This window comes from Tetrao urogallus (genome assembly GCF_951394365.1).
Source record: "Tetrao urogallus genome assembly, chromosome: 2".
NCBI lineage: Eukaryota > Metazoa > Chordata > Aves > Galliformes > Phasianidae > Tetrao > Tetrao urogallus.
This window is the reverse complement of record NC_136814.1, coordinates 31,262,407-31,324,934: the sequence shown is the minus strand read 5'-3', so window position 1 is coordinate 31,324,934 and position 62,528 is coordinate 31,262,407. Positions and strand designations below refer to the sequence as shown.

Here is a 62,528-nt window from a genome sequence, read left to right as displayed (position 1 = left end):
GGAAGTGGAAGATGCTGAAGTTTATGCTCTGTCCTCTCTTCCACCCTTTTTAAACTCCCACTCTTTTCAATTCTTTATCAACATAATTCAAAACATAACTTAATGAGCTGGGAGGTTAACCACAATAATTCATGATAATCATGAAACTCTTACAGGCATTATTTCTCCTCAGTAGCTGCCCTCATTGTTTAGAACTTCAGCCACTGTTCTTGCACATTATTACATCTACCTCCACCTCCTCCTCTCCTCCACATGGGGTTTTCTTGCTTTTTGAATGTCATTGTTGCTGAAAACAATTTTGCCATCCATTACAATTCCTTCCATGCTTCAGCGTTAAGAAACAAATGTCATAATGAAGAGTTTCTGTCATATATAAATCTCTTTCTTGTTACTGCCAACTCTGAATCGCCTTCATTGGGAAAGAGGGATTCTTTTTTAAATGAAGATTTTTTTAAAATCACTGATTTGTTTATAAAGTAAATTCTCAGCTTCAGGAAAATAATCTGTATTTTAAGTACAACTTTTCAGTAACTCTCAGTGCAAATACAGTTGCTCTGCACTTTCTGCTTTTCTGTTTTCAGCTCTTCCAAAATTAAATTTCTTGTAACGTAACTGATGCATTGCAGATTCATTAAAAAAAAAAAAAAGTTGGAGACACAAGAACTTTGAGGTTTTAGTGAAGCAATCCCTTCTTTTTCTCTTTCTCTGCCAGGCTTAGGTTAATACCTCTGTGACAAGCTTACTGATCCTAAAAGCACACAGGGTTTATTCCCACCTTCACGCTCACTTCCAGACATAAGAAAAAATAATTTCTTTACTTTTATACTTCATAATTTTACATTTATACATAATTTTTTCTCCAAGTTCCTCCCTTGAAAGTGCCAAGCAATTTTTGTCATAAAAAAGAAATTGATGTCATCTACATATCTAGCTCTGACAAATCACCTTATAAGTAAAGTAAAAAGCAATGTGTATTTGATCAAGCATACACATCTACACACTCATTTCATCTTTCTGAATGAAAGACAAAGGTTCATGTTTTCAAATTTGAATTATATTTTCTCCCCAAATTCAAAAAAGGCGTCTTTTTCAACACTGTAGTCCACCACATCTGGTTTCAACAGCCCTTTATGTAGCCACACTCAACACGGCTCTGAATGCTTTACAAATAATGAGTTTCAGTAAGGGTACTGCAAGTTCAATGAGATAAACAGAGCAGCTGTTATCCACTTTGTAATAACTCACAGCAGCCCTAAGCATTAGGATCTCTTTTCATGAAGGGGTGAATGTTTCCCAGGACCTTGGGTTATCCACCTGGACAGCAACCAGAGAAAAGCAGGACAATTTAATGTCCCCATGCACCTCCAGCCGTGTAGTACCACTCCACAGTACAACAGTATTTATGGACAAGGAAGAACCACACAATTCATCAGAGGTTTCTGTTTAGAGTACAGAGGATAGAGAGAAAGGTCTATAATATAGCACTGCAACACAAGTTTCATTTTCCAGACCTAATTTGCACTAAATCTACTGTATTCCGTTTCAAAAGAAAAAAAAATAATAATAATCCATGGAATGATTGGTTGAAAATGTGCCAAATTGACTATGAAAAATAAAAAGAAAACAAAACCACATTTATACTAGGATTTATAGGAATCATTAGTTTGGAAGCCCATCTAACCCTTGAATTAAAACAATATTCTCTAAGTGGCAGAACAGACACTCACGGAAGGGATATTTGGATGTGATACAACATTCAAGACAAAACTCATCTCACTTAACTTGAAATGCTACATGGAATGAATTCTAGACAAAGTGTCAAAGAAGTACCCTGAGTCAGACCAGCTGAGAATTTGACTTCAGGGTCAAAATGAGTGATGGGCTATTTTACTGATGCTGAGTACCTCTAGTTTCCACTGAAGTCAACAGAAATTGGGGATGCTCAGAAGAACTAACAAATTAAACCATTATCTACTACTACTTTTTCATAGTTATGCTGCAGGGTGATTTGTTATCATGAAATACTACATATTTTCTCAATGTGGCACCTTTCCAGCAAGTTTGTCTCATGGTCTACAACTGTTTTAATGCCTTTATACATATGCATGTTTCTCAGCAGAAGCCAACATTTAGAAACAATAAAGGAATTTCCCTGCCTGAAGAAAGAAAGGTTTAAAACTCCACATGAGGAACTATGATTACACTTAGGAATGATGAGTTTCACATGACTGTGACAACATCCTATACTGCTGACAACCATGAGATCCTGTGCTGTGGCTAACTGAAAGAAATCCTCAGACTGCTGCTGAGCTGTTTTCTATTTTAGTCTGTGAATCCTAGCTTTTACAGGGCTGTAGTCAATTCAATTTTGTCAGTCCCTCCCTTAAACAAACCTGACTAAATATTATTCACACATAGAGCTCTAAGCCCGAACCATTTCAGTTCCAACACGTTTCCCCCAAAATTAGTAAGAATTTTTCTCTAGCATCATAATAAAATAAGACGCAATATTCTAATTCAGATGGGACTTGAGGTAACAGCTAGCAACAGAGGTTGTATTCAAGATCTCCATTTTATCATAATTACTTTCAGAATGAGGTTGGTGTTACCTTGTGCTTACTGATTTAGGGGAAAGAAAAAAAGATTTACACACTATTGCTCCAGTGTTTTGTATTCCTGAACTTTATACCTAAATCTAATTCAAAACACACTGCAAGTGAAATGAGCCAAAGCAGATAAATCTGTGATACGTGAAGAACTAGTCTAAAAAGAAGAGGACATGTCTTACCATCTTCTTCAGATTCTTCAGACAAAAGATTTTTGTGACGCACTTGCTGTTTTTCCTTCAGTTTACAAACCAATATAATTCTAATTTCATCACCACTCTGCTTGCCAGAATACACAACACAAACACACACACACACACACAAACACACACACACACAAACACACACACACATACACACACCTTGCATCACTCCCAAATTCCTGCTCTCAGGATCTGCTGGCACTTTCGAAACATGCTGAGGCATTCCTTTGAGAAGAGTCTAACTCCCTGCCCCAGGATGGCCCAGGATGCACTGAACTCTGAAGAATGCACTGAGCTCACCTTTAGAATGATGACACTGGCCTTTACAGGCAGAACTCACCCCGCATTAGCAATGCAGTCAAGGTGTATCACATATGTATCTTAGACATGTCTGCACACGCAGTCTCTCTCTGCCTTTCTCTTTTTCCACGAAGTGTGTGGGGAGCCTCAGCAACTACCTGTGACTTGACACCAAATTTTTCTCCAGCCATTTTTGTGAAAGACAAATCTCACACTAGATTATTTCTACACTTTTTCAAGAGTCTCTATGAATGTTGAATGACTTTTAATTCACTAAACACACGTAGCCTTCTGCACACCAGAAATTTATGTGAGACAATGCTTTTTTGCAATTTTATTGGTGAGCTCTGAGCTCATTGCAATAAGACCTGTGTGTAGTAGGTTGAATACCGAATAAATAAATAAATAAATAAAATCAGGAGAAAAGCCAAAGCAGACATATATAAAACAGGCTGAGTCCAAGCAATTTCAGTTCCATGCCTATACCATTTGCGCTATGTTTTATGTAGCATTAAAGTACAAAAAACCCCATCAGAATGTATAGGAGTCTTTCCATCATTTCTTCAAAACAGGCAACCTGAAGGTACATTTCAACAATAAGTAAAGAATAAAGCAGTGTTAAGATATTATGTCATATCTGTGTTAGGACGTACTAAAAGAACACTGAAAAGAAGCACTGAACTTAAGCAACGATTGCTTAATTTATGATTGACACATATTCTAATTTGGACTAAACATAAAGGCCACACAGAAGCAGCTGCTGGTAAGGCATGCAGTGGTCTTTCTTCTGAGTGAGAACTTCTGACATAAACATGTTAGTGCTCCACATACAGCATTAGTTGTCAATCAAATTACAAAGCTATGAATGGTCTTTTTCCTCAACTTCAAAGAATTAAATGGGATAAGGCCAATTAGTCTCTGGAATCACCTCCCTCCTCTTCTCTACCACATCTGCTGTGCTCAAAGGGGGTCCCTTAGGCTGACAAAGCTCAAGTTTGAACTTGTCATGCTTTAGGATGGTAGGATGTTTTCAGTCATAGGCCAGTAATTATGGAACTTGCTTTTACACGAGGTGAGATAGCAAGAGTGAACCTTCTTGCCATGACTTGGCTTACATTTGAGAAATTAGATCACTTAAAAATTTCACAAATATCTATAGAAAACTCACACATCTGAGTACTAAAATACTCTAACGGGTCTAAAACTGAATCTAATTATGTATTAGGATGAAATACACTGTATCAGATGCAACTGAATGAAATGTGTCTCTGTAACCACATTGCAGTTGAAGACAAAGACAAGCTTGAACCAGTTAATCCACCTCTGTAACAGCTAGCAACAGGCAGTGCCCTGGAGGCCTCAGCAGGGATCACAAAATAGAGATTCTCAGGCAGGAGTAGAACAAGCACTTGAGACAAAAATCCCAAGTACTTTCAATTGAGAAAAAATAGGTCTGAGACAAAATTCAGAACATCGATGCGCACAATTGCTTATCTTAAGATAGTCCAATGAAAACGGACTGAATTACAAAGAGTGCAATTTAATTTCTGACAGCCTCTGGCACAAACCTAGCTCCTGACAATTGCTCAAAGTTTTGTTTTTGTTTTTTATGCTGTGGACATAAACAAATGCAATAAGCCAACCTAAGTGGAGGAAAAAGGAAGATCCCATATTTAGATTAAAAAAAAAAAAAGTGCAACATTACATTACTACTGACAAAGTAATAACGGGAGCTAAAGCAGACAATGGTCATAATAGAACAAGTTATCAGTCTCAGTACCCACCTCATTAGTAACTGGGAGAACTGACAGTGCAGATTCACAGTACTTCAGTGCATTGGTTTTCTGGCCAAGATCTTTATAGCACTGAGAAGAAAAAACATTTTGTTTCCAATCATATCACTGTAAGAATATGGAGTCTAGAAATCATTATTCTTAAAAGAACTTGGTTACCTTTGCCAAATACACATAATTGCATTTGGAATATCCTGGATGCATTTCTTCTGCCTAAAGGAGAAAAAAACAGGAAACTAAACATAAAGACAAACCAAACATCATGTGAGGAGATTTACCTGTCCATATACCATTTTCGACAACACAATAAGCTTCCTAAAACAGACTGAATCATCCTTACTGCGTGCACCACAATGTTTGGCACTTTCAATAAGAAAACAAATAAACAACATGAAAACAAACAAACAAACAAGAAAACAAACTCTAAACCAGGCACGTAAGTTGCTGACATCAAATACACTGAAATGTTCCATACCTCCTGGCTTCCTCACTCACCACCTGCTTAGAACAGATACCACCTCATTCTATAGAACATCTATTGGATTCCTTCACTCCCACAAAAGGCTGGAAAACATTTCTCTCTCTAAATTATTAGCATTTTTTTCCTCCTCAAAGAAATATGCAACCAACCATTTGCATGCTGAGTAATGGATACTGAACTGTATTTGTCCATGTGATAACTGTTTCTCTTTCACATATTCGTATTTTCCAGCTATGGGTTCACCCTTCTTTTCAGATTATTATCTTCTGAAAAAATTCAGGTATTGTGAAAAATTCAAGATCATCTTCCCTTTAAAACATGCCATGGATGTAAAACTTTGATTGAAGAGTACAAATATTATCAGTTATTTACTATTCAAGAAACAATATTAATAGACAAATAGCTTTTGGGAAAGAAAAATTACATCAGTGAAACATACCATAGCTGCAGTTCTTGAACCAAAGCAATGCTGCTGTCACTACAACTGTAGTCAATTAAATAATTGAATAATTGAATAATTGAAAAAGATACAATTGTCTTTCAGAAAGCAATTTAATTTTTGTTACCGAATTTGACTTAAAATCACAGCTACTCTGCAGCTCCCTACAAAGTGCCCTGAACCTGAAGTGAATATTTCAAATTATTTCTATAATCTTTGGATTTTAACCCTGCAGATAAGACCTATACACTGGGAAGATGGCAATGTATTATATTCTCTAAAATTCAGAAAGCATTCAACCTTTAAACAGACTAAGAACACAAAAAATAAGTAGTTTTGGTAGTGAGAAAAAATATGCTTGTCCAATTCCTTTGGGAAACTATCTGAAAGGAATTGTAACGCTGGAAGTTTACACTTTGAATTCAGCCAAGTGAAAAACTTGTATTTTTCAGTGCTAGAAGTTGAAATTATTTCTATAAAAGACACTGAAAGACAGCTTGATTTTTTTTTTTTTTCATGCTGTTTTCTCTAGTAACTGCACACTCAAGTAGAACATCCAGGAACAAAGATTTATGTGACAGAGCCTTCTTTTCTACTGCACTGTAAAGATCTTTCCTCAGCATCAATTTCACCTCCAGAAACAAGAAAGGCTTCTACTGAAATGTGAAGAGTTTCAGATAAGAAAAATGGAACTGTCACAGTATCAAAGTTTTCCTTGCCTATGTCAACCTTCTTGCAGAAGTGGTCAAATAACCATCACAATTATACATACATCACTATTCCATATAATACATAACTAATCTGTATTTATTTCACTTTAAATTCACTAACTATTGACATGGCAAGTCACTGAAGATTTCTGCAGAATAAACGAAGAAAAGAAAGGTGCAACTCATTCATCTCCAAACTATTTTTGAAATAGAGAAGAACAAAACCATTTTACTGTAGAGCTTTGTGGTATTTAGGAGATCCCTGGATTTACAGCTACAGACTCTCTCTACAAAATGTCTTCAACAGACTTCTTGATTACAGGTAACTGCTGGTAAACAGTGAAGGAAAACCATGGGTAGGACTTACCTTAAGAAAATTCTGCAATGCTTCATCTACTGTTGAAGTTGGTGGAGTACCAAAGAGAGCAGTAGCTACTTTCTTTTCAAGCCAAGACAATTGAGATACCTATAGTAAAAATATGTATATATAAAAATCAAAAGTCTTTAGGATTGCTTCTCTGTTTTGGAGGAAATATTTCACTGTACTGCTATACTACTTATGAAACTTATTTTGAAAAAACAAAACAAAACAAGACGAACCCACAACACAAAGGAATGTTTTTTGCTGTCAGTTTTCCAACTCAAAGAACAGTCTTTTCAATATTACATTCCACTAAGTGGGAAAAGTACACGTTAAAAAAATACACTACAAAACACCAACATTACTGATATGAGAGTCTTCCAGTATATAAAGTTAACATACAGTTTGTTATCGTAAGACCTTGTCTTTTCTAAGGCTAAAAGGCTTCAAGCCTGTTAAGTTTTTAAGTTAAATTTTTAAGTTTTTAATGATAGACAGCTTAATGCTGTAATGCACATGCGGACTGCTTTTCAATGTTATGAAAAGAAAGCTGCTGCTACAGTCAAACTGTCACTGCTTTTGGCCCCTGTAAAACAAATCCATTTAACTACACTGAAGCTGATCACAATCACTGTTAAGAAAGTGGTTTCATTTTCTCTCTTCAGATTTGAAAAATAACACTTGCCAAAGACCTCTTTCAAGAAAGACAGGCAGCAATGAAAAAGCTTTTGGAGAACTGGCACATTGACACACAACATACATGACTTATTCCCTTAGGTATACTGACATCTGACAGAAACTGCTGTGGTTGCTGCCATAAAGTACTTGCCTCTACCACTTAACCCAGAGAAACACACTCCACATCGCTAATGAAGGATGGAGCTAAGAAGAAGTTTAATGTAAGACTGGATTCTGTTCAAGTGGAGAAGTCAAGCCACCCTCATTTGGCCACATCTACGCCTGCAAAATGAAGTCAGAACTTCATTCTTCATTCCCATCAATACTTGAAACAAAGAATTGATTGCTCCAATCACTAAGTACAGTTGAGTTAAAAATAACACAATCAACAAGGTTCTGCATTTTCCTAACAACTCCTAACCTGATCTGTGCAGAAGCAATGCAGAAAATGGTTACATGCAGTCAAAGAAAGAGAGCTTCCCACTGGAGAACCAGGAGGTGAAACACAAGTCACCCATGGACATCTCTGTTTCAGATGCAGATGCAATTCACATCTTCACAAGAGTTGAGCTCAGTTCTGTGCTACTGCTTTAAAAATTGTTTTGGATAGCTTCAGATTATTCCCACCTCATTTCCTGGCTTCCCAGTCTCTTCAGGGCTGTTGCTCCTTCCCCTTGCCCCTCTCCTGATGGGTTCAGTAATTACCCAGTACAACAGTTAATCATGACAAAATATAAGAACCCATTAAAGCAATCAACCAGAACACTACTCTTCTGAATGGGCATCAAGCACTGTGTATTTCTTGTTGCAAACTGCCTAAAAATACTATTTCAAGGAATACAAACACAGACCAGCATGCAACAGGAAAACGCATTAAACTGTACTTTATTGTCTAGCCTCATTTACTCAAGCTCCACAACAGCAACATTACTTGGAGACAGAGGCATCCTGAACAAGTCTTTCTGGTTATTTGACAGGGTTCAACACCTTATTTGTTAAATACCATCAGTAAGTCTCATACAGACTCACTAAAATATTTCAGAGAGAAGCAATAATAAGAAATTAAAGCGTTTTCATTCTTCCTCTTTCATCTCTCACTCTCAAAGCATCTTCTAAGAGAATAAAAAAGCTCTCTGGCAAACTCAGAGCTCTCATTCATTGAAACAACACGATGGGGAGCCCATCTACACTGCAGTGCTTTTACACCGTTACAAACTGCAGCATGCCGGTTAAAGGTTCGCACTGTAGGTATGTCTATAACTCCTTCCCACACTACACTTTCCTAGCTGCACTCTAGTTTCTAAGTCATATTCTGTGAGAAGCAGTAATGTGGTTTTTGCAAATGTATTGTTTTCTTCTGCTGCAGTGTTCTTTATTCTCTTGGAAGAGGAAGGAGTTTTCTACTTGTCTAGGTTCTTCTTATCAAGGAGTGAGCTAACAGAGGGCTGATAAGTGGAAAATAATAAAGGGAATGATGCTTATACTGTTCTCTGCAAGGCTACCCGACACCCTGGAAGTATACATACAACGCACAGATACAACTACCACAAAAGTGTCTGCTGTTATGCAATAACCAGGGAACAAAATTGTTGTTTTTCCATGTGGAGCTATAATTGCATATTGAAAACACAAGTCCTTCCTGGCAGTTGTTTTATTTTCTTAAAAGATTTCATCAGAACCAATCTACTGAGGTTTTAGTCATTATTTTGTCTGGCCTGGGTGCTGCTTTGCACTATTCAAACTTTTTAAAAAATATACACTTGGCCATTTTTATATAATAAACTCCACCAACCTAAAGCAATCTTGAAAAGCACGATGCACATATGCACAATAGTGATTTATATTCCATGCACTGGATTCAAAGTCTTCCTTTGCGACTCTTGCATAGATAGCCTGATAGTTCTGTAATATTCGAAGTATCCTGATTTGCAAGCTGCAGGCTTGATAAACTCATTACAGCTAGCTAAAGCCATCCATAAATGAAGCGCCTAGTTTACGCTTGTTGTCCATGCCCCCTCACACAGTCAATAGAGTCAGCAGCATCTCTATTAGGCATCTGCTGTTACATCAACTATAGCAGTTCAGGTTGAACACTCCGCTCCTTCCCTTCATTCTTTTCTTCAGCTACAAAAGGAGCATAGACAATCATGACTTGTGGATGGCAAAAGATAGGCAGATGAATCCTATCCCAACACCTTAACCACACCCCACCTGGGTCAGTCAGTACCCCCAAATGACTGAGGTGGGTAAAGGGTTGATTTATGCCAGACACAGAATTGTGTCATGGAGTAATAACTATGGACAGGAAATACTGCTCTTTCCCTAGACAAACAAAAAGTTTCTAATTTGAAATAACTTTATTGAAGTAAATCTTTATGCCATGTTCAGTGAGATGGAATTATTCTTAGTACATCAGCTAACTTTATTAAGTATTCTTCTGTGTGTAAGCAAGCACAGGCAACAGATACCCTGGTGCAGCAAGCCCTCGTGTAGTGAAAATTTAACTTCTAAAGTTAAGATTATTCCATATAGTGCAGTGCATATCTCAAGGTCCACAGAAAATGAAGTACAAAGCAACTCTGTAAGGAGTGAGATCATTACTGTCACAGGACTGGTAATGGTCATAAGAAAGTAATAAGAAAAAGAGCTACTGCAGCAAGTAATTACTACTATAACAACAATAAAACAAATTAAAGAAGGAAATGCCCTACAGATGATTTCCAAAGCTTAAGAGAGACCTGATGTAAGTCCCTCCCAACAGCCTGAAAAGTCACCACAAGAATGCTGGGTTTCCAGAGAGTATCTCATTTTGATGTACTGGGTCACTCTGAAGAGGAATACTGCTCCCCAGCTGCCATACATGAGGACAGCTAGTCCTGCTCATTCATAAAGAGAAAAAAAAAAAGAGGGGGAGGCTTGAGGGACCAGCAACCACTCCCTGAACTTCCCCAGGGTAAGAGGAGTGTGAGTCACCACAACAGCCTGGTCATTGGCAAGGAGGGAAGGCCATCCTCGTGTTCCAAAGCTCACAGAGATGACTGTTCTGGAAGGCCTCTTCTATAGATGTGTCAAAAGAACAAGCTCTCATCAGCTTTTTCCACTTGAATCTCTATTAGTAGCAAGAGAGAGAAGTGTCACCCATGGAATTAAACTGCAGCTGACTGTAAAGCTGCTCTTTCATATCAGACCTCTCATTCCACTGAAGATTAGGGCAGTAAATGTGGTTCTCTCTTAAATACCGTGTAAAGGAATTCCTTAACATGTCTTTCTCCTCTGTAGCATAGCATCAGCACAACTCACATGGGAACTAAAAGCACTTACTGACTGAAGTTCATTTTTTTTTGGTTTTGCCTCCTCCTTGGTTTTGAGAAGCAAACCCTGCCCGTTCACATCTCTTAACAAACTCCAGAATGTTGGCACCAATAAAACTAATTTGTTTGGATTGAAAATTCAGCCAGGATGACCCACGACCTTAAACAATTTCCTCCTCCAATGTTAAATGGTAACAGCTCACTGATGACAAATCACACAGTGGTCTTCCACAAAGGAAAACAATACCGTTGATCCAGCTTCAATAAAATACCAATGGCATCTACCAAAACACTCCCACAGAATGCTTTTTTTTGTCTTTTTAATGACGATATATTAATGTGAAATTGTATTAAATAATTGTACAATGTTTTTATTTCTGGAAGAAATTAAATATCTAAACAGCAGTTTTAAAATACTGGCTTCCAACACAAATATTCTCCTTCTGGCCAGCTGAGGATCCGCTACAGTCTGTACAGGCATCTAGACATTTATCTAACTTGAATTCCCTGGGTTTTCACTTTCCTGTAAGAAGAGCACACTCACAGAGCACTCACACAAATGAACTTGATCAGTTCGTTCCCCAGTGTAACCCAAACAGATGATACTGGGATACACCACACGAATCCAATGCATTGCATCTAACCTACAAAAACAAACTTCCAAGAAATCTAATTTTTAACACCTCGATGGCATTTACCAGAGGCTCCAATCCAGTTTCACAAACATATGCTAAACATCCTGAGTCTGTTCTATAAAGGCAAGTAAGTAGGCATAAAAAAAACTGAACTAGGCATGGACTCTGTTTTAAAATCTGCTCTAAATGCTAACATACATTAAAATGAAACATTGAATGATTAAGGATTATCAGATAATCACTTGCAAAACTCTAAAGAAAGAAAATAATTCCTATACTTTATGTACCACAGATCAATTAACTTGCAATAAATGCTTTGTGCTGATCTGAAGAGCAAAGGTAATTTTCACTCTCTCAATAAAAAGAAAGTTACAACTTAGAGCGCTCTCTAAACACTATATTTACTTTAAATAATATTCATCTACACAAGCAGATATTTAAAAGATCTGAACAGTGTTGTTGTGCTCTTTGTAGCTGCTGTAGTTTCCGTGGAAACAAACAAGAGGCATTACTTTCAGAACGACCTACGTAATAAAGATTTCAACAAGTTCTAGTTGGAGTGATCTAAGATTAAGATCCTTAACAGAACCACGTGTCAAAACCCAAACTATGGTCTCATCCTGCTACCAGAAGCGTGCAAATCACAGAAAGCGTTTAAGAGGTGCCTGCCCCAGAATTTATCACAAAACATTACTCAGTCCTATACTCACATTTATCTGAGCTATGCAAATCTATCCTTAGGTTACTCTATCCATCAGGTTAGTATTTTGTCACGGCCAGCAAAAAAGTCACAGAGTTAAAAAAGAAAATATGTATCAATCCTAAGTATTACAGTGGCCACATCAGTTTGGTGGATAGTTTCACTTATTAGAATGCAGGTCAGGTCACACCCTAAGGCAGTTGCTCATCTGTGGCTTTATTGTTCCTGAAAGGAGCACTGGATAGATGCTACAAGTGTGGAACATTAATTTGTAATGATACAGTTGTAACAAACCACATGCATCAGCCAGTAAGTGGTAATTGCCACTAATGTGAAATGATTAAAAAACCCAGTGCAATATAAACAAAATGAGGTACATTTGGATTACGTGTAAAGCTTCCAAAAGCAATAGCTCAAGTGAGAAATAAGCCATGAGAAACATCTGGGAGTGTTTGACATAAATGGGAGCTACAGTTGGTTGTTGGCCATAACATAAAGATGCTTAAGGAATCACTGACAAGAGAGATACTCTTTAAAGGCAGGAGGGCAGAAAGCATGTTATGGGGCAATCTTTAGCAACTCACTTTTGCTTTGCCAATGCTGACATTCAAGAACAGCTGTGACAAAAAGCAAAATGAAAAGCTTTTTAAAAAAAGTTGGTGTCATTCTTTTCTTCAATCAAGAAAGAAAAAAAATCTAGATGCTAAAAGTTTGTTGAAAGTTATGTATATGATCTGAAAGAACTACTGAAAGATTACCTTGCATTAAGCTTTGCTGTAGATAAAGCCAGAGGCTGCAGTTCACAGCAACTCCCTCCTTCCAGTTTGTAGGCCCTACATAGTAACTAGCACTGGAGGTAGCTGAGGAAAAGGCAGGGCTGGAATTCACTTTGCACCAGCCACTGCTGCTCTGAGAAGTCTCCCAATGGTCTTTTACAGCCTACACTTTGCAAGAACATTTCCTTCTGACAAGAGATCAAGGTTGTGGTTGGACTTGACGATCTTTAAGATCTTTTCCAACCTGAGCAACACTATGATTTTAATATTCCTCACAGCACAGAACATGAGCTATGAAACAGGTGGCTTTAAGAATAAAGCAACTCAGCAACTCTATATTATAAGCACAAGCATTTGCTAAAAATATATATATCAACAAAAATATATATAAATAATCAACAACTAAACTGATAAACCAGTGAATTTTTTTTCCCATATGAGTACTTAAAACCACGTTAACACAGTATTTAGAACTCTTTTATTGGCATAACAAGAATTGTATTTTTGCAAAAAATTTTGGTGAATTACAGATTTTACATCTGAATCTTTATTGTGATATCATCCACCAACATTCCATGCCATTACGATAGCCCAGGAACATCACATGTGGAAGTTAATTCAGGAAACTTACATGTCCTGCTTCATTTAACTTAAAATATCTACTTCAAGAAGCATCTACTTTGTTTTAAGTCCCATTCCTTCACTTCAAATGCATTTTAATTTTTCAGTACAATAAATGTTAGATACAAAAACAACAAACACTTACTGAATAGCACCATCTTCCATTTAGGTAATATAAAAGAGGATCTTGAGGCTTCAGTTCAATTGCTTTATCTAGATGCTCCTAGTAAAAAGAAAACCATCAGTGTCACTTCAGATGTCACATTCTAAGAAGTTTGCTGCAAATCATATAAAAAAAAAATCAGAAATTCTTTTCTGTTGAAATTATTTTCTAATGTCCTAAAAGTATTTTAATTACTGAACACCTTACCTACAAAGGAAAACCACAATAAATGTTACATAACAACTCTGCACAAAATACAACAAGACCAGCAACTCAAAATCTCAAAGGGCTCAGGAACTTTTGTCTTAACAGTGCAACAACCTCCATTATATTTTTAGATATAGTTAGCATTAAGCAGACTCACATCAAATCAGTGGGAAAGCAACCACTGTGACAGCTCAGACATGTCAGTGCCCATCATTGAAGTCTCTATAACCCTGGAAGATGACTGCCCCAATGAAACGACACAACAAAGTGCTTTTAAAACATAAAATTCAGGAACAAAATGGTTGCATTGCAGTGAAACAATAGAAGCTAGAAAGTTTCTAATCTGGTGATTCCTCCAAAACCACTATCATTATAGGTTATAAACGTATTCATTTCTCTCTTTAATTCACTGAAGAAAGCTCTCATTGCTCAACTTGAATTTAAAAAAATAAATAAATAAATATATATATGTATATATATATAAAATACATTATTGCACCCCTAAGTGCTGTTTGCCTCTCAAAATCAATACACACAGGCTTTATTATTTTTTTTTTCTCCCAGATACCACTGTTCTTCTAACTAAACCAGTGACTAGGATTTCTGAACAATAAAGATATGTGAGTCTATTATTCTGTCACTTTGTCCACAAAGTAATCAGGGAGGAGCTATGTTTTTATGCTATTATTTTCCTCGAAGCCCTAACTTATCCAAATGATTCACATGGACTTCAGAAACTACCCCTGAAGAGGAAGATCTCACTGAAAGCGCTACCAATGCCGTGTGCTCCTTTAAAACTCCATTTTTAAACAACCACTGCATTCCTCTGTTACTTGTCACCTTCCCCTTCTGACTCAGCCTGTTGCACCACCTGGTGCTTGGCTCACTTGGCTCAACTCGGATGGATTCGGCACTCATTCATGAGAAAGCCCTGCAACACTCTCTGCCATGTGCAGGATGTGACAGGGACCTGTCCCAGCTATTCCCTGGGAAGGGGGATAAGTCTGCTGTTGAGGAGAGGGGAAGCACGTGTAACAGAACTGCTGACCCTGGAATACAGAGTTATCTTTGAGAGGACAGTGTTAAAACAAACATCACTCATTAAAAGTAGCATGAAGCATGACTGCAGGACCATGTTAGTTCATCACCTTTTTTTTTTATTATTATCTGAACAGAGTTGTTCCTCCTTTTTCCTCTCCCTTATGACTACAAAACGAAACAGGAATCTTGATGCTGCTCCAAAAACCCTTATCTCAATTTTTATTTTTTGAAAGCATATAATCCATTTGCATACACAAAAATAGCTCACTTTAACATCAGCACCGAAGTAAACTGTGAGGCTGAAGTACTGCATTTAAAAAATCTGTCTTTGACGCTGTGCAGGGAAATAATTTGAAGAAATATCTTAAAAAACAACAACAACAACAAAAAAACAACCTACGAACATACCTTAAAGAGATAACCATTCCTGATTTTGTTTTGTACACTGTCAAACTGAGACATATAGCCACACATAATTGCAAACCTGAGAGGGGAAAAGAAAAACACACACACATACTTTTGGTGATTTAAATAAACCTTTGATCAAATTACAAAATATTTCAATACCTAATTCACAGATTAAACACTGGTTTTCTTCCATTTTCACAGCTGGAGGAAAGTTTGGCATGAGCTGTACAGATTCAGGAGCAGACAACAAAACTGTACAAAACAAAGTAATAATGGAAACAAGAAGCTTAAATGACACCGTCAATGAAGGGAAAAAGCAGGGAGTTTTTTCCTCCAAAGTTTCTACCTGTCAGCTCATAGCTCAGTGCTTCCCAACTGGCCCCAACCCTACCAGCAGCTCAGCCCAACCCGCTGCACTCTGCACTGTGGTGCTCCTGTGAAGGCAAATCTCCAAGGTGTGCTCACAGGGAGCAGCAAGCCTCAGAAACAGCAGTTGTTTTCTGCCTTTTGCAAGCATCTCTCTGCATTCCTGCACCTCCAGCATTCTTTTAACATCTTTGCAATTATTTAAAAAGCATACGCACGCATTTTTCTCTTACAAAATCACAGCTGCTATTATAGCTGCCTACTGACTAAAATTTCTTATTTTAAATCTCAGAAATTGGGTACCGTGACCACACATAAAAGAAATGTAAGTTTATTCCTATCAAAAATTTTCTCATTGATTGGGTAAATCTGAAAAGGTTTCAGAGCTCTCTCTCTTTTTAGAGGCTGATTTTCTCAGTGATGCTTATCTGACACTTCACTCAATTTCCATTACTTTGTCCTCACTACTTCAACAGCAACAGAAACAGCTTTTCATAAGGCAGCTCTCCTGGATACATCAGTCTAACTTTTCTTGGACCAATTCTCATCGGTATTAAAACAACTTCACTCTTCTTCATAAAACCAATGGAACCACCTAAGCTGTACTTGAGCATGACAAACTAAACTGATGACTTATCAATTTTTAAAAAAGATTTTTAGTTTTGTATTAAAGATTTTACAAGGTAATATTGAGTTAAAGCAAAGAATAATCCTAGAAGTGAGAAATTAAGTTGAAGAACAGAGCAAAAGATGGGAGTTGTGCAAGCAGCTTGTGAAGTCAGTGGTGGTAACGCGACTGCGATCTGTACGGCATACAGTGTTTAAAGGATTACTAAACCTCAGCTTTCTTTAATTTCTTTATATAATGTAATTATTCAAGCTTCAATGAGTCCTCATTAAAACATCACTGCCAGCATAACTAAATAAATCATTTTATTGCTCAGAGCCATACGTAGTGGTGTTTAATTTAGCAATATTCATGCTGCAAGTTATTGCTCTTTTGGTCGGCTGACGTTCCCAGGGACAGCATAGCAGTTAACACAGCACAGCAGTTATTTGTGAGCTCCAGGCAGCTGTCAAACCCCTCTGGGAGGACATGAGCTGCCACTGGGGAGCACTGAGCAGAGCCCCACTCATGGCACCGCCGCCTCTGACAGCAGGAGCTGCGCATGGAGTGTTTCGTATGGGAAAGAGTGAGGAGGGTGGGAACAAGCAAGGTGGGGTCAGGAAAGTTCAGGTATTTAGAAAGAGGGGGAAGGCACCGAAACATTTATTAGGCTTAAGTAACTCAGGCAACATTTCCCCTATTCCCTTTACTCATTAAGTGCTAATCAGATAAACTCAGCATACCATAGCTAAACGGATTGCTGCTACAAAAGAAAACAATGAAAAGCGAACAGCTAATCCAGCACCTTGCAGTATTTCCCTGTCTGTGCGTGACAAGAAAGAGGGCCTTAGTTTAAACCAGTTCAAAGAAAAACTTCTACTTACAGCTCAAATCTCCGGGGAGGGAAATCCGAGCAACATTCATAACGAATGAAAAATAAGCTGACCTACCCACTTTAAAAGCGTGAAAATGTGTTTCACGTATATTCGTAGCCTTTTTTTCCCTCCTTTTTCTATCTCATATTTCTAAACTGCGACACAGACAATAAATTAGTATAAATCAATTATTAAATGTTTAGAGTTGAAACTCAATTGCATTTCAGAGATTCATTTGGGGAAAGGGGGGGGTTGGATGGTTACTTTTTGCCAGGAAAAAATTCTTTTGACACCTCAAATAATTTTCAGAGTTTAAGAAAACAAGCCTAGGAAAGGCAAAATTTTTATCGCACTGATCCAAGCATCAACGATAGCATTAAGACACCGATCAGTGAAAACCAGGAACTGACCACATTCGCATCGGTGCGTTCCTTACCCGAGCATTGCCGAGCATTGCCTTTCAGACCCCCCCCCCCCCCGCTGCAGCCGATGGCCGCGGAGCCTTCAGCGCTGGCCCCATCTGGTGGAGACGCGCGGAACTGCGGCTAACTCCCGGCCAGCGGGTACCGCCAGCTCTGGGCACCTTCGCTGCTTTTGAAAAACTTATGGGGAAAAATAATACTAATTTTTTAAAAATCACATAATAATAATGATAATAATAATAATGAGCAAATATCTTATGAAATGAGTAAAATATGTCTTCTGCAAGCCAGAGCTGTTTGCTCACAATCACTGGCAATCACGTGAACTTTAAGAATAGCAAGGATGGGGCAGCCAGGAATCTATGCACAGACAGGGGGATGAGAGGTTGGAGAGCAGCTCTGTAGAAAGGGATCTGGGGGTTCTGACTGATGGAAGCAGAATCTAAGGCAGCAGTGTGCCCTGCCAGCTCAATGCTCCAACTGTACCCTGGGGTGCAGCAGGCCAGCACTGCCACTGAACGAGGAGAGGGGCTGTCCCACTGCTGTGCACTGCATAACCTCACCTCCACAACTAGGTGTGGGTTGGGTGCCACGACATAAAAAGGACATAAACATATTAAAGAGTATCCAAAAGAGAGCTGCAAAGATGGTGAAGAGTCTGGAGGGCAAGGTGCATGAGGAGCAGCGGGGTTGGCTCAGCCCAGAGCAGAGGAGCTGAGGGGAAGCCTGATGGTGGCTGCAGCTCCTCACAGGGAACGCAGGGGCGGCGCTGAGCTCTGCTCTGTGTGACAGCAACGGGCCGAGGGAACGGCATGGAGCTGCGTCAGGAGGGGGTTCTTCACCAGAGAGTGGTGGGCATGGAACAGAGGGCAGTGGGCACAGATCAAGATGAATTTGCATTTTCCTTTCTGTCATTCCAAAATCTCTATACCTATTCAGACAACATAAAACTGTATAGTGCATGCCTGCTGCAAAAGAGCCAGCAGGAGGCAGATCCAGCAAGTTTTATCAAGCATGTTTGCAAGCAAGCAGAATTTTAATAAAGATAACACAGAGAACTGATACTAGCAGTTTAGCTCTGGCAACCACAGCTATTCCAAACAAAACCAATATATATAGCAAAGATTTAAGATCTTGAGTCAAATGCCACATTAGAGCATTCAAAATCCTATCTTACTCCTTGGCCATAGTCTTCCTGTCATACTTGCTTCACTCACTGACATACTCTGACCATCTGCAATCAAGCCATACCCAAAGGCTCACTTTTTAATCTGACTTCAACGCAGTATCACTTTCCATTGAATTGCATAGGGTTTTTTGCAACTTATATTACTGCTTATGATTCCTGCTCCATTACTCTTCCAGAGATCATAGTTTGACATCACTTTCCTACACTGACACATCATTGTAAAAATGTGTCTTCTAAGCTTTTAAGGAAAAAAAATAATAATTCAGTTTGCTGTCTCTACCCTAGTGGGAGAGGTATAGATACAGAAGTACAGTTGTGAATGTGAAAGACCACCAACATCCAAAGTAAAATGTGCCAAGGTGCTAAGTGAAGTGTTTAGCTTCTCAGTTGTTGGGTGTTGGGTTTTTGGTTTTTTTGTGGATTTTTTTGGTTGCACTGTTGGTTGTTGTTTTTTGGCTTTTTTTTTCCCCCTGCTTGTTTGTTTTTAACTTGGAATGCATCTAAGCCTTGCAAAAATTGGCAGAAAAATAGTTTTCATATTAAAAATTTACCAGAGCACTGAAGCTGAGCTCCAGGAAAATATCAAATGCTGCATATGCTGGGATAAAGTGATACTAGAAAATACATGGGAAACAAATCCATGCTTTGGTAAAAGAAAAGAAAACAAAACAAAAACAATACATGAACATAAGAACTCTTAAGAATTCTGGGTTCATAAATTACCACAACACATACAACATATTCAAGCGAGGAAAAATGTTGCTGCTAAGGGATATTCACAGAAGTTCATCAACAGAACACAGCTATGCCATGCTTTGCATTTCTGAGGCTGCAGAACCCACAACTAAACTGTGTTCTAGAAATTTAACTTTTGCTTTTGTAACTGACATTGCTAAACCTTGTAGTTGCAAGTATGATCTTGAAAAAATTAGCAGGGTCTTCACAAGTCTGGAAATAAAGTGAAGCAATAGCTTTCTGGGGTAGTAATACACACATCCTTGACAGAAAGGTAATAAGCATTGCTTGGTTGCCAGTGTTATTTTCCCTGTGACTGGGCAAGAACCTTCTAGTAAATACAGTTCAAGCTCACCTCAATTGCACTGGCTGCAGCATTTCATCTAAGCACCACAACCTCAAGGCCCTTATCCCAGGGCATGCATCATGCTCCTCCTCACAGGTTAGAGGCTTAGGAAAAACTCAGTGACCTGCAACGGGCCTATGCTGACTTCTTCATTCACATTCCTTCACAACTTGAGTAATCAGTACAAGCTGAACGAAACAACAAACCATGAACAGTATTTACTCTGTCTCTCTCTGGGGTAGTCAAACAAACAGTAACACCTCACAGCTAGTTTTTCTTTTCCAGTGTTACCATTCAAATTTTTTTGTTTTTGTTTTATTTCTCAAGCAGCGACGATTTGATCTCACTGGCAGCACAATATTAAGAGTGATCACGTTTTCAAATATCTGAATTCAGATATGAAAATTATTTGCATCTGGAAAAGTCCATTACTAAAACTGATTGTTTCAAGATATGTTGCTCTTTTTGTTCTGCTGACATTCCATAAAATTTTGCTTAAACATAGTATTAGTAATTTGTAAGTGTTCTGATCAGCAAGCCAGATATTCTAATTTCTGATATATCTTATGATGCAGTTTCATGAAACAATGCAGATGACCTACTAAGAAGTTAGACAACATTACCTATTTTTATCCAAAGCATGTCTGAAAAGTAAGGAAGGATATCAGAACTCTAAGCATACATGAGCAAGGGTTTAACTGACAAACCATTACACTAAATTCTCCTGGTGCAGACAAAAGAGATATTTTGTTTTCCAGACAGTTTATAGCAGTTCCACAGCGCAAGAAAAACCTGCTCTGGAAACGGGATGCTTTCACCAGCATAGCTTTGCCTACACTAGGGCTTTTCTGAACAGTTATGTCAGTCAGGGTGTGACCAAAACACCTTATGCTGTAAATGGAGCTTGCAAACAACAGGACTAAGTTTCCAAAACAAACTTCTTGAGAGGTCTATTGTCCTACTTCTTGCTACACCATAAAAAGAGTGCCAGGCTATATGAATTTCTATGGAAGTTATTATGAAACTACATTCAAGAGCACAGCAGCAAATGATCCTTTCTGATGCAGAGGAAAGAAAGGAAGTAATTTTAAGGACTAATTCAGTTCCAACAAGATATTCTCTACTGAATTAAAAATCAAAAAGGAACTAGCTCTAAAAGTTAAAAGAGCTCACAGCTGAAGTGGGGATATTGGATGGGTGTAAAAGAATAGCACACAATTACAGACATACATGAGAAATTCTAAATACAAACTGAATTTCAACTTGAAAGATACATACAAAATAAAATAGCTGAAGGGAAAGAAACATGAGAAAGAAAATACAGAACAATTAGCAGTGAGAAAAAAAATAGTCAATAGAGCCCCTGTTCAATTCACAGGATTCCTGCCTAGGCTCAGGTGCCCAGGTTTGATGTCACTTCCACGTTATTTCTTCATGCAGCTTTGCAGTATTTGAAAGGGGATTATAAAAAGGAGGGGAATCAACTTTTTACTCAAGTAGATAGTCACAGGACAAGGGGGAATGGTTTTAAGCTTAAGGAGGGAAGGTTTCGATCAGATGTTAGGGGGAAGTTCTTCATTGAGAGAGTGGTGAGGTGTTGGAACAGTTGGAACAAGCTGTCTAGAGAGGCTGTGGATGCCCCATCCCTGGAGATGTTCAAGGCCAGGTTGGATGGGGCCCTGGGCAGCCTGGTCTAGTACCAGATCTGGAGGTTGGTGGCCTTGCCTGTGTTAGGGGGGTTGGAACTTGATGATCTCTGGGGTTCCTTCCAACCCAATTCTATGATTCTATTGTCTTAATTCTATTGCACTGTTTTCTGTTCACACACAGTCTTGTCTATTTATTATTTTAGGCAAAATTCTGTTTGCATACAGTTTTGAGAGCCCAGTTCATTCTGGAAAGATTTCCTGAGCCCTCCTTTCCTGTTCATGGTGATTAATGTGTAAAATACTGTTTAAATAAATTTGCATCAGCCAGACCCAGCCAAAGCAGATCTGACATGGCTGACAATGAAGCTCTCTTGAGTAATGGGGAAAATCCCAGCAGAAAAGAAAAAGAAAAATCAGTTCTTATTCGGAAAGAGAAGAGCAGGACAGAGGCTACAGACAAGCCAGCAAACATATCTGAGATAACTGCTTGGTATGCTTTGGACTTACAGAAAAAATGTTAACACAAGTTTGTTATGAATAAAGACTATCACACAAAACCATTTTATTTTTTTCCTGACAAGATAAAGTGTTATTGGAGGAATGCAACAAAAGGGGTATGGCTTGACCTCAGGATAACCTTTGACTTTGTCCTACATAAAGGACAAAGGATTCATCATAATCTAGCCATGAAAATATTGTTTAAATAGTTGCAGAATCATCAGTAAGTAGTTGCACAGTCATTAAAGGTATTCCACAGAATTTTGTCCTGGATCCATTACCTTCTAATAATTTCATTAATGAAAAAAAAAACAAAAAAAAAAAAAAACAAAAAAAAACCAAAACTTTAAAAATAAATTCGTATTCTGAGAGAGGACGATGCAAGCATCTGTACCCCCAGCGGCTCAATAAACCAGAGAAATGGGTTGAAATCAACATGAAATCTACGGAAAACTGAAAGCACTCTACTGAGGAAACAACACAGTTACGAAACAAATTCATTGCTGGTTAAGTAGTGGCACAGAAGAAGAGAATAGACAGAGACCACGGTCTGAGAGTTAGCAGGCTAGACAAAAAAATACAACTGTCTTTCTGGAACATATCAGCAGGAAAGTTCACTCCATTCAGAGCTTCAGCTAGAGCCATATATCCAGTATGAACACTACACTTAAAAAAAAAATAATATACATATATATATATGTATATGTTTCAAACCAGAAAGACTAAGAAAAGAAGAAATAAGCTGATAATGTAGGGGGAAAAAAATTACACTAAGCTATTTAAATTTGCGACGTCTGCATATATCACTAGAAAGGCACCACTTCAACAAGTAATAAAATCTTCATATCCATTTGCAATCCATGTACAAAAAGCATGATAACTATAAACCATGCCAAAATCCCTTGCCTCTAACAAAAAGCAGTAGTTTACAAAACAGAAAATACTCAAGTAAACTCTCAAATAGGTTTTCTCAGCTAACCTCTGGAACATGTCTCTTTACACTCACAATTCTTCCCTTACTTGATGTGCCTGCCAGTACAGCATCTCACATCTGAAGTCAACAGACCACCTACATCTCCCTCAACAACATACAAGCTTTTGTCAGTATAGTTTCTGCCAGTTGAAGTTGAGTTTATACATCCTGCCAATCTCTCAGGATGGTGGCAAGAAATGGGCAATCATACATTTGTGAGATCTTGTGGTTGTTTATATGCATAGCTCTAGCTGAAGGGAATACAGCATCGTTACTCTGAGCAAGTGGCCATGGCCGTGGTCAGCCTAATAGCAGAAATGGCTGCAAATTATTGTCAGCAGGTATTCAAGCTACAGTGGCTTCATACCACCTTGCACTAAACAGTGATGCTCAAATGATCCTCTTCCATTAGTTCTGCTGCCACAGTATCAAACTCCAGCAGATAGGCAGTAACAAGCAGCTGAGAACAGCCAAAAGCAAAAGCTTTATCCTAAACTGCACGTTACAGATGCTGTCATTATTTGTTACAAGGGACCAGAGAGAGAAAACGCAGATCTCCATGAAGGTGAGAGCCAGCCTGAAATTCCCACAGCGCACCACTTCCAGCACCCCGCTGTTACATAGTGGGTATTTTGGTCACTAGTTGCTATAAACCCAAGGGAAGGAAAAAGAAGAAATGCAGCAATGCTCACAGCAATGCAACACAAAACCATAACACAGCCATCTCTGAAGCTCAGAAATAGTGAGATACCAAGCCTAAGAGTCACCTACTTAAATGAAATCATCTGTATCTAACTAAGTAGTTAACCCGAGGAGAAATTATTGTCACTCTAACTCAGGTGGGTAAAATGAACTCAGATAAACCATGCTCCACAAGTGGCTACTTCTTTTTAGACAGCCTGAAATAACAGGATGAGGTTTAGCTACTTGAATGTTATGTGAATTCCCAAATTAAGTACGTGAGGATAAAATTAATTACAAACAGAAGCTAAAATGGAAAGGAAAAGCTAAGGATACTGGAAAAGAAAACAGGAGTTCAGTGACATTGATGAACAAAATAGCAATGTGAGGACCCATTACCAGAACTCAGTAGAATGATCTTTTAACTGATAATGATGATCAGATAAGAATCATTCACTTTTGCAAAGATTTTTTAATTACAGGAAAGGTCTATGAAATTTAGCCAAGTGCCAAGCTTGGAGGAAAATTATACGATAAAGCAAAATCTGAGAAGTTATTTGAAATTTTTATAATACTCCTATTATCTAATTATTGGAGTTTAGCTTATCAAAATTTTGGAGAATGCTTACTTTTCATAAAGGTAAAGACAAAGTCTGAGGCCAAATGACATTTTTTGAGAAGAGCTGAGAGAGGAAGTAAATTGAAAACTATAGCTTTTCTGAGCACTAATATACCGACTGAAGCAAATACTCCCACCTACATTTCACAGCAGTTATTAAAGCATGGTTAGTGAGTTGTCTCACATGCTATCATAAGTGCTGCACGGAATACTTCAATGAATTATGTAACTACAACTAATACTAAATGACTTCCATAGAAACTACGAAAAATATTAAAGAATATTTAATGAAATTTATATCCAGCTCCACCATAATGTGGATACTTCTTTATAGCCAAAGGCAGCTGTCTCTTGCATTGGATTTGATAAATACATTTAATTATGCAAAAATTAGTTTTCCAAACTTACCACTGGTGACTCTCAGCACTCATGGCATCCAACTGGACAGCCTTTTCAGCTTTAGCCTTTCCTGTAACAGGAATACAATATATTAAAAGATTCGTTATACTCTTCTACATCTTTGGCAAGTACCAAGAACTAAGCAATCAGAAATACTCTGGCTGTAAGAAAATTCAAAATTATCTTGCAAATATAGGTAGACAGTCATGGCTTTACACAGTTTGCACTTATATCCGTGCACTCAGACCCCAATTAAATGATTGCAACTTTATTATTTTTTTGTTAATCCATTTTATCAAGTCAGATGCAACTGAATCAGAGATGGACTAGATTGGACTGCTGAAGGAGGCAGTGTTATTTCTAAGACCTTTGAAAGTAGGTTAGATAAGCACACCTGTCAGAATAAACAGCAGAGCTGCTTCCTTCCTTGGGTACAGGGATTAGCTAGTTGAAGTTCCTTTCCAGTACACAGTCTTCCATTATGTTCTGCTTTTAACTGAATAAAGATGACAGAAAGTGGCCTGATCAAACCCACGCACCCAGATGAGATGCTTGCTCTTTGCACTGTTTCAGCTGCAACCAATTAAGCCACATTGACATTTCTGTATTACAAGTTAACTTCATAAAAACAAAGAGCAGCATACACAGTCCTCTAACCCAATGGAATGAAAAAACACAAAACTACTGCCAGCTCCCCTGCAGTCTCAATCCTTCTGCATCACTTCCAAAAACAGAGATGAAAAGGGCTGCCACCACCCACCCCTTCGTGAGAATGAGCCAGAGGAGGCTGATTATCCAAGACCTAATCCTTGTGTCATTCCTTCTCACTCCCTGACTTTTGCTATGCCGTTATCTTCCATCAGGAGAGGCTACAACTAGTCACTGGTAAAAGTAAAAACCCAACAACAGAGATCCCTGTTGTAAAGTAGTTTGTGTTATAATCCTCACAGCAACTTCCACATAAAGAAGCCGGACTGCTACTAAACCAAGGACAGCAACAATTAAATAGTTAAGAAAGCACAAGTCTTTATGATGAAAGCACAGGAACAAAAAGATAAGGTCAGGGACCTTGGGATATGCCTACGTTGGCTACAGAATGAGTAATAACAGCCCAGGGGCATGACACTGCTTTTAAGGATGACAAATTGCAGCCAAAGTTGCTTTTTCAGTGTTGTCCTTCCTTTTGACAGAAAAAAAAATAAACAACCTGCAAAATATTAGAGGAGTCACAAAAGACTGAGTTACATGAACTTGAAATACACTTACAAAACCTTACTTTGTTGCAGCAAAAAGGGAGAGGCAATGGAGAAATAAAGGATAGAGAGGCATTCCCAGATACAAAGAGATTGCCATAAGAACAAAGTGGAAAGACTGAAGGAGGGTGATACAGGTAGAAAAGAAGTAGGCTTTATTGCAGTCAAGAGCAGAAGGTCCAATACAAGAAGGGAAACAAATACTGTCCTTCTTGCCAATATAAAGCTAGACTGCAAAAGAAAGAGAAGTGCTTTTAAAAGCAATGAAGAAAAAAAAGGCGTGAAGAACACTGGAAAATTGCTAAGGCTGAGCTATCAAACAGGATACATGGGAAGGGACACCTGGAAGCAACATCTTAAATTGTCATACATGGGAACCTTGAAAAAACATCAGCAAGATACAATTTTATCCCCAGTACCATCATAAAGGAAACTGCTGATTTGCAGGAGTGTTACTGCCTCAGAAAAACAAGCCTTGAGCTTGCTTTTCTTCTCTCTCTCCCAAAGGTGTAATTAAGAAACTGTGCTGAAATATTTTTTATATTCTTTCATTTTAAAATCATTATTTTATATTCTGCTTCCATCTGATTCTCATCAAAATGAAGATTTTTAAGGCATCACCAATAGCCAACAGACTTAAATTGTGACCAAGACTTTTTATACACCATTTTTTTTATATCTCCAGAGAAGAAAGAATGGACTGAAGTTGTACAACATGATGGGTTTTGTGCAAAATATTTTTATTACAGTACAAATGCTCTCACTTATTAGATTGGACATTGTTTGGATAGGAAAACATTACCAAGGTTCAAAGCGTGTTTTACTACATTCAGAACAAGTTGGACATGAGCATTTTTCATCTACTTACCGTCAGACACATATTTTTTCTTTTCCTCAGCATCAGTAGCCATCTCAAACATATCTCCGTAAGCACGTGCAAATCTCCAAAGAAAGTCCACACAGTTTTCATACTGAAAGTAGAAAACAGCTTAGAATCAGATCAGATTGGAATTTACACAGTTTCCTTTAACAACACTTAGAGTGGGTAAGACAAACACGGCATAAATATTTGGTTATTTTACATCCTTTTATACTACTTTTAATTTACATGAGAACCAGAGATCAGTTTCTCACTGCCAAAGGAGAAAAGTACTTTGGAAATACTTCAGACAAGCTAAAAAGGCTTTATTTCAAAAACCAGTTTTAAAGTTCTTTTTTTTTTAAATTAAAAATATAAATGTAACCCCATAAAATCCAACAGATTCCTAAATGATGTGATGTATGCTTTCCTTACATTTGAAATGAGCATCAAATTCACTTGCAAGTAGCATTTCATCAACTTGCCTGGGTATTCCAATACATAAAGAAAATGTAATCAGAACTAATTATGAAATTGATACACTGAATGGAGTGCTACCTGGCAAACGTTTTGGAATTTTATTAAGAGTTAAACAAGCACGCAGTAAAGCCATCAAAGGAAAAGCACACGTGAAGATTACCATAAAGGTATAAGCAGAGTACAGGCTCATAGTTTGATTTCTTCAGAACATTTGGTCTGGTTAATACCTTATTCCATAGCACTTTCTCACACAGGCCATTCTAAAACCAGCAAAAAAAGTTTCATTTACCCAGGAAAAAAGCCCACAGTATCTTTCTTTATTGTACACAAAAATACAAAACCAAACAAAATCTCTAAATTTTTGAGTCCAGATGGGATATAATACAACAAAACTTTCATCCCACCCAACATGAATATTGGTGCCACCTTGGAATATTTTATTTTTCAATATATTTTCAAAGTAAGTATGAAATTCCTGTGTGCATTTTAACACTGGCATTAAGGAAGTTCCCAGAGGTAGTGCTAAACATAAGTTAATAGCAATGTAACACCAATACCTTGGCTTCTTTCTCAAGTAGTAGTTTGAAGCTCTCCTTTTTGTCATCCTCTGAACCCTTGTGCAAACTGTCCACCTCCTGTAGAAGATTAAATAATTCATCTTCTGGCTGCACAGTGGTATCAGGTGACTTCTTACAGCCCTTCTCTTCCTCAGAGTCTCCTTCAGTATCAGTATGAGCTGTAAGGTAACTAAAAATCACAGAAAATAATAACTATATTTTCTAAAAATATTGGCAATTCATTGTGAAATTAAAATGCAAAAAATTCAGTGCAATTTATTCCATTTGTCCAGACTGAAATGTTTTTATTCATGAAATCAAGCTTATAATTATTACAGAACCTTTATCTCCAAAAGAACAGCACAGCCATAATTTCAGATTGTCCTGCCTAATCCTACATTCAAAAAATTTAGAGACATATTAGAAACATGTGTCCTTGTGCTTCAAATGCAGAACACTTTAAATCACTAATGTTTACTAAGACATTCTCTGCAACTCTGAACACTTTGCAGACCTGAATCTCTTCAACTCTTTACCTCAGTTTCTCTCTATTTTGAAATGGGAATGAGCTTAATAACCACAGCAGAAGTGCTGTAAGAATCACTTAAAACACAATGTCCTCTTAAACACTTTCAAGATCTAGGTATAAGCGACAATACAAGTAAACAAATTGATAACAGCGATCTTCTGTACATTCTGAAGGTTAGAATATCTGAAACTGGGAAATATCTTATGGTAATTAATTATACTCCGTGCAGAAGTACTCAGCACAAGGCAGTCAAGGACAAGGAAATATTTACAAAAGCCATAAATACCACACAGAGATAAGCAGTTGGCCTTACTGTGCAAAGTGCTGAGCGTACATTAGGTTCCTCCAGTTTCACATAGGAGGAGCTGAATAGGATTATATTTAAAAAGTAACCACTTTCTCTGTTATGAGTCCCCATCTCACCAGTCAGGCAACCCAGGCAAACTCCTACATTGCACAGGAGCCACAGGGATAAAACAAGAGCAAGATAATTTAGTCAAGTATTAAATACCATTTCAGCATTTTGACAAACAAGGCACAAGTTTTTTCTGTTTTGTTTCTGATTGCATTAATTTTCCTACTAGCTCTCTGTTCAATCCTTGTCATGGTTGAAACATTTTAAGCACAAAACCATAACACGTTAAGAAGGCTATATAGACCTCTAAAAAATAAATAGCTGGGATTTTTCCTATCAGTGTGAGTGAGTAAGCTGTTTGAACTGAACTTTATTTTGAGAGTTCTATTTCCAGCCAAAATAAGAGTATAATAGATACTATTGATATAAAACTGTTATAAAAAGAGCTTGATAACCGATTTCAAAAACCAGCTAGCAGGTTTACACATCTGCTCATATCAGAAGAGCAAGCTGTATGCTATGAAGACTATACACTATATACACATACACACCATAATAAGTGCATATGTGTACAGAAGCAAAGCAAAGATTTATTTCAACACAGTCCAAAGTCTCCTAGAGTTTAAGGGATGATGAAAGTAAACCTTAGAAACAAAGGAAGAACAGTTATTATAGTTTGTTTTCCAAGTCTTTTATGTAACTACTCTAACATCTGCTATTTCACCTAGTGTTTTATCAGATGACAAACAGAACATGGTTTGATGTGATTGGATTAAGAGCAGCCTCGAGAAGGACTTTATAGTGTTGGTCGATAAGAAGTTTGACATGAGCCAAAAGTGTGGACTTGCAGCTCAGAAAGCCAAGTGTATCTTGGGATGCATCAAATAAGAAGGGACCAGCAGGACAAGGGAGGTGACTGTGCCTCTTAAAGTGGGCCCAGGCATGGGGTGCTCAGCACGATGAAGACACAGAGCTGCTGGAGTGGAGGAAGACCATGAAGATGATCAGAGGGCTGGAGCACATCTCCTACGAATACAGGCTGATGGAGCTGGGCTTGTTTCTTCTGGAGAAGGCTCTGTGGAGATCCCAATTCCTTCCACTACCAGCTTACTGGTAGTCTTCCACTACCTAAAGAAGGCCTACAAGAAAGTTGGAGAGAGACTCTTTCTCAGCGAGTGTAGTGACAGGTCAAGCAGTAATGGCTTTAAACTGAAAGAGGGTAGGTTTAGATCAGACATTAAGAAGAAATCATTCATGATGAGGGTGGTGAGGCACTAGAACAGGCTGCACAAAGAAGCTGTGGATGCCTGATCTGTGGAAGTGTTCTAGGCCAGGCTGGATGGGGCTGGTGTTCCTGCCCACAGAAAGGGAAGCTGGAACCAGATGACCTTTAGGGTTTCTTTCAACCCGAATCATTCCATGGCTGCACAGCCTTGAAGGTCTTTTCAAACATAGATGATTCTATGAAAAGTGAATATTTACATGTGAAAAATACATTAACCAATACCTGAGAAACTGGAAGAACTTAAAAAATGTCTACACTCACTGCCAACTGTTTTAATCTTTATTACCAATGGATCTTATTTAAAAGAGAACAACAGTGAGTGATAAGAATGTGAGGAGCAATGGTCAGCCAACAGGACTCAGACCACAGAAGACTGTTCAAAGTCCAAAAAGCAAACAGAAACCATGCTGTAGACTCACCACACTGTGGTTAGCTGTTACAAAATCTAGACACACAGTATTGCATTAAAAAAAAACAAAAACAAACAAAAAAAACCCCCACAAAAATAGAAATAGAAAATCGTGATTGAGCTATCTGGTATAAAACACTGCTGTGGTAAACTTGCTCTGCTGGTTCAACAGATTGGATCAACTGGTTGGGTTTGAGGAAACATTTGCCAAACCTGAGTCAGGTCAGCTGAAAACTGCACTGAGAAGAAATGAAAAGGGATAACAAATGAAGAGATACGGGAAGTAATTCTTAGAAGCAGGCCAAGGAAATGTTTTTTTAAAAAAAAAGTCATACATAAAACATAGGAGGGAGAAGGATTTATGATGTAAATCTTTCTGGTGACTGACATCAAATGTGATTTGAAAAGCCTGGGTGACAGGCTTGTTGAAGACTGGTGCCAAACGTGACACTAGTTTCAATGGTTCATCACTGCTGCACCAGGGATGAAATCTCATTAAAATGGCAAGTGGGATAGAATTAGGGGAAATCTTCCAACCTAAAAGACCTGGAAGGTGATCACCTAGACACAATGTATTTATTTTTAAATGAATGTGCCCCTGTTACACTTTCTCAAATGGTAAAGATTGAGGTGAAGAATAGAAACTGAAACAGTTAAAAGCAGAATGTAGAACAGACTAGATGCAGTGAGCTCTGGAATATTCAGTCAAGGTCTCACTAATTCAGCATATCTTCCAATCAGGGTAGCTTTTATTATGCGAAAAAAATTACAATTTTTTAAATAAAAAGTGCTATTTTTCCACTGAAAGAAATACATAATTTTTGAAAGGCAATAATGCAAAACTTCTCTCTCCAAGGTGTTGAACATAAACAGCGACACTGGGAACAGACCAGAATAGATCAAAGCAGTGAAGGTCACAGCAGGGAATGCCAGCATCAAATGTTTTGGGGGGGGGAGGAGGGGAAGTAACATTAAAAGCTTTCCTGGGAGAAGTTTGCAAACCTGAATCTGGTGTAGTCATTTGGCACAACTTATTCATGTGCCATTTAAAGCCAGAACTGCTTAACACAAGCAAAACCCTACTTTCTAGATCGTAAAAATATTGCTGGGGCTGTGAAACACATTGCATGTACTTTATCCTAGATAGAAAACCAGAAGAGAAAAAAGGAAGTTTAATCTGTAACTAAGAACAACACTACTTCTCTAGTGTACAAGCCAGTAGCTGAATGCATTGCCATGCACAGACTTATCACAGGACAGCATAAAGCAGTGCTCATGGCATTTACACACTTACAAGCACATGAAATAATGAAGCATATTAACTCAAAAAATGTCTGTGTCTTATTGTCACTTATAGAAAACACTCATATAATGCGTATCACTGACACTGAAGTTACTTATGACCTCAGAAAAACCTATATACATCTCAGCTGTATGCAAACCAGGATTATTAACCTATTTCCATTTAAAAGAAGAAGAAAAAGAAACTTACTAAAGTGAAAATAAAATTTTCTTAAGTATAAAGAAGATACATGAAACAATGACACTGAGTAGAAGGTGTTGGAAAAAAATAATCTTCTGCTTTTCAAAAGACATTACAAAACATCATTGAGAAATTACATACCCAAATGACTAATGCTATCTACAACCTTGAATTATCATCCTTCCTTCCAACTGTACGCAAATACTCATCAGAGAAGGCCTCTCTTAAGGACACACTCAGTACTCTTTGCACATTATAATCACTTGTGTTGGATCATCCCATCAATTTCTTCGTCACACAGAGCCTGAACGGACAAGTTTCCTTGGTTAGCTCCCAAACAGCAATGCATCACTCCTGACAAGATGTAATGATCTCAGTGTCAGGTGTGGAATGACAACTATACTGTGTGTGAACCTGATTATTTGTTAACTGGTGCTTTAGACTTACCTACATCTCCAAGTATTTCATGCTCAGTATAAAGGCCTCTGCAAACCAACCAAACTATAAAACAGTGTGAGAAACTACAGAACTTGAAATGTTTGTACATAACAAGAAGAGGAAATGCCTTTGACAACCATTGCCAATAATGAATGTTCAAAGTGAAAAAAGGGTAATAACAGATTTGTAAAGAACTGATAGTTCTCAGAATATGCTATCAAAATAAAAGCAAGAGGGCTGGGATGCAACAAAAGAAAAGATTCTGCCCATGGGAACTGAAAATACAGATGGAGGAACTCTTCAAAAACAAAATTTCATTAATTACTATGTGCAGCACATTGTTGTCTTCAGACTATTATTGTTAATTTATACATCATTAGAGAAAAAAGTAACTCAAGATGGACAATTTACGGGCATCATGCTGCTTATGATATGTATGTAAAACAGTGAGGAGATGTTAACCAGAAAACAGCTGCTATAAACACACACTGAATAAACTGCATGTAAATTTATGATCTATAATAGCAAAACAAAGATGTAATTTCAAGTGAGTAAGGTCATCACTATTCTCACATTACTACTGTAGGGTGTATTAGGCAACAGATGAAATTATAGAACTACAGTTTCTCTCCTGAGGAACTCCAGGTACATCTCATCCTTCAGCACGTTCCCCAACTGAAGCCTAAAGAAGACTTCATTAACAGCAGTTGGAAAACGAGCTGTGATCAAAACCAGGAACTTTGAACCTTAGTCAGTACCCTGAATCACTCATGATTAATATTAAGCAACCAGGAAACATATACAGTAGCAAATATATATAAACAAGCCTGCCATGTGTACACGCCTTGCATTCAGACATAACTTCCAAAGCATGCAACACCTTTTGGCAGAACACTGTAGCAACTCATCTTTAAGGCTCATAGGAAAAAATAACTAAAAAGACTCCTAAAGTCTGAACGTGCTCTGTCAGAGACTTAAACAAGACTATCTCATTGTTGAAAGTGATTATAAATCACACCATTATCCTGAACTTTGCTTCTCATTGCACAGCTGTGTAGCAATACTGCAGCGGACTGTTGCCAATCACAAGTGTAGCAGTCTGTATTGGACTTCATGTTGGACTAACCACAGTGCAGACTTACAGAGGGTCACACAGAGTTTTCTCTGATTTGAAAACAACTAATCTGATCTTTTTCTGAGAAGAGAAATATAAAATATACATAAAACTTTGAAAGGACTACTGTTTAGAACACAAAGCTTCACTTACATAATGATACCATTTGCACTGCATATGAACTACAGCAGAAACAAAATGTGACCAACTCACCCTCCTTCACTTTCCGCCTCCTCAGAGCTGGTAGTTTCTGTTGCACCAGATGCTGCCTCCACTTTCCTCCTCCTTGCTGCTCTGTGTGATGGGCTAGCTCTCTGTGCATCCCCTCTCCCTTGGAGCTCATCTCGAACCAGATCTTCCAGCTTTGGAATAGCTTCTTTCAGAAATTTCACCTCTCTCTTCAGTTCGTCCACACTTATTAGCAAGCCGTTCAGTTTTTCAAGTATCTGTAGTTGTCTTCCATGTAAAACCATGACTGCTCCTTGTTCATTATGGGCTTCATGTTCCAAACCCACAGAATGAAGCTTGTTCCCTACATCTGTGAATGCAGGCATGTGCACGGCTGCACTGGGTTTTCGGGTCTTGTGGTACCAAACCAGGACCAGGCTTATTCCAGCAGTCCCTGCCATTATGCCCAGTATCAATCCTTTATTTTCAAAGTGAGACATTTCTGCGCTCTCCTAAGACTGGGAGACAACAGTAACAGGCAGAGTTAAAGATGTTTTCCCACTCTACCCAAACCACCCACTTTGCTTTTAAATCACAAAATGTTAAGGCTAGAATAATCAGTGCATGCTACAGACATGAAACCACAGCACAACTCCAGCAGCTTCTGCAATAACAGGCGATATGCAGTGACAGCAAAAACAAGACAGCTGTGGGCTGTTGTTGGGGACAAGGACGCGCACTTTTGTATCAGCAGAGCATCGCGCCTTCGCTTACACGGCTCCCCGCAGTTTGCGTTGAGTATTTTATTGTTTTTAAAGGCGAGAAACTCGTGGTTTCTCCCCCTGCCCGGGGACAGACAGCCGTCAGGCCGCAGCGCAGCCCGCCCCGCCCCGCCCGCTGCCCGCCTGCCCCGCACCGAAGCCCCGCGCTTCCCCCCTCCCCGCGGCCGCCCGCCCCGCAGCCCGTCCCGACAGGGGGAAGCCGGCAGAGCCAGCCCAGGGCCCGTCGCCCCTCTACGTACCGGAGGGCCGCCCCGGCTGCGGGATCACTCCCCGCAGCTCTCCCGCCGCGGCCCAGGGGGCGGCGATACCCGGATCGAGGGGGACGGGCCTCCGCAGCAGCCGCCAGCCGGGCCTCCGGGGTGACGGCCGCTTCCCCTCGGAGGAGGGCGCCGGGCCCGCCCTGCAGCTTGCGGCAGCACCGGCGCGGCACGGCGTGTAGGGAGGCGGGCGGCTCTCTGTGCCGGTCGGGGCCTACCCCTGCGAACCCGGCCGGGCCGTTGCTGCCTTACAGCACCAAGGGGTGCTGCCGGGGAAGCCCCCTGCACCTGCTTGGGTGCTCAGGCGGGGCTGCTGGAGAGCGAATGTATTTCTGGTTCTGCCTCCTGCTCCTGGTTTTGGAAAAAGGACTACCACAGACAACCTGCTGTGCCCATCCACCTTCCTGAGTGCTTCTGGAGGCCCTTGTACAACATCCCACCACAAGTGTGGAAACGCAAAACTGCTGTTCACTGTGAGGGCCCTGGAAACCTTTAAGGAAACTGTTAAAACTGCACATAAGGAAAGTAACTGCTGGTCAACAGCTGGAGTTTTCCTCAGTCCTATTACTCAGAAAAAAAGGAATATAATGTAGTTTTTTAAAAAGCAAACAAACAAACAAACAAAACCCCAAACACGCTAATACCTTTATAAGAGTGAACAAGATATCATATAAAAAAACTGCAATAAAAAGCCGATCCATGCAGGTATTTTAGTCTGATAGTCTTGTATCTATTTCTCTTTACAAAGATTTCCCTTAAAACAACCATGCCTATCTAATGCTCTGTTAAGAACCTGAGGAAAAAACAAGCCTTCCACGAGGCCAAACTACAGCCTGAGAAAGTCAGAAATCTTTTTATTGAAATGGAAACATTAAACCTACTTCTACATTCCGCAATTTTCCAAGTTACGAACAAGTGTAACCTGTTCATATGTTCATAATTCAAGTTTTGTAAACATCTCAGTTTTATGAAAACTTTACTAAAATAATTTTCAAAGAGTAATTTTTGTTATGATGGAAATAATTGTTTGGAGCTGTGTAATCCATCAGTATTTAAAAATGGGACCAGATTACATGAATCTTCATGCTGATCATATTTCGAATGTTCAGGAGTGGTCATAACATTTTGTTGGATAACCTTTATTTGTATTTTCTCTTTTCAACATCATTTGCCAAAAATCTTTCTCTAAGCCAAGTAAAACAGGAAAGGTTATTTAAAGAGAATTAATTGGAGGACAAACACAGCTGAAGCAGATTATAGATGCAGAAAACAATGTGAGTGTTTCTAACAATTTTCTAATGTGGCTTTCTAAAGCCTGTGGCCCATGGTTTTAGAGTAGTCCATTTCTTTTCAAAAATAATAATCAATAAGAACTGCTGTCTGCAGCTGCCATTAGTTTCTCTGGATGCATCATGACTGTCAAAATCAAGTCACAGGTCGTGTCCCAGATTCCTAAATTGCTTTGCACCTGAGGCCACCTTACCCAGGCATACCAATCAGAAATTAGAAGTCATTGCATGCATGTAGAAACCTGTCAGAACCCAGCAGCTTTCCAAGCTAGGACCTAAACACTAATTTACCTAGATGCAGTATGTTAAATCAGGCTAAATCTTACAATTGGCCTAAGCGGATGGCAAGAAACTGTTTGTAGAGAAGCAGTGTTCTTTGCATGTGGATTTTTTCTCATCAGTCAAAATTTGCACCTGAAGTGCTAGTAAATATCCAAGTCCAGCTCACACCTCTTACAAAATGGCTAGCCCAGTGTGCTTTTAGCCTTCCTAAGAAGTCAGAGCTTATGTCTCCAGCTTGTCTGTACTCTGTCCTGTCCAACAGTGCTACAATACTTTATTCATACAGTAGCTCCTGAACCTGAATATTTGCTTCAGTTTTGACAGAAGAAAGAAGTCATGATCCTGCAGTTCCAGCCATGTTAGCAGCTCTGAGGTAAAGAGAGCCTGTTACCATCTTGCCTTCCTCCCATTGCCCCCAGATGAGCTCAGCACACCAGCACCCAGGCACACCTTCATAAACAGAGCCCTGTTTGTGTAAAACCGGGCCATGCAGTGGCCTGGTCTTTTGGGATACTCTGAGCTTGGACAGCATTTTCTGTGTGATATTAGAAAAGTTAGTTTACTATTGAGCAACTGCATTCAAAGGGTGAAAGAACCATTACGTTATAAGTAACCAATGCATGCCATTTCCAACTAAGATGTGTATTAATTTACCAGTGTTCTAACTTCTGTATGAAAGCCATTTGTGTTTTTTTCATAACATTTTTGTGGTATTTTTTGTGTTTTTTTTTTAAATGCTCTCTCCTCAACAGAAAGTAATTTTGTAACAAACACAGAAACTTGTAATGTGTTAGTAACATTTCATACTCATTATTTCAGCAGTTGTAAGCATATAATCAAACCTTGTTAATAAATCACCAAATATTGTGAAAGCTTAAATACCTTTGACCAGTCTTGCCAACAGCCTGCCAGAAATCCTGCAGTTCTGTCAAGTTGTATTTAACTCTTTCCAAACCATTTGCTATAAAAAATAACCAAAATTTTCCCTTACCTCAAAGGGAAGGGAAGCATTCATTGTCAGACTTCACAATATTTTCTGTTGCTCTTGCCATCAACAGCTGTCCAGTGCTCTTAATAAAAAATAATGAATTGGACTTCAAAGAGGATCAGTAACAGCATACTGGTATTATCTGTTTTCTTCAAATAAAGATACAGTGCTTGGCATAGTTCCCAAGGAGGTGAGCTACTGTAATTGCACCGTCTTTAAGCCTACGTGTGTACAAATATAACCCAACAACCATAAACACACTGCTCCTGCTTCTTTGTGTCTGTCTTCATCCCATCAGGAAGCTCAAGGATATTATCAAGGTATGTTTGTAGAAGCTATGTTATTTTTTTAAGACCAAGATACCTGATTCAATTTCCGTGCTGTAAGAGATGAGAGTTGGCAGCCCAAAGGAGTTTGTGTATGTTGTGTTGACAACAATAGAAATAAATAGGCAAGGTCATAATTCCACAGGGCTGTCCAATTCCTTCACAAAGAGAAGTTGTCCTGGGAGTGCCAGAGTACACTGAAAGAGAAAAAATACATGAATAGACATGAAAACACGAGAAAAGTATATGTGTATGCATACATTTTACACTTGGATGTATGGTATTCTAGAATGGCCATCAGAACTTTATAAATACGTGTGTGTGTGTAAGTGCACATGTATGCTGTGTCACCCAATTTGTTTTCATCTATTTGAAGAGATGTGTCCTCTTCTCTCCTGCTTTCCAATATTATTTAGACAATTTTAAAATATTTTAAGGTCTTCTACCTGCAACTGGCAATGCCCCTTCCTGAACAGTCATGTACCTCCAGTATGCCAACTAATACGTGGCCCTTGGGCGTCTGCAATTTCATGTAAAACACACACTTGATTCAGAAGATGCGGCGTGTTCTTCCCTCATTCCTACTCTGGTTTTGTACTACCATTTCTGAGCTTGTAAAAAGTTTTTCTTCTGATTTTAACTTTCCATTTAGGCCTCTATAGCAATGTGTCCATTAGCATGACAGGCATGCATGTCAGAATTAACACAGGCTTGCAGTATAAGAGGAAGTCCTAAAACTCAGGCAAGACAATTAAATCAAGTCTGAAATAATCATTATTTTACCAATAATTGTTTGAGTAAACATGAAACTTTTCCACATTCACCATTCTTTCTCAGTCTTTGGCATTGTTGACGAAAGACAGATAACAAAGAGCTCACTTCCTGTGCCTGACTCTGTCACAAACTTGCATGTGTTCTTCAGTAAATCATTTCACTATTTAGCATCTGCGCTTCCCTTTCTGCAGTACCCAAAATGTTAAAGCTACAGCTATACAAATTTATGTATATTTATAATATCACAGAATCGTAGAATGGTTTGGGTTGGAAGGGACCTTTAAGATCATGTAGTTCCAACCCCCCTGCTACAGGCAGGGACACCTCCCTCTAGAGCAGGTTGCTCACAGCCGCATGCAGCCTGTACTTGAGAACACCTCCAGGGAGGGGGCATCCACAGCTTCACTGGGCAACCTCTTCCAACGTCTCACTACCCTCACAGTGAAGTATTTCTTCCTAATATCTAGTCTATATCTACCCTCTTCCAGTTTAAAACCAATTCCCCTCATCCTGGTTTTGCATGCCTTTGCAAAATGTCCCTTCCCAGCTCTCCTGGAGGCCCCCTTCAGGTAATGAAGACCACTATTAGGTTCCACCAGAGTCTTCCCTTCTTCAGGCTGAAGAGCCCCATCACCCTCATCCTGTCCCTGTAGGGGAGGAGCTCCAGCCCTCTGATCATCCTCATGGCCCTCCTCCAGGGCCACTCCAACATTTCCATGTCCTTCTTGTGCTGGGGGCTCCAGAACTCAACACAGTCCTGCAAGTGGGGTCTCATGAGAGCAGAATAGAAGGGAAGAATCACTTCCCTCGACCTGCTGGTCACACTTCTCTTGATGCAATCCAGGATACGGTTGGCCTTCTGGGCTGCAAGCACGCATTGCTGGCTCATGTTGAGTCTTTCATCAGCTGACACCCGCAAATCCTTCTCCTCAGGGCTGCCCTCAAGCCATTCTGTTCCCAGCCTGTATCTGTGCTTGAGATTGCCCCTACCCAAGTGCAGGACCTCACTCTTAAGTATAAGTATATACCTTTGCAAATGAGGTTATTTTTCACAGTTCACAGAATCACAGAATTGTAGGGGTTGGAAGGGACCTCCAGAGATCATCGTGTCCAACCCCCCTGCCAAAGCAGGTTCCCTACAGCAGGTCGCACAGGTAAGTTCATTTCTTTCCTGTTCAAATGATTCTACTTTAAGTCTGGATCTGTCTGCGCATGGAATAATCTATCTTTGGTAGCCCACATCATCTGTTGTGTCCTACGAGATGAGCACAACTTCACTCTAGATTAGGAGATTTGGGGTGTTTGGCTCTGAGCTACACAGTTGCTTGGGTAGGACAGAATGAGAACATTTTGAGGAGGTCACCTCCGCCAGTTGCTGCTGTCTGAATACAGAAGGGTTCCCTTTTCGTCCTAGGATCCTGTTTGGACAATGACAGTGGACAAACGCGGCAAAAAGCATGAGGAAAAGTGGAGAAGACAGAGAGTCATTGGGAAGCAGAGGATTCCTAATCAGTCAGAACTTTTGCTGTATGCAGCAAGAGGGCAGGATTTCTGTTTGATTCAACACCTGCACATCCATGCACTTACACAAACGAATGCACACGTAGAGAATATTCTGGTTTCTGATTATTTCAGCCCCATTTTGCTTTTTCCTGGGAACAGACCTGTGAACTAAAGTAAAAGTAAAGACTGCATTACTCCAGTTGCGGTTTGCAGTTAGTACTGGCGTTTAAGAAGCTATTCCCATCTGGTTCTGAGCTAAAGACTCCTAAAGGACTGAAAAGTGCCTCAGCTGGGCGGCGTTCCCGAGCGAGGCGAGCCGGCCGTGCTGCCTCCCGTGCTCATGCGGCGTTCGCGTGCTGCCATCGCGTGGACAACAGCTCCGCGCCCCCCCCCCCCCCTCCCCTCCCGGAAGCGGGATCTGAGGTCGGCTGTCCAGAGTCGTAATGCGGGCCTTTTGTGTCCCCATGTTTCCATTTGTTCGTTTGTTCTTCCTTCTAAATTTAGATATATTTCATCCAAGCGGTATGATTGTAACAGCAAGATATTATGGGGAGTCAGTGTTCCCACGGTTCCCTCCGAGGCTCTCCCCACACACAACTGCCCGTGCATGCACTCTGACCCCTGGCCCCGACATGGCCGCCGGGCCGCTCCGCACAGAACCGCGCTCCACTCGCCTCCCTCATCGCGCTCCGGCCGCTCTCCAAAGGCCCCACCAGGGGGCGCGCGAGCGTCGCAGCCCAAGGCTCTCGGTCGCGGCCGCGGGAAGCCTGGCGGACTTCGCCCATCCGACGGAGGCGCGCCTTGTGGGTCCGATACACCACTAATCGGAACGCCTGCACCAGGAGGAGCGTGACTGATGCCTCGCAGAGCAGTGCAGGGAGCAGCAGAGCTCTCTGCGGTTTTTGCTCATTTCGAGTGCAGAGCTGAACTCAGGTGTCATCAGGTGGCTCTGTGCGAGCTGATTCGTGATGAGAAAGACTCAGCTCTGAGCATTGGGTCCTTTGAGTCTTACGGAGAGCAAAGTGAAAGAGAAACAGCAGAATGGTCGCACAGGAATGTAATAAACTAAAATAAAAACTGGGGCTAAAACAAAGGAGCAAGGAAGAAAGGAAGATGGGAGAAGTGTAAAATCGTAAATGCTTAGAGAGCTCGTCTCTGCATCTAAGGTGACCATGACCTGGATTCCTTTCTCATGAGTTTATGTGTGTACCCAGGGTGTACAGGTATGGGGTTCCTCTGACTTCTGCAGAGAGAGGCGCCTTCGAAGGGCAGCAGACCTTCAAGCAGAACAGCAGCAGTCCTGCTGCTCCAGGCTGAGGACAACTCCAGCTCTTGCTCTCATGTGCCAAGCGTTTGCTGACCTCTGATTGCAACACAATCCTTGTGATGGAAATTACTGGAGCGAGAGAGGTGGTTTGTGATTTACGTAAGGCCAGTCCACGTGATCATCATTAACTCTCTGGTCTTAAAAACGGTGACTTTAGTTTCAACCTTTGGCACATTGTTCTGAAATCTATTTTGAACTGAAACAGGAGGATGAGCAGAAAGTCATGAAGCTGTGATACGTTCTCTGCTTGTCTTGGCTCCCTACTCCCAAAGAATTGTGCTAAACAGCAGTGTGGAGCAGCAAAGAAGCTGGATCATTATCTCTAAACAAACATGGATTCCTTGGTTCATTTTTTTCTTATCTTTATCTCTTATTTTTATACTTTAATCTCTGTGAGGCAATGGCAGTCTTCATCTGTGATGGCACTAAGACCATAATTAGTGTTTAACTGCAAAGCATAAATGTTAGCTCAGGCTAAGCTGCAAAATAGCGTGATTACAGACACTTCAGTTTAAAAAATCAAATTGCTGCTTTGGTTCTAGTTCATTTTTGTGTGTGTGTGTGTTATGTACTTTTAAGTACCACAAGAAGATGAAAAATACACACTAAGCACAAGCTTCGCATTTCCATTGTGTTTTACTTTCTAATACGTGGAAAAGTACGGTGCATGAAAAGTGGCAATGTAAAGAAACACCACCAAAATGGATTTGTTGCTTAAGCTGAGAAAGCGAAGTCACAGTAATACTTTAACAATGCTGCTTATCAGCAGCAACATCCTGATTCATTTCAAAAGCTCAGCTTCGATGGTAGCAATTTTGGAAGTTCTGTGCAATTCAGATAGATGCTATTGTTTATGTGTGCTATAAATGCATCTTGGTCAGCTCGGATAACAAGTGCAAGTTATTAAATGACTGAGTGTTTAATAAAAGAAGCATATGCTTCTATGTAGAGAAAAAAATAGCAGGAAAATTTGCTTTCCTCTTCGACACAGAGCATATTGACATCTTCCAGGGCTTTAACAGGAAGCAGAATTTTCTATAAGAGGATTACAGTGCAGTGTAAAACTCTTGCCTAAGACACCTGCACTATTTTGGCAGCCATAGAAGAGCAAATAGCCATACTTAATTCTGCAGGGAATATCTGACATTTCAGACTTGTATTCATGGCTGGGCTGTGGCAGCCAGTGCTGCAGACCTGCTGTAATGCCAGGTCCCAGGGCCCTATGCCTCCTCCCCACAAATCTTTCTGGCCTTTTTGCCGTTCTCATCTGGAGGAGTGGTGGCAACACAGAGCACAGCTGGCCAAAAATCTCTAACAGAACATATCTTCACCAGGGAAAATAACAAATTGTAATTGACAGGTTTCTGAGCAGTGATGTCTCTGACAGAAGCCAGGCAGGATCCGAAGCTGTGTTCTTCCCCTGCAGGCTTCCTTGGCTTTCTCTGTCAGCAGCTTGCATGCTTTCTGGGTTCCTAGTCAGCTCTCTAAGGAAGCTGCCATGGGTCAGGAAGCCTGAAACCTGAGAGGTAGGACCAGGATCAAACCCACATTTCCACTGTTATCTCCCTTTGGATAGTCTTTTCTGGAAAAGAGGAGAAATTCTGGTTCTCCAGTGCTCTGATGACTGAGAAGGCCTCCTTTTTCAGAGTACTGGAGATGATGACAGTAGCAGAAAGAGCATCTGTCCTTCTCCAGCTCAGAATCAGCAGCAGTGATAAGGTGTTAGAAGGGAAAGGAGGCGACCCCTCATCCCTTTATGAGATGCAGAGGTGGAAAGGACCTATCAGCTCCATGGCGGCTCTGGCTGCTGTGCTCTTCCATCCCAGGCACGTAACATTTTCTATGGAGATACAGTTATTGCATATATAGCTCAGACCAGTGAGTGAGGGGAGTAAACACAGGGCAATTTATAGCTCTCGACCACTGTTTTCAGGCAGATAAAGGCACCAGCACACCTTGGCTGCTATGTCAGTGACGCTTGGATACTTTCATAACTGCTGGGCATCTACAGTTTTTAAGCAAGCAGTGAAATGCTGAATAAATGAACAACAAGAATGGTTTTAGGCTACCCGTAAGTAGCCATTCTTCAGTATAGCTCTAAGCATGTATATTTCCTTTGCAATAAATGCTACCTAATAGATTAGCCAAGCAACATACAGCAATTCTGCTTCTTTTCACTCTGGATTAGGAACTGTTCTACAGAGAATTTAATTCAAACCCTGAATACTTTGTGTCATGTAGACTCCAGAGCAGTGCAGATCCTGATGTCTTTATTCAGGCTTTGTTTAAACAAACTGCACAAGCATAAATCACACTAACATGATAGCTTGCTGAATTTAGGTCCCAAATCTAACTCAAGCAAAGTATTCAAGGAAGTCAAAACTGGGATGTAGCTTTTAATCTGTCATTCACATCTGAATCCTTACACCTGTGAATAAAGTCTATTATCGCTTTCTGTTTCCATACCTTTTAGTTTTATTTAGCTTTTCATAGTCATCTGTAAGTCATTTTCCCAGCTGGAGGTATCTGTAGAAGCAAATAGTGCAGGACAGTCTTGTAAGACATCTGGTCAAGAGGCAGCATTGAACTTATCACAACTAAGTGATTTGCCATAAAACAGTGAAAAGCATATTAATCTTTTACTGGTTCCATTTTAGGTTGTAAGAAGAGAGGTGAATATATATATATTTTAAATGTGTCTTCTGTACACAATACCAGAAGGTTAAGCGTGTGTTTTCTTCTTCATAAGCAAGTCCATGCTTCTGGCTACAGACCAGAAGACATTTCTCTTTGTCCATTAAGGCAATCTCCTACGTGGTTTACCAAGGGAGGATGAAATTCCTCGAGCTGTGTTATAAACATTCATCACTGAAGTCACACTACTAATAGCACAAACAAAAGACAAAATTTAAGAGAGCTCTGTGCTGGGTGTGCTGTACATAGACTGTAGAATCCGGGCGGAACCAGTAAAACCAAAGACCAAACCATGAAAAGCTTAAACAAGACCATTTCCATCACCAGGACTTTTGAGGTTCAGTGAAAGTAGGAGTTGTTCTTCTCTCTTCCTCTTGCTCAAGATCATTCCTCTTGAATAAGACTTCTTAAAGATGAAATATGGGCCCTGTCAAAACCGCCCACTCTATGAGCAGCACCGACTTTAATTTGGCCTGCTGTTCACCACAGGTTTGAAAGCAGGCAGCACTGACATCATCACCCACAGGCTTCTGGCCAGAGAGATCTCTTTATCAGCTCACCTTCCTGTCTTCCTTTTCAGCTGCAATTTACTCCCTTCTCTGCCAGTCTCACTAATTAGTTCAGGGGATTTGTTTGTGTATAGCCCTAATAAAGAGGAATCACCTTAGATACACAGCTTCCCCAGTCTCTGACCTTCTGCTCTTTGTGTATGTCCTGTGCCAAGTCCTGGGTGGAAGGACTGGGCAAGGATTTCCTATGTACTTCCATTGCCAGTAACGGAGAACACAGACCTCCCTCATTTAGCCTATGCTAAGGGCTACCAGCATTAACAAATTATTTCCTTTATGAAAGCATTTCACAAATTTGAGGTGGATAAAGACAAGAAAGCTATCAAGAAATTGAACAAATTATTACAGAACTTCTAAATCATTTTTAAAGATGAAAACTTCTTATGTCCATATTTTTGTGACAAAAACTCCATGAAAGGCGTATTTTTCTAGAAAAACAATAAATTGTAGGGGGCTTCAAAAAGGTCTGATAACATGCTGATGACAAGAGGATACTGGGGTAGGACATTCTGGTCATACTGTGAGTATATGAACACCAGATTCCCTGTCACAGCAGCCTGCACGTGGTTTTAGAGTTACATTTTCAAAGATGCATGTTCAAAGATGCATGAACCTAAAGAATCTGGGAGCCCCACTGGACTATAACTTACACAGAAGGCTGCACTGAAGCCTAGCAAGTCTACTTCTCTAGAATTTAATGGTGCAAAAGAAGGAAATATGCCAGACCATCTACCTGAACTACTATTCCCTCAATACATTCCTCTGTGGTGTATCTTGGCTGGCTGCTTAATTGTTCAGCTCTAGAACTATTAAAAAATTGGTGCTTAGAATTACATTCCTCACAATTCTTCACATAGATTATGTGGCAGAAATACCCCAGAATACTATAAAAGTTCCATTTTCCAAAAGTAAACACAAAGTCTGAGAAATAATTTTACGTTCCTAATACCATTAGGTAGGTATACTTTCAGTTGATACTCAAAAGTAGCAAAGTAATGCTGATGAATTTAGATATAGGTCTACAAAAATCAGAAGTGCATCTGTAAACACACAGTTTTTCAAAATTTGAGTGAGATATTGCAAAACTAAGAAGTGGAATTAATTACATTTTAAAGAAACTTAAATTAGAAAATACTATTTGTGCTAACACTACAATTTATCCTATTTTACAGTTTATCCTATTTCATCACAACCACTCTCCGATCTTTCTTATCTGTGGATGATTTGGCTAAAATCCCATCAACTGCAATGCTCCCCTCTTACTCTCGCTAGTGGATCTCTATTTATGTAACACTTTACAGTAGATACAAAATAAGCACAAAATGTTGTCCTATGGAAACAGAGGAGCTTAGTACAGGAAAAGTTCTACCATACAACTAGGGAACTACTGCAGAGGTCATTTAATTTGTGTTTTTATAGTTCACGTGTGTAGATCATTACAGTCTCTGCTGCAGAAAGCAAAGAGCTTTCAGTGTTTGCCTGTCTTTCTGTACCGCAAGGAAGCAATATGGGTTAGTTAGGTCATGAAAGTCAGTCATGTTAGTCAATAGGAAAATGCAGCTCAGCTTTCCTGGAAATGGTGAAACTGATATTTTTGTGAATTGAGGAGTACTTCAGGTTCAGATTATATGGAATTGTGGTGTATTTATAATTCTTTTATTAGTACCTATGACAAATACTGAAGATTGTTTCTAGCAGAAGTAATGCTCAATGTATTTCTCAGCTATATACTTGCTATATACACAGCAGTGAGTTTTAACAGCATAGCAGTCACACTACAATGGCCTTTAAGCACAGTGTGCTATTGTACCTTTTGTACATACTGTATAAAAAGCAGCTAAATAAGTGAAGACAGGAATTTGGAATAAGTTTATGCTGTATATTTTTGGTCACTTTCCATTTTCTTGACCAGACAAGAAGAGCAAGGAATCTTATTAGTATTCAGCTAATGATTGCCACTGGTAACTTCTACTGTTCCACACCGTTATGTGAAAATAGTCTCACATACATAAGATTCTGGCTCTCCGTCATTCTTATCCATGCAGACAATACTCCTTGCAAGTGTCCTGTCTCCAAATGACCATGGTACGCTGTAAAATTTCAGTTACGATTCTCTGTATTTCCCAGTGATACTGGGAAGTCCTATTGGAGTGCAGGAGTCCTTTCACTGACTTCAACAAGCCTTGGACCAAACTGTGATTTGCTCAGCCCATTGCTGGGAGAAGTCAGCAACTCTTCTTGACTTCACTATCTCTTCCTTTTGGAACACTAACTTACAGCCTTTTGGGATATCAGTTATTGTCTTAGGAGAGAGTTTGTTGGTTTTTGTTTGTTTGAAATTCTGGCATTAGACTATGGGTTGTTCATAAACTAAGAAGAGTCTCATATTTATAGACCTTTTGAGAAAACTGAACCACAAGTACTCAATAAAAAATAATCAGCAATTTAAATTACTCACAGATATAAAAGTTTAACTAAACACAGAAAATAGCTTGGTGTCCCACCCCACAGGGTCTTATTGTGGTTAGCTTGGCTTCTATACTACAAAAACGTCTTCAGCTCTTCAAATATGCCAGTAAACTTCCCCTGCAAGGTAGACTTCAGCAAATAAAGTACTCCACTCATGCACCAGTGTTTGCTTGTTAGACTTAGGATAAAAGAATCAAAAATGTCTCCACAGAGCCAACAAGCTGCTGGAGGTGTTCAAATTAGCATGGGAAAGCAGAAAAGGTGAAACTATAGAGATAGGATTTGGGACAAGGTGATGTCACTACCTAGCATGCAACATTTTAGTACACAGACTGCAGAATGTACAAACTCCAGAATCCTTCCAGTTCTTCTGTAGCATGGATGCCACAGGAGAGGTTTTTAATAGAGTGTTCTGAGCCAAACTGAGGTCTTCAGAAAGCTCTGGGAGAAATGAAACATGCACATTGGAGCTAAACCAAACAAACACTGTACTTAAACAAGGCTTTTGCTTGCTATCACATATAAAGAGGGTTGTGCATTTTTAAAATTCTTTTTAAAAGTTCACGTTAGCTCTCCAGACACTTGTATTATTAATGGATATATGAATAAAAAGATTCATTGATGGCTATCAGGTTATAGCATCAATAACTAGAATAAAAGGGAGTTATTCCCTGAGGTAAGATATTATTTTACTTTGAATAAGAGTAAGTTAGAGAAAGCAGTGAGTTACCAACCGCAGTGATGATAAGGGGATAGCCTACATCCCAAGAGATTGAATGCATCCACAGTGGTGTTCAGACAGGATCCTGGGAAGCAGAATTGGCCAGGAATGAACAATTAGCTCAAATAAAGGAAACACATAATGATGTCAGAAACATAGAAAACGTTTCACAAACTGTGAAAAAAAAAAAAAAATGAAACCCTTAAGAAAAAATGTTCTCATTTTTAAAGCAATTTATTCAGAATTGATTAAGCAACAATTCAGTCTAAGGACAGCAGCCATTAACTTTTCAAGAAGGCATAATAACAAAGGCATATCTGCTATAATATGCTAAGAAAAATAAGGTATGGCAGTAGCAACCAACTGATGTTTCCAGGGAAGGAGAACTTGGGGTCCCCACAGTTCTCGGAGAATTTCTGACACAAACTGCGCCTCCTGTGCTGGGCATGGCACAAGTGACATGCTGCCATTCTTTCCTGTTCATAAATAATAATTTTAAAATGAAATTGATTTCAGCTTTGGTTTAGATCTGCTTGTGTGTTCATTGCTTATCTTCAGAGATGATAATTTTGGGGGTTAATGGGCATGTTGCGTATGGAATTCAGGCTTCACATGGGAATCCTTTTATTGATGATTCAGAGTAGATGGTCTTTAAAGGTCCCTTCCAGACAAACTCTATAAGTCTACAAACATTTCTAGTTGTAAAATATGAGGACTGTCTGTATCAGTGATGTCAATGGAATAATGAGAGCAGGGTTGCATTTAGTGCAAGCACTTTGCTAAGGCTGCTGGGACAGCCTGTCGCCAACGCAGGCAGCTGCTTGTACCTGTGCACAGCTGTTCCTGAAGCACACGGTGTCAGATCCCCAGGGAAGGGCCTCTTACAGTTCCTCCAGCCCAGGAGGAGCTGTAACAGTCATTGCTAACTCAGAGTTTAACACAGAAGTGTTTTTCCAGGCAGCAACAGAGAGAGGCAGCATATCACAGCTATTCTGCCATGAAGGAAAATACTCACTTTTCTCATTTTCAAGGCAAAATCAGGAGTTCCTTTCCTCCTCCTGTATCATCTTTTGGAACAAACTCAAGTGAAGAAGCTTTTGAGATATTCAGGTCCCGAAGGACAGTTGGGGATCTCCTGAGAGGATTTTCAGAGGATCTAATCAGTTTCTCATAGAAGAACTTGTTTAGCTGAGAGGGCATATGGACCAGTTTCCTATCTCAGCTGAATTCTCCTCTGTACCCTTCTGCATTCTGGAGTTGGACCATTTTTTTTTTTTTCCTGAAAAGATGCTGTTTACTTTCCTTTCCAAATGGCCTGCAATGTGTGTGACTTGAGCGTACACAGCATTTAGCACAGGCCTACAAGTCAGGATCCTCAGATAGCTGCTTGAGTGCACACTGAATCCAGGCACACCTGGAGAGTGTTTTTCGTGCTTAGGATGGACACATGCATGTTTCTGGAAAACCTGGCCTTTCATCTTGTTCAAACTAGCCAAACTAAGCATCAAAAGATTTAACCGGTGGTTCACTGAGTCACCATCTCTCCACAAATGATCTGTAGGTCAGTTTATGTACCCTCCATGCAGTCTTTGGGCTTTATAGCTGGAAGTAAACCTGGCCCTGCCGGTGGGTGTCATATTACCTGGTGGTTTTGTGATGTTGGGTTAACCTTCAAAGAAATTGGACTGGAATCATGTAACTATTTTCATTACAGCCTCCACCTGGACTGACATCACAGTCTCACATAATAAACAAGAGCCCTGTCCACTAAACCCTTTCAAGCTGTATGCTTTAATGAAGTTTACAGTTTATGTAAAGATTTTGGGTGAAAATCCCACTTTGAAAAAATCACACTGTGAGTGCCTTTATGTTTGTGGATTTCCCCTTCCCTTGATCCTATTTTATTTTCTTCTGTTTTCCTTACTAATTTTGCCAAAACTAACTTCTGCAAGCTGAGGTTTGCTTTACTCCCAGCTTTCTACTTCCAATATTTGACTTTTAAAGGTTTTAAAATTTGGATTCAGTAATAAATGTTTCAGATTTTCAAAGCCAGAGTAATTTGCTTTAGCAGGCTGGTGTATTGCACCTGTATCAGCTTAGTGGCACAAAACCTCTTTGGGGAATTTTTCATTAGAGATTTTTCATTTTATTTTCATTCAGACATGAGAACAAGAACCCAGCCAAGACTGATTAAACTTTAAATAGTTTTACTTGTAACAGGGAAGAGAAACGGGCTGCATAAAGAATTTGCTTGCTGTGCTTGGCCGATGCAAATGCTATACCAGTATTGCTGAAATTATTCAGCTTGTGCTCAGCAGTTAGCATGTGCAGAAGAATAACATATCAGAAGTTTTAGCAGATAAGACATGGGCTCAAACCATGGCTGGAGGGGAAATATTTTGCTTTATTAAAGTCGCAGAACTGGCTTATATGCCTGAGAATTGTAGACAATTACCAGCATTTTAAAACGCAGCCATATTTGGCAATATGTGCCAATCCTGTTATGTGCAATTTAGATGATTTACGTGCATTATTCTGTATGCCCATAGTGAGACATCTGTCCTCTTCACTGCACTTCAGTTCCTGCCCATGGCCTCAGTACTTTTTCATACAGGCAAAGGTTAGTATTTGCCCTGTTGCTGCCCTTATACTTGTCTGAGGCCAGTTACAGGCATGTCTATTAATGGAAGCTGGGGCAAGCCAGAGAATGTGCCCAAGCACCGCACACCTCCTTGCTGGAGGTATACAGCTCTTAGCTAGTTAAGCTGAACGCTGCAGATAGCTAGGTCCCTGGCAGAGCAGTATCTCACACAGTTCTTTAAGCTGCCAAGTGGAAAGGTCTTGTGAGTGATGTGTGTTACCACATCTAGTCTTCTTTTCTGCAGCCCTCTGCAGGGCTATTTGTTGGCAGTAAGACCCAAAAGAAACATAGGAGATGGATGTGCTTCAGTCCATTCTTCTGTCATCCTTATGTTAGGTAGTATTTCACTACAAAGCTATCCTTGCTGGATTCATACCAGGAGCAAGTATCTCTGTATGCAACTGTGATAGCATGTAACTCCTCTCCAAGCATCCTGCCAAGACTCTACCTGCATTGCTTCTATCTCATCCCAGAGCCCAAGATTTCCTCACTATCAGCCTCCTGGTTCTGTTGGCACAGCCATCTGTGGTTTCTGAAAGAGGGGACCTCAGAGTACACCATCGACTGCTTGGTCCTTGCTAATGCCAGCTCTCCAGTCACCCCCAGAGCACCATTCAGCAGCATCTACTGGCTTTTTTGGATGCCTCATAGAAATGAGGTACAGAATGTTTCTATTTTTGACCTTCACTGTGAGCTGCCAATCATTTAATCTTCAGCCTTTTATTGTTTGTTTGTTTGTTTCAAAAGTTGTTCGGAATATTTCACACAATTTCAGGAACACTGAGGTCAGAAGGAACCTCTCAAGATCATCTGGTCCAACTCCTCTTGCACAAGCAGTGTCTGCTAAAGCAGGTTGCTCAGGACATTGTCCTCTCCTGTTTTGGAATATCTCCAAGAATGGAGACTCCACAACCTCTCGGGGCAACCTGTACCAGTGTTTCATAGAATCATAGAATCACAGAATGGTGTGGGTTGGAAGAGACCTTTAAGATCATCTAGATCCGATCCCCCTGCTATAGGCAGGGATGCTTCCCTCTAGACCAGATTGCTCCGAAGCCCCATCCAGCCTGACCTTCAATGCTTCCAGGGAGGGGGCACAGATCCACATATTCACTGGGCAACCTATTCTAGTGTCTCACCACGCTCACAGTAAAGATTTTCTTCCTAATATATAATCTAAATCTACCCTGTTCCAGTTTAAAACCAATTCTCCTAATCCTGATGCCGCATGCTACATTATAAAAAGGCACTCCTTAACTTTCCAATAGGCCCCCTTCAGGTACTGGAAGGCTGCTATGAGCACTCCTTGGAACTATCTCTTCCCCAGGCTTCCAGTTTCTTCCTATATTTAAGTGGAATTTCTTGTATTACAGCATGTACCCATTTCCACTTGTCCTCTCAGTGGCCATCACCACACTGCTGGCTCATGGCCACTTTGTAGCTCCCTGGGGTCCTCAGCTAATCAGCCTTCAGCATGTACTGCTGCATGGGGCCATTCTTCCTACAGAGCGGGGTTCTGCATTATCCTTTTATGAATTTTGTAAGGTTCTTGTTGGCTTATTTATTCAGCTTGTGAAAGTCCCCCTGAATGGTACCCAAACCATCTGGAATATCAACCATCCCTCCTCGTACTGCACCATCTGCAAACTTGATAGAGTGCAATCTGCCACACTGTCTAGGTCACTATTGTCAAAGTTACCTAACTGAAAACAATGAGATATCTCAAATGCTGCTGGCTTTTATCCACTGGCAGTTCACTTGCTCATTTTCTCATTTTATTTATGAATATTTTGAATATTTTGGAAAGCAAAGCCTAACAATTCTCCATTATTCACCTTTATGTATTAAGTGCGATGAGGTTATTAAGTGAATCTTAGTATAATGAAATCCGTATCAGAGTACTCCCAATAAACCAGTTTTGTTTTTCAGGATGAATCTAATGGAACAAATTTGGGAGACTACTGAAACTTATTTTTTATTAAAGGTTTGGTACAGAAACGGTCAGTTTTATAAAGAAGGATTTGTGGTTAGAACACAGAACACACATACTGAAAAAGAACAAAGGAGACTTCCTTGCTAGTCCTGGTGTAAAAGCTAAAGCCACTTGAAATAAGGTGTTCCTGAACAAAAAAAAAAAAAAAAAAAAAAAAAAAAAATCTGTATATTTATGCATATATATATATATGTGGATGTTCCTATTTAAAAAAAAAAAAAAAAAAAAGCCAAAAAAACAAAAATATATATATATAATTTTAGTATATAAAAATGAGATGTTATATTTTCATTCTCCACCCAGCACAAACATAATCCGGATTTGACAGCAGCAGGATGTTGTACACATTTTTATGCTAACACAGATTCCTTCTGTTAGTGCAAGCTTGCATGCAAAAGACAGGACACAGATCTAAGGTGGGGAAGTTACAGATGCATATACAAACTTGTAAAGCTCTCCTATGTAAGAACTGGAACAGCAGCCAGAATTTGCACAAGATCAATAGTCCCCATCCTCTTTCCTAGCAATAAATAAAGCCCCATGATGTCTCTGATAAACTGATGTTTGTTTCTGTCCCATCAGAGCTGTGCCTTTAGATTTTGTCCAGTGTTCTTCCAGAGTAATCCCACCTTTCTTACTCCTGAGAGATAATGGGGCAAAACGTAACTGCTGTTTGTTCCTTTTGTGTTTGCAGGCTGTGTTCCTGTTTGATTAGTGGTGTTTCCTCTTTCCTGTTCTTTGTTTATTACTCTCAGTTCCTGTTTATCAGTTTACAGTAACCAGACAAAAATAAAGTTGTTTAGAGCTTCATGAGATCTCTGTCTCAAAGTGCTGGAGACTCAATCACACAAAGCATTTGATGGTTATACTCCTTCCTGATCTCTCGACTTCTTCCTCCTCTCCTCTTCCCCTCTTTCTTAGCCCTCCTCTCTTGCTGTCTCACAAGATGCTTTTTGCTCTCCACCAAATCCTTCACTCACCCACTCTTCTCATTTCAGACCCTGGAAATGTGAGTATTTGTCCAGAAGGAGGGAATGAACCACAAAATGGGGCCACAGTGCAGCCATTGTAAATGTGAGCTTTGCAGTGCTGATAAGAGAAACACAGTTGGATGCTGCTCCCCAGTGATAGGACATGTGCATAGAAAGCCAAACAATTGAATAAAACCAAGCCCATTGCTGAGCACCCACCAAGACCTGGATTAAAAAATTCTAAATCTCAAAAAACAAGAAAAAGTATTGTTTTGTTTTGTGTTTTTTTTCATAATCTGGTGATATTTAGGGCTTACATTTTCAAGTGTCTCTCTACTGTACCGAAGACTATTGCTTTCAAATTACTGTTCTCCTTTTTGACAAAAGCTCACATTCACAGATAACAGCCTGCAATAGGACCTAGAACTTTAAGAAGACAATACAGATACTACTCAAATACCATAAAGCCCTTCCAGCAGAGACCTCTTTGCCTGCTGACGTACCTGCAATCACACTGATTTGCTAGAAATTTGGTAGTAAGTTATCCTACTTTCTTCATAGATCAGCCTCTGCATCTGTCAGCTGCACCATCATCTCCTAAATGTACACATGTAGAGAAACTGGAGACCTTCATTAGACCTGATAGAAATATTGTATACAAACATTCAGGGCACAGTTGCCTTAAGAGTGGTTGTAATCATAGAGATTACACCTTCATATCCAACCTCAACAGGGCAGTGAATTACAGGAAAACAAATGTAATTCTTCATGCCCAGCATAAGAGAGTTGCAATCTGGGGTGCAGAGCACAGAGCAGCAAGCTGTGGCATCACAACTGCTGCGATCGGGAGCTCTTGGTGATCCCTTGGCAAGTAGCTGTTTGCTCCTCCTGACCTTCACAGGTTGCTCCCAGCTGCTGCAGAGCCCTGGAGAGCTGCCGCCAGTATACCCGTCTTGCTCCTGCTTCCTTCCTGGCTCCTTCCTGATAGTGCAGTCCTATATGGTCTGGAAGTTTTAATGCAGGATTTTGCAACCTTGAGGTTGGAACTGGAAGGTAATATAACATCTAGCAATGAAGTTGACAGTTCACTGCAATAAATAAGACCCCAAAATCAGAAGGCTTTGGTCAAAAGTGGTGTCAGGAGCAATAATTTTCATTTTTTGGTGGTTGTAAAACTAGCTCTGCTTGCTAGCTGCTAAAAGTCTACATAAACAATCTTATTAGCAGCTGGGAGCTCCTTAATGAAAAGAAATTATGTCTGTCCAGAAGCTGAAGGAGATGCCCTAAAGAGAGAATTAGATCATGTGAGACACAGAATGACCATACCAAGGAAAGCAGACTTGCCCTTCCAGGATGTTATTCAAACTACCGAGGAAATACTTAAAAAGAGCTTGGAGAAACAAACCGCTTGGAACAATGCTTGCTGCAAGTCCAGTAGGGATGTAAATCATAGCAAAGGGCCAAAAACTATTTATTAATTAATAACCAGCCTGCAGCACCCAGAGCTTTTCTGTGACAAAAATGTAACTGTGGCATGAGATATCACAGAGCAAGTCAAATTTAACACTCCGTCCTACAGTAACTGAAAGCAAGAGGCATTTATAGACAGCAGGTCAAGCTTTGGTGCTTGTAAATCACCTACATAAGCAACTTCACTAGCATTTCTGATGAAGTTTTCCATTCATACTTTCAGTTTGTATCAGTGAAGATGATGATGCTGGCTATTTAGGTGCTTAATAGGAGACTCAAGAGTCCAGCTTGAGTTATACGTTTCAAAATGCTGTCCTAAGTTCCTCATCAACGCTCACAGTCAATCACTGAAAGAAGGATGACTGCGTTCCAGAGCACTGCATTCCTACCACTTGACTGGATGTTGGAGAGCAGAATAAAAAAAAAATAATTGTAGGGTAATAAATTCTTGCCTTGAATGTTTTCATTTTCATAGGCATTCTCGTTTTGAGTGTTTTCACAGGCATTGATTTCCCCCAGGTAAAAATATATGCACCGGAGTCACATTTACATTTTTGTCTAAGTGTTGCCACCCTCTGTTTTCCAATAAGTTTTTATGCCTATGTTTAAAGACATGTAATTTGTAACAAGTTTTATGCTGCAAGAGAAACACGTAAAATTCTGTTTATTATCCTGTTCCTTATTTGTCTCCAAGTTCAGCCTGTCCCTCTGTGGCACTGAATAGTCATTTGCTAACGACTTAGACAGTAGATAATCACCAGTTTTGTCTCCAAGGCTTAAAATAAGGCAGGGTGGTGTTTGTGAGCTTTTGCGGACACACATGCACCCATCCCCTGCCCCAACAGCCACAGTTAACCACAGACGTATTTCCAGATATCTAAGTATCATCTTTCCTTGCACAACAGTGGGAATATGTCCTGAGTCACCCCAGCTCACTTTTTTTCTTTGGAACCATACAATTAGCATCTGTTTTTAGTACTTTGTGTTCAGACAGAAGAGGATAGAGAGAAGTCCCTGTTGTTGTCCCTGTTGCTGTCCCTGTTGCTAGGGTCTAGTTGGTAGCAGAGTGAAAAATGTTAGCCAGCAGAATGAACCAGATCACTCTCCCAAGTGCATCCCCATATTTTACCTATTAGCCTCCCTTTCCCTGTGAATTAATAAAATCTTTTGGAGACAGAGGGTTAGGAGTCCCAGCAGAGAGCTGAGCAGTGCTGCTTCTGGGTACACATTGAGCTGTGTTGGGAAGAGAGAATGGAGGAGGTGTAAGAAGACACAATATTTATACGTAGCTCTCCTTCATGGTCAGTTATTACAAACTCAAGACTTGGGTGTGCAGAATGGTGTTGCTCCATCCCAGCACAGAGGAAATACATTTCACTGAAAGACTCGGGTTTCCTTCTTAAAATTTCCTTCTCCACTCTCATTTGTAATGCACCTAAGCATCACTGCAGGCAGGGCAGTGCAAGGGCTCTGATCTGGCAATGTTTTGCTACTTGGACCCTCAATTCTTGTAAGAGTAGTTCATGAGGTACCACAGAAGACGCAGAGAAAGGTAAGGAGAAAAGTAGCAACATGTTAAGAAAGAGAAACATCTCACCCCATTTAGTGTTAATAATTTTATGTTTGCCACAAAGGTCTCAAAAATAAAAGGTCTGTTTAACATTGCATCTAACTTCACTTAAAACTCAAGTTTGTCTGCGATGATTGTTAATTGTAAACAGATTAAAAAACTCAGCTGCTGCTGTCCTCACTGGTTTACAGCTACGTCCTTTGAACAAGTACAACTCAGACTGCTACAACATTTGTGTACCTCATTTCTTTACCAAATTAAGTGTCTCAAGCAAGTTGGAGACATGGTTATAAAACTGCGCACCCAGAGTACTGCAGCTCCACAGGCAGTTTCTATGGAGAAAGGTGAAGAGTTGAGCTAAGCCCAGAAGGAATATGTGTGAGCATGGCTGTAAAAGGGAGGAGACAGCAGCAGTGTGGGAGCAAGAAGCTGGATGTCGCCCTGTGCGAGGCTTCCCTGGTGCTGCAGGCAGCCACAAAAAATGTTTCATCTCAGGTCCTACCAGACCCTGGAGAGAAAGCTGGATGCTTGGACTGGCAAAATCCGGGCTGATACAGGTAGGCTGGTTGGCCTGCTTAAAATGTAACATAGTTCTATGATTCTGAAGGGAAAAAACATGGTGAGTTATTCTTAAAAAATACTGCATCTTTCCCTTCATAACATCCAATGCAACAGTTTTCAACTATGCAATCACCATGACCTTAACAATGAACCAGGGACTACTGGATTTACAGTTTTCCTACTCTTCCAAGCATATTTAGCCATAGTTTTGTTATAGCATTTTGTATAAGGTTTTAGTGACTAAAGATCTCACTCTGTATGTGCTCTTACAAAGACACAATCCTTGTGCAAGCAGTGATGTAGTAACATTGTAACCTGGCTCTTTTCAGTTGTTGCAAGTTAGGCCTAAACCACAGATGCCCATATTTTAAAAAATGTATTTAGCTATTTTGTGTCTTACTTGCACTCCTCTCTCACTGCTCAGTCAGCCATTTTGTTATTGGCCATAAGCTTTTATGTGAAGCTAAGTTTGTATTATCTCTGAATAATTTCTATCAAAGTAGTCACATAGGCAATGACAAATAGCCCAATATGTTATACATTTTTTCATGATCAGGGAGCCAAATTCTTTCTTATTATATCAAGCATATGTTGGATTCTGCTAGCAGGAAGTATTTGTGTATTTGCCTACACATCATTTCCAAGAGGATGAGCTCCTCCATTGCCAAGCCACATTAGCAGTCAGACAAGATGTCTGTGATTTTCTGAATATTTGGCCCTGAAAACAGTAAGACTGCAATTATAATCCTAATGACCTAATTCTAATCCTATGGACCATATATCATTACACGTGCAAATTAACACAGACTGTTCTTCTACCTGTCTTTAGCAGAAAGAGACAGTTTCAGACCTAGAACTTCTAAAGCTCATTGCCATGTGACAATTAGGAGAAATCAAAGTAATTTCCCATTCCTTCATTAGACTCTCATGAATAGGAAACTTTGACTTTCACTTGAAAAACAGTGCATTGTTATATCATGTCAACAAAAGACACCTGTAAGTTTTATGACCTACATTTAAATTAGAGGTAAGACTTGTTCCAGTTTGCTGATTATTTATTAATTATGAGGAAGTGGAATCAGAAATGCCTCTCTGGAAACTCATGAAACTGAAATGAAACTCATGAAAAGTGCTTTACTCTTGCCATATGGTTTGACATTAGGCTTTGGGATTGAGACCAAAACCACTCTGGATTTGTGGCCAGCCTTAGGGTCTGATACTGCAAACCATCCTGGGGTACAACCACACAAGCACCAAGGTAACACTTCACAGTTTACTCAGTGAGCACACTGAAAGCTCTTCAATTCAAACAAATAGTATGAGACTGGAATGCTGTTTAACAGCAGTGTTTCAGCAGTCTTGGAGCTGTAACAGTATGGCTTTTATGTTGCAGATGGGATTTGGCACAGCAGATAAACATTCACATCACAATCAGTAACTGCAGTCTCAATAGCAATATCAGCAATCTCAGTATGACTTGAACCCATTTAATCTAAGATTTCAAATAATCCAGTCCTTGTGGTTGTCTATGAAGTATCTCTTCTATCTACCATGGGCATAGACTAGCTTTTAAATCATTTAATTAAGGTAATTTTGTTATCCTATTTATCTGAAGAATCCTTCCCAGAGATAGTTTGTATAGCAGAACTACAACAAGCTGTCTATAATTTGGGTGATACAGATGAGCATTGTTTCCAATAAAAGGCTTAGCTTAGACAATAAGTTAATAGCCATCTTTCAAAGATCAAAGAATAGAACCCGATCAGAAGCAGATGCTGTTATGTGTGATTATTTACATTTTCCTGTCTGATATTTTAACATGTTTTTCATGATTTTTCTCCCCTCTGCAATGGATAATTCCACAGTTTTATGAAGGAAAATTGATGCATCTGTTCTTGGCAGATGACAGCATACCTAAGATTGTGCTGTCCTTGATCTGTACGTTGAATATTTCCCAGCATGAATAGAAGTTTCATATACGTGTGACCACAGACCAGAAAGGAAAAAATCCTGCTGCCCTCAGGGAGTTTTTCCTGGGGAGTGATATTTTTCCTAGCAGTGATACATCACTGGGCAAAAGGGCTGCAGGCTCAGACGTAAAGACTGGAGAGTGTTCATAACACACAGGCTTCTGTCTTTCCCTTCCTGTGAGGGTAAAGTCATGGATTTCACATGATGCATCCCTATTCTGTACATTTGGATGTCTGCAAGGAAGTTTGGTATTCCAGGTGCTTCAAGACTGACTCTGGCTGGACAGATGACATGCCCAAGCAATAAGATCCTCTTGTCACTGTTTTTGTCAGTAATTCAAGTTCAGACACACAGACTCATTAAGGAAAAGTAAACTCTACTTAAGCTGAAACTGGACAAAAAGTGCATGTTGATTAAGTCTAATGATACCTAGCTCATCTAGAGAAACTGAAAATAATGACCACAAACGTACTAAAAAGAAAAAACAAAAAGGAAGAAAGATGGAAATTGATATGGAAATATCTGAGAGAGAAGGGAGAAAGATGACAGAAATTATGGCAGGACAGTAGGCAGCAGAGAACAGATGGGGAGAGAGGAAAAATCTCTTACTTGAAGCGAGATTTTCTGAGCATGCATATCCTGTATATATAGGCCACCCACCCATGACACATAGATTTTGAAAGGGTGTTATTCTACCCCTTATACATAGCACTGGCTTTCCCTGTAACTAGGAAAACATTTATTTTAAAAATTGAATCAACCCTGACTAAAACATGGGTTTCAGTTACAGGAAGAATAGGTTCATGAACTCCAGCTAGATTTCTGAACCCTGCCATCTCAAATACAAAATCAAAAAATCTCATATCTGCAAAACTCAAGCTCCAGGAGGCTCACCTCTCCCTGGATCACCATGCAAACTACCCAGTAAGGGGTTCCAAACTGCACATGAGGCAAACTAACTGCTAATACTAACTTTTAAGCCATTGAGAAAGAAAAAAATGATGAAAATGGGTGCCGTGAGTGCCCTAAATAGCAGAGCTACTTCATTCTTCTGTTCTGAGGCAGAGTTCATAGTTAATGGCAACCAAAAACTCACAGTAATCTAGACAACTATTAATGCCAAAGTGGGACAGATTCAAGTCTTTCCAAGTGTGATGGAGAAAGCTCTCCAAGTCCTTCTGTTTCTTTGCAATTCCTAAAAGCTGGGTAGATTTGTAGTGCAGTTTTCCCTTTCCTTTTCTAAATAAAAGGTTTTGCCAGCCAGTGCAGCTTCACTGGCAACTGCTGAGCATCTGCAACAGCAGAGTATGATGTGAACTCATAGGCCACGTGAAGAGGAATTTGGCCCCTTCAGGATACCTGTGTGGTCCTACCCCAGCAGGGCAAGCAATGTTAGCAAAATAGGCTTCAGACAAGCAATGGGCATATCCTCATGAGTATCCAGGACCTTGATATTATTCCTTGACAGGGATAGTCCCTGACTCACGAGGGAGAAAGGTTCAGCTCTTATAAGCATTTTACTTCTACCGAATGTTTTGCAGCTTTCTGAAGACACATATCTACACAGCCAACTGCTATTAGATGTGGTGTGGCATATAAACTTTATTTTGATCTCATACCACATTTACATCACTGCAGCCTCACTAATTCAAGGCTCTGTGAGTGAGTGACATGATCTGTAAATGGAATCCAACCTGTTGCTTTAACTTCATGTAAATTAAAAGGTAGTTTTATTAACTGACCTTCATTCAATTACTTTGGATTGCATCTGAGGATAATAAAGGTCAGAAACTTGCAAACTTTCATTTGTTGTAGGGGGGTTTTCAGCATTCCCAAATACACTGAGTAATTACTTTTGACAGTTTCCCCCATTCCATCTCCTGCCTGTCCAGAGTCATTCAGTGCATTCAGTAAGTAACTGGACGGTATAATGGTTTGACTAGCATATTGGCAAGCAAAAGCTCAACTGGTTGCAACTGAGAAGATCTAGCATTAAGGTCACAGCTTTCAGTGTTGTTTGTGCCTATGAACTCAAACATATCGCTGTGAATTCAGCAGCTGTATCTTCCCTGCATATTGAGACCCATCTCCTGCTTGTTTAGGAGGACCTCAGGAGGCTTGCCACGTTCAAGAACAAGGCTATTCTGTTTGTTGTGGATGTTTACGTGACCAGATATACTCTGCTGAACAGTACTTGAAAAATATCTGTGGCATGTGCTTCGTCCCAACCACTCATTCCCTTTTCTTGACCTGCCCTTTGTGGAGAGTATGGAATGTTAAACATTTCTTGTTGGTCTGCCCAGCCTCCTGCTCTATTTACACTTACTCTCCCATTCCCTTATCCTGGGGCACCTTTCAGGATATTTTCTTTCCTGCTCAAAGTAATAATGTTGGTAGGGCCAGATTCTTCAGCAATTAGGAAGTGGAGCTGGCTATGAAGGCTGGAGTCTGTATCCACTGAGATGCATGTGGAATCAGAAATAAAAAAGCAGTAAAGAATGTGGGGATTTAAATAATGCATTATGTCTTGCTAAGATCTCCTTTAAATCATCCCTTTTTCTGCTGCTCTGAGAAAAAGTATTTTTGAAACAGTAAGGAAAAATCTGTTCTGCAGAAACATTTCTTCTCAACATAAACAAGTTTTGGGCTCTCAAAACCCAGTAGATCAGTAATAACAAAGCCATTTCTGCTGCACTGAACAGACTATGCAGAGAATGAGCCTCAGAGCAGAAACAGCCGAGAGCCTGCACTTCCATTCAACCTGATTTACAGATTTTATTTTGAACTATTATAATTAATAATGTGAACACTCTACTTAACAGTTATTCAGGTTTGTTCCAGTTTCAGTAAGACAACATAGAAGCTGCGTTAAAATAAGATAAAATAAAACAAAACAGAATGGTGTCTTTTTTTTTTTTTTTTTTTTTTTTTTTAACATGTAGATGTTTTTATATGTGTGTGAGATAGCTTAAGAACTGAGGGAAGCGGATGGACAAGAAATAGTCATTCACCCAGAAATTTGAAGTGAGTAAGAATTCAGTTTTTCCCCAGACTTCAGCTATTAACTCAGAAATCAGCTACTTTGTGAGCTTTGTGTCACTTCCTGAAGAGGTGCTGTAATGTTCCAGCTACCATATATGCTATTTAATTTCATTTTTCAGATTCATGTGATATTTTAAAAGCATGGTGCCACCTCCCTTTCTTCTGAGTTATCCTTTGCACTAAGAACAAACTATGAAAGAGAAAAGATGTTTTCAGCAATGAGGTTGCAATATAAATATAACTTCTAAGGAAAATCCACAGAAAAACAAGGAGGAGCTTCCAAACCTTCCTTCTGGAAGTTCATACTCTTAGTATTGATATAATACAGTATATAGTATAGCCCTGGCCAAGATTTGGAAATGTGCCTAGTAAGCACAGACACCCTCACACTTAAGGCACTTTGCATGACCCAATTTACAGAACCTGCTGAAAATACTTGCAGCCATGTGGAGAGATGTTCAAAACCCAAAGGAGAGGCTTTGTTAAGTTTGGTGTTTAGCTGTGGGACTTAACAAAAGGCAAAGAGATGCAACAGTATTCAGTGGCTTGGTAACAATGACACCGTAAATAGACACATATGCCAGGTAACCATGGCTTAGCATGTTC

General features: G+C 39.7%; 1 protein-coding gene across 1 annotated transcript; it reads right to left on the bottom strand.

The window, feature by feature from the left end:
- Nucleotides 1-4,120: 4,120 nt before the first annotated feature.
- On the bottom strand, nucleotides 4,121-34,222 carry RMDN2 (regulator of microtubule dynamics 2; the record flags this gene model as incomplete). Its single annotated transcript, XM_079550817.1, has 10 exons — nucleotides 4,121-4,165; nucleotides 4,894-4,974; nucleotides 5,062-5,115; nucleotides 6,900-6,998; nucleotides 13,760-13,837; nucleotides 15,434-15,509; nucleotides 24,802-24,862; nucleotides 26,914-27,016; nucleotides 27,942-28,131; nucleotides 33,768-34,222. 10 exons carry the CDS (start codon nucleotides 34,220-34,222, stop codon nucleotides 4,121-4,123), a joined length of 1,242 nt encoding a protein of 413 aa, XP_079406943.1.
- Nucleotides 34,223-62,528: the final 28,306 nt, after the last annotated feature.